The sequence below is a fragment of the Macaca nemestrina genome, chromosome 15 (assembly GCF_043159975.1).
Source record: "Macaca nemestrina isolate mMacNem1 chromosome 15, mMacNem.hap1, whole genome shotgun sequence".
NCBI lineage: Eukaryota > Metazoa > Chordata > Mammalia > Primates > Cercopithecidae > Macaca > Macaca nemestrina.
The window spans coordinates 6,909,922-6,981,844 of record NC_092139.1 but is presented as its reverse complement, the minus strand read 5'-3'; positions in this window follow the sequence as shown (position 1 = coordinate 6,981,844).

Sequence of the window (71,923 nt, the reverse complement as noted above, 5' to 3'; positions counted from 1 at the left end):
TGAAATAGAAACCAAGATCCTAGGAGGCACTGAAAAAGAAACGGGTGGGTTGCAGGGGGGCCTGGCCCTGCTGTGGGACCCCTGCAGCCTGTTTCCCAGAGTACTGAATTTGGGTCAATGCTCTGGTCCGGGAGAGATGAGGGTAAACATTGAATATCCTGAAAGACGATTCTCTGTGCTTTCTGAATTTATTCTGATTGGGATCCTCTGGTTAGAGCTGGGGGTATTCAGTTCACTGTCTTCTAATAATGCCAACATTGAGCACTTATGGGGTACTTCCTGGGGACCAAGCACTAGAACTGAGAACCCACATGGATTGTCTCATGGAATACTTCCAAGAACTTTAGGAAGATTTTTTTCTTTTCTTTTTTTTAATCTTCATCCCAATTTGATGAATGAGGAAGGAGGATCAGAGCCTTAAGGTGATTTTCTCAAGGTGACCCTATGGTAAGGGATGGGGCTGGGTTTTTACTCCAACTTCTTAATATGAAAATTATTAAATATACAGAAGAGTTGGAGGGACAGCACTATGAATGCCTGTGTGCTCACCACCTACATTTGACAGCCGTATTTGGGGAGGGGTGTGTGTGTGTGTGTGTGTGTGCACTCTTTGAATGTATGTTGCAGGCATCATGACAGTTATGCATCCTAAGGAAAAGGTCCTTTATGTCCTCATCACCATCTTCTCACCTAAGGAAACTAACCAGAACTCTCTAATATCATCTATCATTTAGTCTGCAATCAAATTTCCACATTTGTTCCATTGCTCCAAAATCCTTTGAGCTGTTTTGCTCTTGAACCAGGATCTAACAACTTTCTCACATTTCATTTAGTTTTTACATCTCTTGAGTCTTTTGCAATCTAGAATGTTCTCTCCTTACTTTTTCTCCCCAGAACACTGACTTTTTGGAGTGAATAAACTGGCTGTGTTGCAGAGGACCCTCAGTGATGCCGAGTGTGGTTGCTTGGAAAAGATGATGGCCACCACCCATTCTGTGGCGAAAGCTGCCGTTTTCTCTTGGAAATTATTCTGTAGGAGGGTATTTTGGCCCCTTGCGAAGAATTTATCCCCCCAATACTCTCTCACCTAATGGCTTTCGGATCCATTGATGGTTCTTTTCTGGATCGATTATTTCACTGGGAGTTGCAAATGGTGAATTTGCTAAGGCGCTCTTCCTCTTGCATTGATAAGCAGGCATTCTGCTCCAGAGAAGAAGAGCGTTCTCTCAACCAGTGCCTCAGCCAGTCGCTTCTAAGATGCCTGTGTCAATGGGACCAGTGTGTGCACAAAAGTCCCTCCATGCAGGTCCACAGCAGACATAATCACCCTCTTCTGCACCCTCCTCTCTCTCACAGCACACCTCAAACTTTCATTTCCAGGCTCTGAACGAGCTTCCAAAATCATGCCCTTGCACTCCTCCTTGGACCAGGAGGCGACCACTTTAAAGGTTTTTGGAAATTTTGCCCACCACCTCTCAAACAAGCAAACTGCTGGAAGTGTTTGCTCTGGGGCTGGTCTTAGGAGGTGTGTGCCTTGGTTTGGGAGCAGCTCAGGTCTGGGCAGCCTCAGGTCTTTGCTGGGCAGGTTGAGTGAGAGACAGCGTCACCCTAGGAATAGGCATAGCCTGGATTTTGGGGACTGAGGGAGTGAAGTTTCAATCCCTACCCCACTAGCTATGTGGCTTTGGGTGAGTGACAACCTCTCCGAGTCTCAGCTTCTCTGCCCTCATCGTGGGCACTGATGGTAAGGCTTATCCCAGAGGCTGCCCGTGCTGTTCCCATGAAATAATGTAGGGGAAAGGGCCTGCCACTGTGTACCAGTCATTTTCCTATTATCTGCTTTTTTTTTTCCCTTCACAACAACCGTGCCAGGATGATTCTGTGGCTCTTTGTAGTAATAGGACTCTTTGGTCGTAAGCAACAAAAGCCCATCTCAAACTAGCTTAGGTGAGAATGGGTATTTCCTCAGGTACAGTGGCTCATGTAACTGGTTAAGCCTCAGATACGGCTGATCAAGGGCCTCGAGCACTGGGACTCAGTACCTCTCACTGTCCTTGCTTCTGGACACTGTTTTTCTCTGTGTTGGCCTCAGCCTTAGTCCACCTCTCCATCTTGGTGCCTAGACCGCCTCTAGATGCTTCCGGATTTTCTCTCACTTGCATTATTGGTTTAGGTGAAGAGAATGTCTCTGTCCCTCTGGCTCCAACAGAAATTCCACAGAGGTCTGACTGGCCTGTTTTGAGTGATGGACACATACGTGAACCAACCTCTGTGGCTGGAGGGATCCAGTTTCTGATTGGCCATATCAGAGTCAGACACCGCCCTTAGAGTTGGAAGTGGGGTCAGCTCTATTCCTCAAAAGAAAACTGGGGTGCTGTTCCCAGAAGAGATGGGACAGATGCTAGCTAGACAAAAATAACACGTCCCTTGCACTTTGGGTCTGTGGATCGGCGGGGGGGAGTGCTTGTTGGGTGGGGGAGCCCCCACATGCCTGGTCAGCAAGAAGCAGAGGAGCAGAATCGTCAGTGGTGCTTGGGAGGAGGACCACCGACTCACACTGAACTCTCAGCCTAAACCGCGATTTATATTTAGCACGAGGAAAGCTGTCAAGCTCTTAAATATGTATGGGATTGGAAGAGCCAGGAGGGAGAGAAAGTGCAGATTCTGCATGTGCCAGCGAGGAATTAATTAGAAATAAACCATATACGAGAAGCTGTCTAAATTCTGTTCTGCTTTTGATCTGGCTGCCAACCGATGACTTTGGGAATTCTCCACCAAGCCGTGACCACCTGGGCCTCGCAGGCAGCCCCTGCAGAACACCATACACCCGTTCCGTGTCCCTGATAGGTGGGGAAGACTGGGGCCTGCCTTCCTCTGCCTGGCCCTGTTGTCACAGCTCAGCCTGGGAGTGACTCACTCCCATGGGGGGTGCAAATCTAGATGCTGTCATTGTGCCTGTCCCTTGGGAGGTGGGACTGTTTACAGAGCAGAGGGCCGGCAGGACCTGGGTGTTGGTGGAGACCATCTGCAGCCCTTTCTTTCTTTTTCTCTTTTTTTTTTTGAGACGAAGTTTGACTCTTGTCGCCCAGGCTGGAGTGCAGTGTCACAATCTCGGCTCACTACAATCTCTGCCTCTGGGTTCAAGCGATTCCCCTGCCTCAGCCTCCTTAGTAGCCGGGATCACAGGCATGTGCCACCACACCCAGTTAATTTTTTGTATTTTTAGTAGAGACAGGTTTCTCCATGTTGGGCAGGCTGGTCTCGAACTCCTGACCTCAGGTGATCCACCTGCCTTGGCCTCCCAAATTGCTGGGATTACAGACATGAGCCACTGTGCCCCGCCCATCTGCAGCCCTTTCTAGTGCCACCCAGGTGGCCTAGAGTGCAGACCCTCTGCCAGAAACCTCTGCACCCTCAGCTCTCACTCCACCTGCTGGCATTGACCATGATCAATGTCCATTATCACCAGCCAGGTGTCAGACAGGGCACAGGCTGGGCCTCTGCTGAGTCTGGTAACGCCTGGTCCTGGGCTGGATGCACAGTAGGTACTTTTCAAGTGCCAGTTAGAGTCACAGCCTCTGAGCTGGAAGTGACCTGGAGCCAGAATGATTTTTTTTTTGAGACAGGATCTCACTCTGTCTCCCAGGCTGGGCTCAGTTGATCCTCCCACCTTAAATTCCAGAGCTCCTAGCTAGGACTACAGGTACACACCACAACACCCAGCTAATTTTTGTATTTTTTGAAGAGATGGGAGTTTTGCCATGTTGCCCAAGCTGGTCTTGAACTCCTGGGCTCAAGCGATCTGCCCGCCTTGGCCTCCCAAAGTGCTGGGATTACAGGCGTCAGCCACCACGCCCCGCCCAGAACGATCTTTTAAAAACATAACTCGTCATGTCGCACCTCTGCTTAAGATGCTTTGGGGACTTCTCCTGGGCCTCAGGATAAAGCCTTGTGCTGTCTCACTGTGCTGTGCAGGCCCTGCCACCTCTGCCCTCACCAACGCCTCCACCACCTCTTCCCTCCTGCCTCTTGTGGACCAGTGTCATTCCCACTGGAGTGTTTCTGATCCTCAGAAGGGCTGAGCTTACTCCCCGCCCAGACTGTGCCCTGTAGTTCCCTCTTTTGGAACTCTCCAGCCCCAGATCCCCATGGATTGGGTTCTACTTGTGAACTGGACCTCATGTCATTTGTCAACCTTCAAAGTATCACTGTGTTTTATGTTTTTAAAGCATTTATCATCATGTGACAGCATCCTCTGTAATCAGGTGATTACCTAGCTGTAGTTTGTTTCTTCTGCAAGATTTAAGTAACGAGAGGAGAGAGAGAGAGAAAGAGAGAGAGAGAGATCAGCACTGGCTGGCTGTCTTGGTCCCCAGAGCAATGCCTGGCACAGAACAGTGCTTAATGCATGTAGTTTGAATAAGATAAGTTTATTTGATTGCATTTTTAGAATAAATTAATGAACATGTAAAGAGCATTCAGAAGTCTTCATACAGCCTTTTAAATATTTCTATTTTTTATTGCAGTAACTGTAAATTCAAATGCCATTGTAAGAAATAATGCAGAGAGATCCTTCGTACATTTACCTGTTTCCCCCAGTGGTAACATGCTGTACAGCCACGGTGCAGTATCACAGCCAAGCTGCTGACAGTGACAGAATCCATTACCGTCCCTCTGACGTCCCCAGTGGTCCTTGCTGTCATCTGTGTATGTGGATTAATGTTCTTTTATTGCCTGTGTAGGTTTGTGTCTCCACCACCACAGTCAAGATGCTGGGCAGTTCCAACACCACCAGGAGCTCTGAGCTGTCCTTCCTATAACCACAGCCGCCTCCCTCCCATATACTATTTTGAAAAGCCATACAGTTTTTGTTGCGATTAATTCCATGCAGAACTCCGTTAGGAAGTGCCAGGTGGATAATGGTGCTGGCTGGTTCTGCAACGGCCGCACGCCTCGCTCTGCGTGCGCATCAGACACCACCCTGGGAGCCCTGGCCCAGACTTGGGATCAGGAACAGCCAGGATCTCAGAATCCACTATGGAGGTGGCTAGGAAGCTCCAAGGAGCTCAGTGTCCAGCCCTGGAGGCCCTGGTCCACTGCTTGCTTTCCTGGGTGTCAGTCAGAGGTCCTGGGACCTGAGCTAGAGGCAGGACATGAGCTGGGGCGGGCGGGGGGGGGGCAGCCCAGCACTGATAGCCCTGGGGGTGTCTCAGGCTTTGTGCCTCAGCTACGGGGTCCTGGGCTGTGGGATTAAACCCACAGTCCTGATGGCCCAGGGTGTGAGCAAAGGTCCCTGCCCAGCACTGGCAGTCACACTGGGTCCCCACATGGTCGGATCATGCTTGTCTCACTCCCTTTTGGAGCCCAAGTCTCCTGCCCGCTGGGCAGTTCTGTGAGTAGCCGGGTTTCCCGTCAATAAACTCCTTGGCTGAGATCAGAGTCAGTATTTGTCCTACAGCTCAGAGTCCCCACCCCCGGCAGGCAGCGCCTCACCTCCACCTCTGCAGAGTGACCTCCCTGCCAGTATCCAGCCAGTGCCAGTATGGTACTCCGTTCAGATCTCAGAGGGCCCTCCCAGGAGGCAGCAAGGCCCAGGGGTGCTTTTAGGCATGAGCTCACCATCAGGCCTCTTTCCCCTGAGCCACCAGGGCCTACTGTGCCACAGGGACTTGCTCGAAGTCTTTTGCCCATGATCTTGAATTCCAGTTAAGGAAATCGAGGCACAGGAAAGCAGCCCACATACTGCAGGGTGGGGATTAAACCCACACAGGCCACTCCTGCAGCTCAGTTCCCCCGACGCCCCACTGACTTCTGGGGTCCTCTGGGACAGAAGCTGGGCAGGTTCCTTCTCAGAACAGTGTCCGCCAGCAGCTTCATTTATGCCCTCCGCCAGGACCAGCCCATCTTTTCCCAGTTCGGGCCCCCTAATCCCTATGACCCAGCTCCGTCCACGTTCACCACCAGTCACCATTTCATTTACACCCAATCATGGGGGCCCATCCTTGCTCTGGTTTTGAGAAAACTACTCAAGATTCTGACTTCATCCATTTTACATTTTTTCTTTGTGAAGACTGGAATTCAGGGATATTTATCTTGCTGGGCCTGCAAAAGCTTAAATAAAATAAGCTTTATCCGTTGGAAGCTGTCAGCTGATAAAAAAGAAAAGAATTAAGCATATTCCTATTTGATGAACTATGCAGATGGGGGCAGGCTTCTGTCTTTTGGCTTCATTGTTCTCTGCAGAAACAGCTACATGTCCACTTTGAGAACTGCCGTGGGACTCCGGTCTCTGACCCCCAAAGCCTGTCTGGACATTCACACGTCTTGCTAACAGATGGACTGCTGGGGTAGTGGGGGAACGTTTGGCACTTTAGGGACAGCCTTGGAGGGTGCTTCTCAGTAAAAAAGCACATCCATGTCCCTCCTTTCCTGTAAACCTTTCTCTGGGTCAGGATTTCCCAAGCGGGGAGCCTCATTCCTCCTTCCGGGGGAGCCCCCTATGGCTGGATCATCTGCGCTTCCATTCTGAAGGTGCTGAGTCTGACAGGCTGGACCTTGGAGACTGACGTCTAGAGGGGACCGACATCCTGCTGGGAAGTGCAGGTTCCCCAAGATGCGCCCCACCCAAAGTCCCTCTCCACAGGGGCAGAAAGCCCCTTTCAAAACCTGTGTGGGTTATACCACTCCTGCCCACTTCCACAGTCACCACCCAGGGCCAGGCCACCAGCCTCTCCTGCCTCTCTTCCCTGGTCTCCCTGCTCTGTCCTCACCCTACTGTGCTCCAAGTAACAGGTTACAGCAGATCACTCCTCTGTTCAAAACCCTGCCATGTTCCCATTTCACGTGCCCCCAAACCTGCCCCCTGCCCCACTTTTCCTCCTCCTACCCCACCCCCTGTACTGTATGCGGTACTGCAGGCCTCCTGGCAGTGCCTCGAATATGCCAGGCACATTGTGGCCTCAGGGCCTTTGCACTGGCTATTCCCTCTGCCTGGAACGCTATTCCCCCCAGACACTGGCACAGCTCACATCATCCCTCCTTCATCTTCCATCAAATGCCACCTTTTCAATGAATCCTTCCCTGGCCACTCTATCTTGCATTCTTCCCTGGCCACTCTATCTGGCAGTGCAACTTGTTCCCACCCACCCCCCATCCTTAGTATCTTGTCCATCTTGCTCTTTCTTTCCATAGTGCTCATGGTCTTTACAAATAGTAGTTTCTTTATTTATTATGCTTTTGTTCATTGTCTGTCTCCTTTGGCACAAGGGCAAAACTCTGGCTACTTTTTTCTCTGTTGCATCCACAGAGCCTGGACTAGTCGGTGTTTGATAAAATGCTTGTTAATGAATGAACAGATACAGTGGCTCACTGTGGAATGCAGGGGATTCTGGATAGAGCTGGGTTCGTACGCAGGGACGACTGGATGCATGTTCATCGAATAAACAAGTTCATTTTCTGAGGATTTTACTTACAGATAATCTTCATGTTGGCAAATGACCAAGGTCATTTCCAATAAGAACTGACAAACTCAACATCGATTCCTAAAGCTTTGCAGAAAATCTCAAACATTCTTTTTTGCTGGGAACACCTGACTCATACCGGCTTAAGCAAAAAGGAAATTCATTAGATCCTGTGATCCCAAACCATCAGGGAGTAGTTCTGGCTTTAGGAAGAGGTGGATTCAACACTGGGTTTCTCACTCTGTTGCTTGGTCCTGTTCTTCTCCACATTTTCTTCATTCCCAGGATCCAGTGGTGGCAATGTGCCTGCCAACAGCCCCAAACCTCTATCTTCCAATTCAGAAGGAGGAAGAACTCTCTACCTGTTAGCTCCAGAACAAGTCCTAGGATTCACTTGGCTTGAACCAGGAGGACGTAGTCAGGCAGGGTCACCTGTCCCACCTAGGAGTGAGGCAAGGGCAGTTCGCAAGGCATATCCAGGGTCCCTTTGCCAGAGTAAGGTGTGGTGGATGCTGGGTGGCAATAGCAACTTACGTCAACCTCTGGAAAATCATCTGGAAAAGTCCCTCCAGGGAGCTGGCTAAAACCTGCTGGCGGAACGTGTCCCAGTGGCTTTTGTGGAGCAGCGTACATCAGGTCATCATTTCATGTCCAGATGCCACTGCAAACATTGCTCCATGCTACAGGCTGCCTGGGAACCCAGAGTCATCTTTCTAAAACTTGTTCCTTTCTGGCCTCAAATACCTAAAGCCTGGGCTCTGCCTTGGCTCCCAAGAGCCAACTCCAGTCAGCCTCCCAACTGCATCCCCCAATATGACGACGCGTGGCCCAGCCCTGGGTGCCTGCCCTGAGCCCACCAGCCCCACCATCACTGCCGTCGCTGCCCCTTTGCCACAGGAGTCCTGGAATGACTGGTCAGTCCACCTCTCCATTTCTCCAACATGACTGATTCTTGCACACCCTCTCCCCAGCCTCCAGGGCAGTCAGCCCCAGCAGCCAAGCCACTGCAAGGCCTCCTGGTGCTATCGGTCTATTGCCACACCTCCTTTACCTGCAAGGACTCACAGAGTATCTCTGGTGTGTGTGGACATCTTTCTCTCCTTCCTTCCCCTCTGTTGTGGTCCCTCCCCTCATCTGTGTGCCTGTCATCTAGTGACATGATGATCATGGCAAGGACAATAATAGCAGCTGTAGCAGATACTGGCAGATGCCCATCCTGTCCCCACTGCACCCAACCTATAGGGTGCCAATGGCTTCCTTCATCTCCCACCTCACGGTTTCTCCTGGCACAGGAGGAATATTCTGGACCCACATGTAGAAGTGGAGAGCACAACTGTTGGGGTGTCAAAGCCTCCCTGTTCCCCTCCCCAGGAGCAGCCCTCAGCCAATGGCAGCCGAGAGTTGGGTGAAGATCCCTCGGCCCTTGCTGCATCCATGCTGAGGCATGTCCCATGCACTTTCTAAGCAGGTCCCTGACCACAGGGTGACCCCTCAAGAGCACAGCTTGTGTTGATTTGCCCTCCCTAGCGCCTCACTTCCCCACTCTCGCCCTGCCTGGATCATCTCCTGAAAACTGCCTGCACCAAAATCCTTGTCTCAGGCTCTGCAGGTGGGGAACCCCAAACTAAGAAAACAGCAAACCAAATGCTGGCCCAGTGCTAAGTGCCATGATGGTGTTTCTTCTGGAACATTTATTTAAGCATCATATGGACTCATGCGGAAGTTATCATCTCATTTATAGTAGAGCAGGACAGAGGCTTGGGGAGGGTGAGTGATTCCGCAGCCAAGGTCACACTGCTGACAGGAGCTGGTTCAGGACTCAGTGCAGTCCGCCTGTCCCTAGTGTCTCGGCTCCCTGGTGACCACTCTGCGATGCTGAGTTCTGAACGCATGCACAAAAGACTGGCATGTGGGCCTACTCCAAGACTAAAGGGGAAATGGACCCAGATGGGGGAATGAGTGTGGTCACAGTCGCGGGCACATCAGAGCACAGCTAGGAGGAGAGGATTCTCTGCTCAGTAGCCAGCCCACTCCTTCCGGAACAGTCATGACAGACCTGTGCCTTTGGGAATAACTGAGAGCTCCCTTCACTCACCGTGTTGTGCGTGTGTGTGAGCATGTGTGTATGGGTGTGAACATGTGTGAGTGTGCATGTGTGGGTGGGTGCCTGCCCTACTAAACAGACACAGTGTGTACACCATGCCCCATACCACCGTGGGGTTTATGCTGTGGGGACATAGATAAGGGTGCAGGCAGCAACATGGGGTAAGTGATGCCTGCCTGAAGGGTCAGGAAAGGTCCAGAAGTAGCTGAGCCAACTCCCACAAGGCGAGCTGTCAGGGTGAGGTGTTGCGGGCACCAGCCGGGCAGGCCCGAGCTGGCTGGGGCTGAGAGGAGGTGAGGATTTGCTTTTCTCAGCTGTGCTCTGGTTGCTTTGTGGCTCTAGCTGCATCCTTTCCCTCTCTCAGCCTCAGTGTCCCCACTAGTAAAGTTCCAGGAGGACCAGCGGTGCCTTCCGACATCTGAGTGGCCCTGGCAGTGGAGTCAGCTTCTGGAATGGGAATAGCCATTGGCTCTCTTCCCACTGGCCTGGCCCAGCTGCACTGAGTGTCTGGAGTGGGCCTTGTAAACACAGGGTCAACCCCAGGATGGGCCTGAGGCTGGAACCAGCGCTGCGGGCAGATGGACCGGTGTCTGTCCTGGTCCCCCCAGACCCACTGCTATGGCTCACACCTGGCAGTAACCTTTCCAGGGCCGCCTTCATGCTTTGTCAGATCGCCCATCAGTCTTTTCAGAATCCAGCTCTAACAAGACGATGTTAAAATATGCGTTCTCAGGCATGGAGGCCCATTGTGGGAGACATCAGCTTGTTTGAATTTGGAAATGAGCTTGCAGGGGTGACATGCGAATGCCGTCTCTGTCTGCAGTGGGGGCTGGCTGGGCTCCTGTCTCATGTGGGGACACGGAATGCAAAGTTGACATTTGCTCTGCGGATGTTTCAGTCTCCTTGGCCGATGTCTGGAGAGCACAGGGCTGTGAGCTTCCTGGAGCACCCAGCTTGCCTGAGGCCAGGCCAAGAGACTTGTCTGGGGTCTGGGAAGCGACAAAAAGGACTGTTCCGTGTCCTGAGCCCCTCGTTTCTAATCCTTGGAATTACTCCAATGGGGGAGAAAATGTCCCCTTGCAAAATGCTGAGTGACCGCCACCAGGGTGGGGTTGAGTGCCTGGGTGAATTCAGTATAAGTCAGGGACCAAAGCTTGCAGGCTGAGAAACTTGATGGGGCCAGCTTGCTTAGCGTGCCCATGTCATGCCTTAACCAAGTTCATACATCCAACCAGAAGGTCACTGGATTTGCTTAATCTATGCTGGGGATGAGTGTCCAGCCCATTTCTATTTGGATGCAGAAGGTGGCTTTTAGAGGGCAGAATCACAGGGCGAGTTTGTCAGCTGCTGTGAACGCTCCACGCACTGGCCCAAGACAATACTAACAGCACTCCCCTGCAATATACCCCTGCCGCTGAGTCTGAAAGGTTTACACGTTTTATCTTGTTTAATCATTTCAACCACAGGACCTTTGCATGTGACAAGGTCAAGCCCTCCTACCACAGTCCCTTTTCTTTGTAGCATTTATCACAACCGTACTTTTGCCCTGGACTGTGAGGGTGAAGTCTCATTAACCCTGTTCACTGCTGTATCTCCCAGGCCTTGCATAGGGCCCTGCACATAGTAGATGCTTGATAAAGACGTATTGAACGAGTGGATAAAGACCTTGATAAGGGAGGCTCCCTAATGAGCTGATCCTTTTACAGATGAGGGAACCAAGACTCAGAGAGCTGGAGTCACAGGCTCCAGTGGCGCAGCTGCTACGTGGCAGAACCCAGATCTGTCCCCGGTGGGAGGAGGCTCTGCACACCCCTGCATGGGTCTCTGTGCTTTGATTTCATGATGGAGCACCAGAATGCAATCTCATGGCCCACATTTGTTTCACTGCGTCCCTTATCCACTGACAGTTGTAGCTGCCAGCAGCCCGTCTCACCGACGACGAAATGGGAGCACTGGGAGGTTGAACAACCCACTCGGAGGCACCAGGTGAAGGGGGAACTGCACTCAGCCTTCTCTGGCTCCAAAGATGACAGGTTCCCTACGTGGTGCTGTCTCCCCGCCTGCCCCTCCCGTCCCCATCGTGCCTTTCCTGGAGCATCTACCATGTGTGGGAAGTGCGTGCCAGCCCTCACTGAACTGTCACCACCATAGCATGAGCTTTGCATCTTATCCCAGAAGTGCCTGCCCTGGCTTAGCTCTTGTAGAACAGCATGCAGGACAGTCTCTGTGCCACTCAGCTGTCAGGCTGTATGGAATCCAGAGCCTTCTCTCAGGTTCCGTTTTCCGTCCCATCTTCTAATGAAAGGCTTCGTTAAGTTGCACAGAGGCACTTTGTCCTGAGACAGGCTTCTTGGGAAATAATATTCTTTTCTTTGTCAAGCCTGATAGGCTTATTTCACATACAAAATGAAATCTCAAAGTTGTCATTCTAGAAAGTCCAAAGAGAGGGTGGGGAATGGAATGACTTTCTCAAAGATGTCAGGAAGGTGCTTAGCCTGAGATAGAAGGTAACGTGTTGTAGTGGGGAGGTGTGGGCCAGCCAGCCAGAGCCAGACAGCTGTCACCTTAGGCAAGTGGCTTAATATCTCTGTGCCTCAGTTTCCTTATCTGTGAAATGGAATAACAGTATCTGCCTCGCGGGATTGTTATGACATATACTAAATAAGCGAAGGCACATATAGTGCGTAAATGCAAAAGAAGCTGTGTGTGTCAGGCACTGTTACTGCACTCACTACCACGACTGCTGGCGGCAGCAGCGGTCGGGCCGTAATGGGCACGAGGAGCGTGGCCATCGCGTGATGCATCAGCTGGGAGCATTCAGCTGCTAGTAATAAACACCAAGAGTAGCTGTGGATTAATCTCGGCATGGATTCTCCTGGACTGCAGGTAGGCTGTCCATAGCTGTGGTGGCAGCTCCGTAGTGTCGGCAAGGACCCAGGTGTTTCTGCTTGTTGACTCCTCCATCTGAGCACTGGGCTTCCATCCTCCAGACTGCATCGTGGTCTAACATGACTGCTGGAATTCCATCTGATGCCTCTGTGTTCCAGGCAGGAGGAGGGAGGGCTGGGCGTGTTACCAGCCGCCTCTGACTCACTGGTCTTGTGTACTCACGCCAGGAGTGTCCCACCTCAAGCCCTGGCAGAACGTTTACCCTTGGCCCCTGCAGGGTGAGCTGGTAGGAGGGACGGGAGAAGCCATCAATGATGACAGGGAGTTGGTGGATAAGTGCCTCAGCTTCCTTGCTTCTGGGGTGGGATAACTCTGAGAGGCACGTTCTATACATTTCCCCTAAGATAGCCACATGATTGGCCTCTAGTTGCTCTGGTTGCCATAGCCGACTCATTCCTATGCTCTTTGCTGACTTTCTCCCTTTGCTCACCTCCCTCCAGCTTGGAAAAATTCCATTTGCACTTGAATACTTGACTTACAGTCAGCTTCTGGGGAACCCAGTGAAAGATGGGGGCAAGGCAAAAGGAGCAGCTGTCTGTCCACCTCTTAAGGAGCTCCTCCCGCTAGCAGTTCCAAACAGCGTGTTCCTCTCACTGTGCCCTGGCTGCAGGGCGGCTGGGGAACGCAGTCAGCTGGGGGTTCTCTCACTCAGGAACAAGGAGCCCCGCTAAGCCAGCATTCTCTGCCACTGCTAAAGAAGGAATAATTATGAAAAGTTTCTATCTTCATGTCAGGCCAGATCTGACAAGGAAGTGCTAACTCCCTTGGCCCCTTGAAGCTTCCTGAGAAACTTGTTCCTTCATTTCAGTCCACAGACATTTAGTGAGCCCCTACAGAGTACTTGGCCCTGGGGTGCCATCAAGAATGAGCCACAGCTCTTGATCTCATGGTGCTTATGAGGAACAGGAAGGAGGGGAGGCAGCTGAGGCTGGAGGCAGAGGAAGGGGCTAATGATGGGAGATAAGGCAGGGCTCCACAGTCCCCAGACCTCCCAGGCCGTGTGGACCACAAAGGAGTTTGAGCCTCATTGTGGAAGCAAAGGGAGAGTGTGCTGGAGAATTGTTTTATTTTATTTATCGTTTTTGAGATGGAGTTTCATTCTTGTTGCCCAGGCTGGAGTGCAGTGGCCTGATCTTGGCTCACTTCAACCTGTGCCTCCCAGGTTCAAGTGATTCTCCTGCCTCAGCCTCCTGAGTAGCTGGGATTATAGGCATCTGTCACCACGCTCAACTAATTTTTTGTATTTCTAGTAGAGATGGAATTTCATTATGTTGGCCAGCCTGGTCTCGAACTCCTGACCTCAGGTGATCCACCTGCCTCGGCCTCCCAAAGTGCTGGGATTAAAGGTGTGAGCCACTGTGCCTGGCCTATTTTTTTAACTTTTATTTTAGGTTCAGTGGTGCATGTACAGGTTTGTTATATGGGTAAACTCATGTCACAGGGGTTTGTTGTGCAGATTATTTTGTCACCCGGTACTAAACCTAGTACCCAATAGTTATTTTTTCTGCTCCTCTCCCCCTCCCATCCTCCCCCCTCAAACGGGTCCCAGTGTGTGTTGTTTCCCTCTACGTGTCCATGTATTCTCATCATTTAGCTCCCACCTGTAAGTGAGAACATGCGGTATTTGGTTTTCTGTTCCTGCCTTGGTTTGCTGAGGATAATGGCCTCCAGCTCCTTCCATGTTCCTGCAAGACATGATCTCATTCTTTTTTATGGCTTTATAGTATTCCATGGTGTATATGTACCACATTTTCTTTGTCTGTCTGTCATTGATAGGCATTTAGGTTGATTCTATGTCTGCTACTGTGAACAGTGCTACGACAAACATTTGCGTGTATGTGTCTTTATGGCAGAACGACTTACATCCTCTGGGTGTAACGGGATTGCTGGGCCTAATGGTAGTTCTATTTTCAGCTCTTTGAGGAATCGTTACACTGCTTTCCACAGTGGTTGAACTGATTTACACTCCCATCAGCAGTGTAAGTGTTCCCTTTTCTCCACAACCTCACCAGCAGCTGTTATTTTTTGATTTTTTAATATTATGTGCTGGAGATTTGAAGCAGGGGCTGCATGTTGTCTTTTGCTGCTGCATGGAGGATAAATTTATGTCATGGGTTTGTTGTACAGATTATTTTGTCCCCAGGTACCCAATAGTACCCAACAGTTATTCTATTATTCTTCCACCCAAGCTTTGCCATAAATTTGATGTTTGTTCTTCAATTTTAGCAGGGCAGTCTGTGCGACAGAGAGCCATGAGTGGCCAGGGGAAGTCAGGGAGGAGAGTTGCAGGGGGTCCACTGTCAAGAAAAGCTGGGGAAGCAGTCCCCGGGGAATTGGGGCTCCCGCATGTGGTTTCCCTGCCGTCTGCCCTGGACCATTCTCTGCGCCCCTCCGAGGGCTCTGGGAGGATGTGTCTAATCCTATTGATTCCATTTCTCTGGAGAAGTCTGACTCATACAGGCCCAGAAACTACAGTCACTTCCCCTCATTTTACACATGAGTAAACTGAGGCAGCGGCTGGGTCCCACTCCTGAACATAACCCAGTGCCTGGCTTATGGAAAGTTTATGGGGGTACTCAACACAGACTTACTGGGTGAATGAGTAAGTGAAGATTTCAGTGACTGTGGGGGAAGCAGCTCAGTGCAGAAGCTCTGGCCACCAAGTGATGGATAAACAAGCTTGAACATTTCCTGAAGATGCTGTGTCTGTAATTCTCAACCAGGGCTGATTTTTTTTCCCCCTAGGGTACATTTGGCAATGTCTAAAGAACTTCTGGTTGTCACAACATGGGGGTGGTGCTACTGGCATCTGGCAGGTGGGGGCCGGAGATACTGCCAGTCATGCTCCAGTGCACAAGGCGCCCCTCAACAGAGAAATCTCCAGCCCCAGATGGTGGTGGGTTGAGGAGCCCTGTGCTACATGTAACTCCTGTACATTACTAACCATCTGAACAAGATCATCTCATTACACAGCCATTTATAGGAGGCCTCTGCTGTGTCCTCTCTACTCCCATCAAACACTCCCCCTTCCACAAGCACCACTGGGGCACCAACCTGCGCCCATCTCAATTGTGAGCTGTCAGTGAGGTTGAGCCTTTCCCTGCTCACATGATCAGGCCCAGCCAATCAAAGCATCATCCTCTGGCTACAGAGAGTGGTTCTGAAGGCAAGTGACCCAACCAGGACAGCATCACCCAACTGGGAAGGCAGAGTTCTCCTTCTCCTGGTTCTGAAAACTGCCAGAGGTCATGCAGGTAACAGTCATCACAGAAAAACAAGACCAAGGATGAGGCAGGCCCAGTCTCCAAGGCATGCTTTGTGCTCCAGGCTGTGTGAACCCGGCTTCCTCACTGTAGCCACAAAGGGCCTTGGTGCACATGAAGAGAATCAGTAGTGGTTGAACACGTGCAGTGTCCCAGGCACTCACCTGCTCCCGCACCTCCTCAGCACATGCCCTCCTCTCGTGCCCTCCTGGGAAAGACAACTGTTTCCACTTAAATCAGTTCCAGGGGTTCACTCATAACCTATGGATAGCCCAACACCACCTGCTTAGGTAATCAGGGAATTTAATGCCTCAAGTACCTTGAAAGTCCATAAAGACTCCAGACCAGGCTTGGTCCCACAGCCAGTCAATGTCCCCAAATTCCCATCTCTTCACTCTGTCTGCTGCATTGTTGTTTTCACTCTGAGGCTCCAAGATGGCTCCCAGGAAAGAGAGTGGGTCTCTGTCCCAGAATCTCAGCCCGAGTCCCGACCTTCACTTTGATTGGACTGCATTGGGTCACATGACCACATGGGATCCAATTCCTTCTGCCAGAGAGATAGACTTTAGGTGATTGGCTTACCTGAGGCCACATACTCCTAACAAGAGCAGGAGGTGGAGTTGACTACTTGAGAGGTCAACTTGCAGCCCCCACTGGGAAAGGGGAGAGATGGAACCATGCAGGAAACTGTAGGGAAAAGGCTGCAGCCAAAGAGCAGGCAGCTGGGAGGGTGAAGTGACTTGCTTTGAGTGGTGTTTTTCATCATTGCATATCTGACTGCCCAGACATATTAAAGATTTCCCCTTAACAGCCAGAATCCCTTGCTGCACCCAAAGGGGTGACAAGAGAATCAGCAGGGGGTCTTGTGAGGGCCATAGGAAGGACTGGGGGCATTGTGGTCAAGATGATAACAGTATGAGCTGCCACTCCCTGTGTCAGATTCATGAAGGACTTTCATATTGTCCAGATCAGTAACTTCTCAAACAGCCCTATGTTTGAGTAGGTGGGGGAGGGGGAAGGGGTGATTATTATTATCCCCGGTTTGGAGATGAGGAAATTGAGGTTCCAAGGGTCTGTGCCTCATGTTCAGGGTTCCATACTAGGAAGAGGTAGAGCTGGGGCTTGAACCCAGGCTGATGTGACTCAAAACTCCCTCAAAGGAATTGGCTCATGTGATTGTGGAGGCTGGCAAGTCCAAAACCTGCAGGGTGAGCTAGCAGGCTGGAGACCCAGGACAGCTGATGCTCCAGTTGAAATCCAAAAATGGTTTGCCAAAGAACCAGGAAAAACTGATCTTCTTTATGAAGTTCGAGGTAGTTTGTGAGAGAATTCTCTCTTGCTTGTAGGAGGCCCATCTTTTTGTCTTATTCAGGCTTTCAACTGATTGGATGAGGCCCAGACACATTATGGAGGGCAATCTGTTTTACTCAAAGTCCACTCATTTAAATGTTAATATTATCCAAAACACCCTCACAGAAACACCCAGAATAATGTTAGACCAAATATCTGGGCACTGTGACCCAGCAAAATTGACACAAAATTGACTTTCACAGTCCACTTCTTGCTCCAAAAGCCAAGACTCTTGGATGCTGGTTTTTACTACTTTTATTTGCTAGCTTTATCATTCTTTGAAATTATTAATTTTAACTGTACACAATTCATGTGTATAGATCGTACCATTAATTGCAAAAGTAGTGCACAACCATGTTCAATTTGTAAAGAGTAAAACATTACAGTCCGGTGCCCTTTGTTCATTGTACCCAATCCCCAAGCTTTTCCTTGGGGGATGACACAGGGCATCTGTCAGGGAAGGCTAGGTTATTCTGTAATCACAATAACAACATACAACCCATATCTCCAGGCTTCAGAGCTACATGTACATCTGGGTTGGGAAGGGGCTCTGCTCGTTGGCACAAGGTTGGCAGGGAGCTGCCCTCTTGGAGATGATTGATTGTCATGCCAGGGCAAAAAGAACTCTGAGGAATTGCACATCAGCAATTAAATGCCCGGCAGTGGCCCTGTGATACTTTTGCTCATAACTCATTGGCCAGAAATAGTGACATGTTCCCACTGAACTTCAAGATGCTCCAGTAGTGCAGTTGGTCAGAAATATTTGGAAACCAGATGGTGACCTCCACACACTGGGATCAGTTTGTGTGTTCCTTTTGAGGCCTCTTTGTATGCGTTTGCATACATATGTAGAAAATCTGTAATGTATTATATTATAAAGACCATTCTGCAACTCTTTTTTTTTCCCTAAGAAGTACCTTAGAGAATTTTCCATGTCAGGATGTGTACCTTGGCTTCATCCTTTTAAAGGATGCAAATGATGTCATGATTTGGACACTTGATAGTTTATTTTGCCAGTCCTCTGTGGAGGTGTTGTCAGTTTTTGCTGCTATGAGAAATCCTAAAATAGATGTTCTAACCTGTGCTCTTTAGTGCACATTCCTCAGAAAAATGGAAAGTGCTGGGTGCTGGCTTGCATATTAAACATTTGATACTAAAAAATTATCCTCCAAAATGGCTATACTAATATATACTCCCACTGGTGGTAGATGGCAACTACCCACTTATTCCCTAACAACTAATATGAGTCAACTTCAAAAAGTTGACGGAAGAATGAAATTAGAAGATAAAAATAAAAAACATAAACTTTATAAGGTCCAGCAAGGTCAAAACACTTCTGTAAGCAGTGGTACCAGCTATTTAGTCCATCCCTAAATTACTGAGGGTCCTGGGAATTTAGCCATGTCATTGGAGTCTTTTTTTTACATTATTAACCGAAGAAAAATAAGTGCTCTTTAATGATTTTTAAAGAGTAGCAAACAAATTTTTTTACAAAGTCAGAAGGAGCCAAATCAGGACTTTAAGGTGGATACCTAATGATTTCTCATCAGAACTCCCCCAAAATTGCCATTGTTTGACAAGAGGAGTGAACAGGAGTATTGTCATGGTGGAGATGGATTCTCTGGTGAAGGTTTCTGGGCATTTTTCTGCTGAAGTTTTGGCTAACTTTCTCAAAACACTTTCATAATAATCTGATGTTATAATTCTTTGGCGTTATAGAAAGTCAACAGTAAAATATCCTGAGCATCCCCCAAAGACTGTGGCCATGATTTCCTGACTGGTCCACTTTTGCTTTGACTGGACCACTGCCACCTCTTGGTAGCCATTGCTCTGATTGTGCTTTGTCTTCAGGATTGTTCTAGTAAAACCATGTTTCATCTCCTGTTAATAATTCTTTGAAAAAAATGTTTCAGAGACTTGATCCCCCTACTTGTTTAAAATTTCCATTGAAAGCTCTGCTCTTGTCTGCAGCTGATCTGGGTGTGAGGGTTTTGGCACCCAGCGAATGAAAAGTTTGCTCACCTTGACTTTTTCAGTTAGAATTGTGTAGATTGAACCAGTTGAGATGTCCATGGTGTTGGCTAGCATTTTTGCTGTTAATCGTTGGTCCTCATCAATTAGGGCATGAACAAGCTGAATTTTTTTTCTCACAAATTGATGTGGACGGTCTGCTTCTGTGAGTTTCATGTTCAATATCATCTTGTCCCTTCTTAAAATGGGTTATTCTTTTGTAAACTGCTGCTTTCTTTGGGTCATTGTCCCCACAAACTTTTTGTAAACCATCAATGATTTCACTATTCTTCCACCCAATTTTGCCATAAATTTGATGTTTGTTTTCAATTTTAGCAGAATTCACATTGTTCTGTTATGGGCTCTTTCCAAACCGCTTTCTTATCCTTCTTAGTGCCTCAAAGTAGATTCTGTTCAGACATAACAAGTTAGTATAAGTTAATTTTGGTGCAAAAAATTTTGAGATCTATGCATAGTTTTTTATAATACACATTTTCTATGAACTTTTTGAAGACCTCCTTGCTTATAACACATTTACATTTATTTCTAATCTGATGAGAGATCCCCTCTTAATTTTAAAAAATTTTAATAACTGTTACTTCTAAAAAATTAAACAATGGAAATGTATAGAGAAAAAAACCCAAGTCTCCTATCTGCTTTTTTCAATTTCTGATTTCGTGCCCCTCTCTGGAGGAACCACTGTTAAAAGTTTGAAGTGTTTCTTAGAGATTTCTCTCTGCATTTACATAACATAAATTAATAATTATATATTGATTGTTAAATGCATAAGTGTGATCACTCTATTATATATTGTCCAGAGCTTGCTTTGCTACCCCCTGTGCTCCCTCCAATTTTTAGCATCTCTTAGCATGTTGGTTTTTATGAAATTAAGTTACTGGCTGCTTGGGTTTTCTTTTCTCTTATTGTTCTGTCTTCTGACACAAGCTTTTTATCTACAGATGAGACACGGAGAAAGGGAGGGGAAGTTGATGACAGGGTTGCCTGTTTTTCCTCTTCCCCTTCCCGGAGATGAGTTTCATGGGTGGAGTGACCAGTGTCCAGACATCTCTCTGGGTGGGGGCAGGATGAGGAGAAGGCAGGCTGGCTGCAAAGTCTCCGATGAGGGAGAGGGGAGGTTGGGGGCTGGCATGACTGAGGGCTGGGGATGTAACGCAGACAGGAATCGTTCCAAACTCCGGTGGGGAGAACATCTCCTGTGGCAAAATCCTGCAAAATGCTATTAAGGATAAATTTTTTATTGCTCTGTCCTGTAGGCAACTTGGGAAAATAGCATAGTCTCAGCATAAATGAGTTCCCCTGTTTTATTTAATTTTTAAATGACGCTTTCAGCACTAGTTCTGACTCTGGAAGAATGAAGCAGTCACTGCTGTGGCCACAGTGAGAGAGGGAGGAAGGGAGCAGACGCAATCAAGTGAGGCAGGAGACCGACCCTTAAGTAGGGCAGGGGGACCCCAGGGGCTGGCCCTGCTCTCTCCACACCATTCCCCTCCCACACTTCTCTCCCCAGCCGAGGGTTATGGGAGGGAAAGGGAGCAGTTATCTGTGTGTCTCTGGCCAAAGAAAATTTAAATGAACCAAATAACAAGACATAATGCAGAAACCATGCGTGGTGCCATTTTCTCATAAAATGTCTAGACTTATTGACTTATTTACAAGTATTTCTGTGGTGCTTCTTATGTGTCTCTTACTGTTTTAAGAGCTTTTGGAGTGCTAATTTATTTATTTATTACAGCAACATTATTGCAGAAGGCTCGATCACTTTGCCTGCCACAAAGATGGTGGGGTGGTGGGATGGGGCATGCACGCAGCCACAGGACATCTTGTAGAAGGGCATGTGTGCCAGCCCACGTGCCCTCCCAGGCTGTGCATGGCCCCACTTTTGCTCAGCTGTCTTCCCCAGCAGTGGATCGCCCTGTCCCTGAGGTCGTCAAGCGCCGGCTGCCTCTGCTGTCTTCTCAGCCCCATACCTCAGCCTCCATTCAGATGAGGGTAGGTCTTCCGCACAGCCCACATCACTCCCTCGTGTGTGATCACGGCTGCTGTGGTGCACGAGTTTACCTGGAGGGGACCCTTAGATGCTCTGGTGGCCATCCCTGGGCCATCCCAAGGAGCAGCACAGCACACCCTGAGAGTGTGGGGAGAGAAGTCAACATCCTCCAGGCAGAACATCAAGCAAAGCGAGACAGGAGACAAGAAGGAACCAGCAGACAGGTCACTCCGTCTCCTTGCTGGGCAGGCCAGTCCAGGATGCAGTGGCTCTGCACAGCGTGTCACAGGACATCCTGCCTCACTGAGCAACCAGCTGGGTTTCCTTGACCAGCTGTGGCCAGCTGGGACATGTGCCCCTGGTGTACTCTCCCTCCTTCCTTGCTTCACGTCCCCTCACCCCTCAGGCTGGCTTTCCCTTGGGCTGCACTCCTGGATGAAGTATGTAGCTTTGTGTCCAGCTCTACTTTTCAGGGAATTGCTGCTCAACTATGTAGACTATATAGACGGAGGCTTCATCAGGGCAGCCACCATTTCTGCAGCCCTGCCCTCCCCCAGTCCCACGTGGAGCACTTTGCTTGGATTCACTGTCTGCATCCTATGGGAGGTCTGGGAGGCTGGTGCTATGAGGCCCTTTGTAGAGATAAAGAAGCTGCAGTTTGCAGCTTGAGGCCACCAGGTGAGCAGCATGCCTGAGGCCATCAGGTGAGCAGCGTGCCCAGGATCACCAGGAACCAGGAACTAGGAGTAAATAGGATGTGATTCCAGGCAGTTTGGATCCAGAATATCCGCTCTCAAGTGTCATGCTAGAGTCAGAGGCTGGTGGTCACCTGACCGTGGCTATAGTCCACGTGTGACTCCAGAAGCTTCATATAAAGTATCCCAGTTAGTTCTCTGGAAAACCCTGAGGAGGGAGGGAGATCCTGTGATTCCTGTTTTACAGATGAAGAACACTTGGCTCTGAGAGGTTTGAGTATTTATGCATTCAGCACACATCTGCTAGATGCCTCTCCTGTGCGAGGCGTTGGTCCGGATGCTGGGGCTGCAAGCGTGGGCAGGAGACTCATGGCCTGTTGAACGTGTGCATGTGCGTGTGTGTGTACATGGACATGTGTGTTCATGTGTATATGTGTGTAGGAACAGACAAACAAATACAGAGTAATGACACATTACAATCCGTCCCACCAAGACTTCCTTTGTTTAGGGTGGCCGGGAAAGTCCTCCCAAGGAGGTGCCAGCTCAGTGATGTCAGAAGGCTCTCCAGGACCAGCCTGCAAGGGTAGGGGTCGGGAAGAGCATCTTAGGCTGAGGGAACAGTGCCTTCAGAGACGTTGGTGTAGGAAACGTCTCAGAAGGCTGGAGGAAAAGGGGTCTTGGAATTTACTCCAAGGGTGATGGGAAGGGGAAGGGGAAGGGGAAAGGGGAGGGTCAGGGGAAGGGAACAGCCATTTGCTGTTAAGAAGATCCCCAGTGTGGGAGGGAGTGGGTCTGTAGGGATGGATTGCAGGGGGGCAGGGGTGGAAGGAGGAGCCTGAGAAGGAGCTGCTGGAGCATGTGGGGGCCTCCTTCTGTGTGATCTGCACAGCCCAGTGTCTCACCCAGATCCTGGTTAAGGAGCCTGGGGCTGGGAGGCTGCTCTGTGCCAACCAAAGCACCAGAAGCCCAGGGGTCCAGACACCTTGGTATTTGCAGGGCAAAGGAGAGAATGGGGTTGGAGAAGGAGAAGCCTGGGGGTAGGTTCTATAAGGGTTTGGTGCTCACTACAAGCATTCCTCAGTGCTCTTGGGGTACAATCGAGAACATCCAGATTCCTTAGCAGGCTACACGTGGCCCCCACCTTGAGATCTGTCAATACCCTCCACCTCATCCTGACTCTCTTCCTTCTGTAGTTCCACAGTTGTCATCTGGTAGAACTCACAGGTCCTCCAGAGGCCGTCTTTCATCCTGGGGTCTTAGCACCTGCTGTCCCCTATGCCTGGTCCCACCCTTCTGCCACCACTTTCCAACATGACAGGTCTCCCCCTACCCAAAGTTCTCTCCCTAGTCTTACCTCAAGCATTTGCTCTGGCAAGCCTCCAGACCCCAAGATCACGTTAGGTGCCCCTCCTTAAGGCTCCCCAGCCCTCTTTATTTGCATGTTGATTTGCATATTTGCCCCATTCACCTGGGAGCTCCCTGGGGCAGGGACTGGGTCTCTTGTTCATGGCTGTAGTATCCCCGGCACCTTGGGCAGAGCTTGGCACATTGGAGGTGCTCAGTTAAAATTGGGTGAGCAAATGAATGCTGAATGAATACGAGGGAATATCCATGGGGAGGAAGGAGTAGGTTTATTCCCTGTGGCCTCCAACAGGCAGAACCAGTTTCAATGGCTGAAAAGTACCGTGAGGCTAATTTTTATTCCCTGTAGGAAAAAGCCTCTCCAATAACTGACACTTTGGGATGGCGCAGAACTTTCATCCCACTATGGAAATTTTTAAGTGGGTGCTGGGTGGGTCACTTGCCCATCTTCCCACTACACAATGAACATCTGGGAGGCAGGGATGGCATCTTTTTCTTCTTCTTGTGCCCAGAGCCTGTGTGGCTCATGCATGCTGCAGAGTTGCTCAGTCTGTATGCCCTGAAAGGGGGGATGTGGTCGTCCCCGCCCCTGAAATCTTCTAAACCCGCACTTTCCTGCCTGGCAGCCGCTCATCACATCTCGCTACAGTTGGGTCTGAATGGAGCTGTAATGGGTCTGAAATACAGCTGGGTCGGAATGGAGCTGTACGGCCAGTGTAAAATACACAATAGATGTTGAAGACTTAATATAAAAAAAGAAGTGAAAATGTTGATAATTTGCTTACATGTTGAAATGATAATATTTTGAATATGTTGGGTTAAATTACATATATTATTAAAATTAATTTCACCTGTTTCATAGTTCTTATTTTGTTTTTTAAGGCGATTACTAGATAATTTAAAATATGGCTAGCATTGTATTTCTATCATAGAGGGCTGGTCTAGAGTAGTGCTTCCTACCTTTCTTGGGTTTACTGTACGCTCTTACATCCAGTCAGTCCTGCACTGCGTAAGGACATTTCAGTTGATGACAGCTGCATGTGATGGTGGTTCTGTAGGATTATAGCAGAGTGGATATAGAAACCTAGTATATGGCACTTGCTACTGGCATTGCAGATCAAGTAAGGGAATGATTGATATTCGTAATGGTGCTTGGGCATTTGGTTTTCCAAATGAAAAAAAAAAACAAAAAACAAATACATGTTGTTTAATGACAGGGATCTGTTCTGAGAAATGTGTCCTTAGGTGATTCCAACCTTGTGGCAACATCGTAGAGTTACTGACACAGCCCCAGATGGCACAGCCTACTATACACCTAGGCTATTTTGTGTAGCCTGTGGTTCGTAGGCTACAAACCTGTACAGTATGTGACTGGACTGAATACTCTAAGTCATTATAACACAACGGTGAGTACTTGTGTATCTAGGCATGCCTCCATATAGATAAGGTACAGAAAAAAATAGAGATATAAAAGATAAGATATGGTCCACCTGTATAGTGCACCTCCCATGAACAGAGCTTGCAGGACTGGAAGTTGCTCTGGGTGAGTCAGTGAGTGAGGCTGAGGTGAGTGAATGCAAAGGCTCAGGACATGATTGTACACTGCTCTAGACTTGATGAACGTCATACACTTAGGCTACACTAAATTTACTTTTTTTTTTTTTTTTTTGAGACAGAATTTTACTCTTTTTGCCCAGGCTGAAGTGTAGTGGTGCAATCTTGGCTCACTGCAACCTCCGCCTCCCGGGTTCAAGTGATTCTCCTGTCTCAGCCTCCTGAATATCTAGGATTACAGGCGGGTGCCACCATGCCCAGCTAATTTTTGTATTCCTAGTAGAGATGGGGTTTTGCTGTGTTGGCTAGGCTGGTCTTGAACTCCTGACTTTAGATGATACACTCACCTTGGCCTCCCAAAGTGCTGGGATTACAAGTGTGAGCCACCAGTGCCCGGCCTAAATTTACTTCTAACATTCTTGTTTCTTCAATAATAAATTAACCTTAGTTTACTGTAACTTTTCTACGTTATAAACTTTTGAATTTTTATAAACTTTTTGACACCGTTTTAATAACACTTAGCTTGAAACACACATTATAAAGCTGTAACAAATATTTTCTTTCTTTATACCCTTGTTCCATAAGCTTTTTCCTATTTTAAAATTTACTTACTTCCTGTTAATTTTTTTGTTGAAAATGAAGGCACAGAAACACTAGGTTAGGCCTTACATAGGGTCGGGATTGTCAATAGCACTGTATTCCACCTCCACATCTGTCCCACTGGAAGGTTTTCTGGGGCAGTAACACCCATGGAGCTGTCATCTGCTCTGAAAACAATGCCTTCTTCTGGATACCTGCTGAAGGACCTGTCTGAGCCTCTTCTTGGGAGGTGACACTCTTTTCAGAAATAAGTCCATGATGGTTTTCTTAGTTTATCTCTTTTTTTCATCATAGATCTACTCATAAGCGGGTGATGTGTCATGAATATTCCTCTCTATTACTGAAAACTTTTTGATGCTGGGGTCTGTGTTTTCAGAATTTGTAAGGAACTTTTGAAGACTGTGAAAGCTGCTGCTAAACCCTTCACTGTGAATTTTCTTGGGGATCCTCTTCTTTTTCTTTCTCTTTTTTTTGAAACAGTGTTTTATTCTGTTGTCCAGGCTGGAGTACAGTGGTGCAATCATGGCTCACTGCAACCTTGACCTCCCGGGCTCACTCCCACCTTAGCCTCCCAAGTACTCAGGGATACAGTTTCCACCATGCCCAGGTAATTTTTATTTTGTTTTATTTTGTAGAGACAAGGTCTCACTATGCTGTCCAGTTTGGTCTCGACTCCTGCGCTCAAGCAGTCCTCCTAACTTGGCCTCCCAAAGTGTTGGGATTGCAGGCATAAGCCACTGCATCTGGCTCTTCTTTTCCTTCTTTCTTTTGCCTCTTCTTCAGCTGTGCATTCTTGTTCTAGTTTCAACAACTCTTCAAAAGTCAATTTCTCAGGAATCATCTCTAGAACAGGAATTTTTCAGCTTCATTGTAATCTGATGGGACCACCACCATATATGTGGTCCATTGTTAACCAAAACATTGTTTAGCAGCATATGACCATATATATAGAAAAATATATACAGCATCTAGGTTTGGGTAAGTACATCCTATGATGTTCGCATAACAAAATCACCTAACGATGCATTTCTCAGAACGTATCCCCATTGTTAAGTGACACATGACTGTGTACCGGAGTTTTTAGCCTTTTATCGGAAAGGATCAAAAGACCATAAGCAGCTTTAACGATGACAAACTCAGCATTGTCCTCAGTGTACTTCCTGGGCTGGCACAGTTGAGTCACACAGGGTGTCTGAGGGCCTCCTCAGTCCCTGGGGCTCCCCCTGGTTGGTGGCATGTGGGCGGCTACTAGGTGGGACTCTACTTCAAAGGCTTCGCTGTTTTCTGTACGTTGAATATGCCATCTGTCTTTGCAAAGAAAGTTTCTTCCTGATTCGTGTACCCAGCCCAAGGCACCTGACACATGCTGAGGCATTCAGCCAACTCAGCCCAAAGTTCTTTCATGCAGAGATCAGTGTAAGATTTTTGTATCCTCATTTGATGTATATATATATATTTTCCTGGGAATTCATATTAAAAGTGCACATCCATTACATTAACCCAGCAATCCCACTCGTACAAATCCATCTTAAAAGGATCAAAGCGTGGCACTTAATCCAAGTTCCTTTGTTGAGGACCAGGATTCTCTTAATGCTTGCTGGTTCTGCCTCCCAGATGTTGAAGGCCAGCCTCTGTCTGATGGTTAGACCTGAGCCAAGTACAGCTGTAAAATATTTAGACTCACACCTGCATACACAGATGTCGATTGCAGGGTTGTCTGTGGTCAAAAAACAAAACGAGAAACAACGTAAGTGTGATTGATAAGGAACATGTTGGTCCGTCTGTATTGAGGAATATTTGCTGCTATGAACAATCACACGTTGGAGCCACACGAATAGATCTGGAGAGATGCCACTGTGGGTTTTGGTGGAAAGCAGCAAGTTTTCAGTAGTGCTTACCGTATAATTACACTTTGTGAGGTCTGCAGGTCTGTTTGTAGGAGCAGAAAACAGGCATGAATAGGGGTGTGCGAGACTGGTAGTGGGATGGGCTATATCCACTGTTTGTGCAGTTTTTGGTTATTTGACATTTATTTTTGGCTATGTGACGTATTTTGGTTATTTGACAAGTGTGCAATGCATTTATATATATATATATATATATATATATATATATTTTTTTTTTTTTGAGACGGAGTCTCGCTCTGTCGCCCAGGCTGGAGTGCAGTGGCGTGATCTCTGCTCACTGCAAGCTCTGCCTCCCGGGTTCACGCCATTCTCCTGCCTCAGCCTCCCGAGTAGCTGGGACTACAGGCGCCCACAACCGCGCCCGGCTAATTTTTTTTTTTGTATTTTTAGTAGAGACGGGGTTTCACCGTGGTCTCGATCTCCTGACCTTGTGATCCGCCCGCCTCGGCCTCCCAAAGCGCTGGGATTACAGGCGCATTTATATTTTTAAAATAGGAGAATATAAGAAAATGTGGATGTTCTTCATCGGTTGGTTCGGTGGCCCCTTCTGAAAGAGGAGCGTGCCCCAGCATGCTGTGGAAAAGACAGATGACCCTGTTCTAGACCCCTGCTTCAGAAAATCAAGCTCCACTCAGGTGGCCACTGCTTCTTCCAACCCTGGAAATAAACATCTTTTGCATGCAAAAGAATGTGCATGGCCTCTCCAGGCAGGAGACTGATTCTCATCTTGCACCGAATCTAGCTCCCCTCGATCTTGTCAGGGATCCTGCCAAGACATGGAACCAGAAAAGAAAGAAAACACAAGAACAGCCAGGTCGAGCTGCAGCGCTGGTTAGATTCATGGCCCACGTGGAGCTGCAGCACTGGTTGGACTCATGGCCCATGTGGAGCTGCAGCGCTGGTTGGACTCATGGCCCATGTGGAGCTGCAGCGCTGGTTGGACTCATGGCCCATGTGGAGCTGCAGCGCTGGTTAGATTCATGGCCCACGTGGAGCTGCAGCGCTGGTTGGACTCATGGCCCATGTGGAGCTGCAGCGCTGGTTAGATTCATGGCCCACGTGGAGCTGCAGCGCTGGTTGGACTCATGGCCCATGTGGAGCTGCAGCGCTGGTTGGACTCATGGCCCATGTGGAGCTGCAACGCTGGTTGGATTTATGGCGGTTTCAGTTCAGGGCGGGGGCTCCTCTCTGGTCCGCTTTTCATTTGCGTGAGTTGAGTTCCTCCTAATTTCCGTTTCATTGTTCACCTCCCAAATAATTCCAGAAATGAGAATGCCTTCCCTGGCCAGCAGCCTCCTGGCTCTGTGTGTCTGAACCAGTAAGGCATGCTTCCTCTTGCTCCCCGCTTCTGATGTTTCATCAGGCTCCACAATGTGTTTCTCAGGCTGTCTGCCCTGGAGTTTACGCCCTGAACCATGTTCAGGTGAGGAAATTCCTCGAGAAGATAAATCGCCGCAGAGATAGCAAAGACCATATCTTGGCAGGGCTCCTGGGTTGAATGTGGCCATATGTGTTCCCAAGTGCAGACCTCCAAGGTCAGTCAAGCCCAAACAAGAAAGCTCAAATTGCAGAGGCCTCTGGAGTAGATGCCTTGTTGCTGAAGAAGCCTTCTGCACACCTGGGCACTCAATGGTTGTATGCCCGGGACGTGTCTTCACTAGGAAGCCTGGGATTCACTGCTCCATGCACGAGGTAGGTTGGCCAGCTTGGTTGCGACACAAAACTCAGCTCGAACTGGCTTTAATCATGAAGGGAGTTGGAGCCTGCTGTAACTGGAAAGTGAAAAGCGTATGTGATTTCAGGTAAGGCTGGATTTAGCAGCCCCAGCCATCTGGCCAGAAAGCTCCCCACCACCTCTCCATTCTGTTTCCATTGTGTTGATTTCATCCTCTGATCGCCTCCTCTCTTGGCCCCAAGATGTCAGCAAATGCCCCTTGTCAGCTGTCTGCTTCCAGATCTCAAATCGGTATAAAAGAGAAACTTCACTCCCCAGAGAGCTCAAAACAAGGTCCCAGAACTGAGGCCTGCTGACAAGGGCCATGGGCCCACTCTGGAAGCCGTGCCTGTGTCTGGGACAGGTAGGCTGTGTGGCTGGGTTGGTCAGGGCATCCCTGAAGAGTGCTTGGGCCTCACTCAACTAGGGTGGCCAGGTTTAGCAAATACAAGGGCAGGGTCCCTGGTTAAACTTCAGATTTTAGATAAATAATGAAGAGCGTTTTTAGCATGAGAGGTTTTAGTATTTCCCGAATATAAATGAAAAATAGGACCGGGCATGGTGGCTCACGCCTGTAATCCCAGCACTTTGGGAGGTCGAGGTGGGCAGATCACCTGAGGTCAGGAGTTCGAGATCAGCCTGGCCAACATGGTGAAACCCCGTTTCTACTAAAAATACAAAAAATTAGCCAGGTGTGGTGGCGGGTGCCTGTAATCCCAGCTACTTGGGAGGCTGAGGCAGGAGAATTGCTTGAACCCGGGAGGCAGAGGTTGCAGTGAGCAGAGATCGCACTCCAACCTGGGTGACAGAGCGAGACTCTGTCTCAAAAAAAAAAAAAAAACAAAAAAAAAAACAAGAAATTTAAAAAAAAAAACAAGAAAAATATTAAAATATTTACATGTATGTGTACTGAGAATGAACTGCCGGGCACCCAGGCAGGACCTCTGCTCCGTCAGTTCAGCTATATGTAAAGATAGCTATCAGTCTAAATATATTTAAATTAATTGTTTATTTAAATTCAAATTTAACTGGATGTTCTATATTTGTCTGGGAAATACACACACATGGGAAATTTGAGGCCCTGACAGGCTGGGGGATGGAAAAGAGGATGGAGGGTGGGCAGCCAGGGATGTCCGCTGTGGACCTTGAAGAAGCTTCTGCCTGAGCTCAGATTTGGTTGGGCTTATAACAGCAGGAAGGCAGACAAGAGGATGTTTTCCAAGCAGGGCCTCCACCAGGCTGTGACTTTATTCATTTGTTGATTGATTGCTTTTTTTGGGCTTATCATACAAAATTCAGGGACAACAGAATGTATCATTTAGAAAGCAAAAACATCCTGCCTCCTTAGTCCCCACAAATTAATCGCCATTAAAAGTTTATAACATGCTTTCCAGGAAGTTCTTCATAGGGACCATCAAGCCCTAGGTATTCTAGAAATGGTTAGTTTTACCATGAAGTATCACACTGTATCATTCTTTTTTGCAACTTCCTTTTGCCTGACAACATACCTTCCACCAACTTTTAAAAGTTGGTTTTGGGGTGTGCCAAAAAAAACTTCTGTTGTTTTTCAGGGGTTGTGAAGACCCAGTTAATCAAGAACGAAATGTTTTAGTTACAATCTGTTGAGAAAATAGGAATGACTGGTGTCTTCCTCTCTCCCTCGGTGTTTTCCTACTTTCTCCCTAGAAGTGGTTTTACTCAAGGAATACAGGCCCGCCCCTCTGAAGCAAGCAAGAGCATGGCATTGGAACATAAAAGTGGTTCATGAAATTCACCCCACCCAGCTCTGCCTGGAGTCATATGGACTTGGGGCTGAGTCTTGGCCTTGATCTTATAAGCATTCTGAGCTTGAGCAAGTTTTTTTAACCTTGGTGGCTTTGGCCTCCTTGTCTAGATAGTGGAGATGTTAATGTCACCTCCCAGAGCTGCGATGCAATGACATGGGATTGGTGTGAAAATGACGGTGAGACCGGGAGACATGTCAGTTCCCTCTCAGTTGCCCGCTGTTCAACAGAGTTGCCAAGTGCCCGCCACCCGCCAGGGACAGTGCTGGGGGCTGAGGCCCCTCTATAGCCCCTGTTTGGGCTGGGGAGTGGGCGGGGGTATGTTACTCAGATTCATAGCGACGTCCTGAGAAACCCCCAACCCAAAGGAAACTGACAGTGCTCCTGTAGGGCAGCAGAAGGGCCACTGGAGAGCCCCAGGCATGGGAGCTGCCTGAAAGATGAAGGCGGAGCATCCAGGCAGGACCTCTGCTCCATCAGTTCAGCAGGAGAGAACTGAGATCCAGAGAAGAGAAGGGGTGGGTGCAGCTCTGAGGTTCAGGAGGAGGCAGTCCCTGTGGGTTCCTGGTGCAAGTGGTCCTGAGGGGCAGGGCAGGGCAGGTCCCCAGCTGCTATTTTCACAAATTCCTCTCCAGTGTGGCCCCAGCTCCCAAGTCTTCAGACTGTAGACTGACAATTTACATGAGGTTTTCCTTACTTGAAAAATTTTTTACAAATCACATTTCAAACTAGACGAGTGACATACACTCCTTGTAAAAAGTCAAGAGATACATATAAGCCAAAAGTAGAATAAATTGCTTATATATTGCTTATATAAGTTGCTTATAATTCCAATACCTAAATATTGTTACTATTTTGGAGCATATTCTTTTGAATCTTTGAGAGTTTCATGTAAGAAGTATTTACTGAGAGGCTGCGGGTGTCGGGCTCTGGGCTGGATGCTGGGGCCGGCGTCAGATGAGGCTGTTGAACCTCTGCCCTCAGGGTCTCACGGCTATGGATCCAGTACCCCCATCCCGTCCCTCCTCCACCCAGGCCGACACTCTGCACGCAGCGAGTGTGATGGTTAATGTTATGTGTCAACTTGACTGGGCCACAGGATACCCAGGTATTTGGTTAAGCATTCTGGATGTTTCTGTGAGAGTGTTTCTGGATGAGTCTAACATTTGAATAGACTGTGTGGAGCTGGCTACCTTCCCTAATGTGGGTGGGCTTCATCCAGTGACCTGAAACTTGAATGGAGCAAAAATGCCGACCCTTTCCCAAATAAGAGCAAATTCCTCCCACTGTCACCAGCTTTCTCCTGCCTGGAGACTGAAACTGAAACGGTGGCTCTTTCTGGGTTGTGAGACTGCCAGCCTTTGACAGGAACCACTCTCTCGGCTCTCGTGGGTCTCTGGCTCACCAACAGCAGCTCTCAGGATGGAGCCTCTACAATCATGTGAACCCACCCTTTAGGATGAATCTCTTGTGTACACATCTGTCGCTGCTATTTCTCTGAAGAACCCTGTCTGTGTCTGATACAGATGCAGATCTCTGCCCCCTCCCCTCTTCCTTTAACAAGCACTTATTGTGCACCTGCTGTATCAGGCTGATGGCTCAGTAAGTGCTTGTTAAGGGAAGAGGGGAGGGAGCAGAGACCCACCCATCCAAAGGCACTGCAGTGCACCCCTGCTACCTGTCACTCCGCTGGCTGTAGCTGCTGAGTGGCCCCGCTGCAATGAGAAGAACCACCCAGCTGACCTGCAGACTCGGGATTCCAGCCACAGCCAACTGCACACGGCTGGGGCCTGGTACAGGTGGGGCCAGGGGAGGGCCTGGCTCACACCTGCTGTCCCATAGATTCTGCTGGTGAGGAGCAGCACCGGGATTGCATTCGGCTTCTGACTAACTGAGCTCAAGGGCCTCTGTCTTTGTCAGGGTTCTTCAGAGAAACAGAGTGGGATTTGTGTATTTACTTGTCTGGCTCACCTGACGATGGAGGTGAAGTCTCACAACCAGCCAACTGCACACTGGAGACCCAGGGAAGCTGGTGGCCCAGCCGGAAGGCCTGAGAGCTGAAGAGGTGATGGTGTTGATTCCAGTCCCGGTCCGAGGGCCGGAAGACCAGGAGCACTGAGGGCAGAAAACAACGGCTTGCCCCAGTGGTCAGGCAGAGAGGGCGGATTCCTCCTTCCTCTGCCTTCTGTTCCATTCAGACCCTCGCCGGGCAGGAGGAGGCCCACCCACCCTGGGGAGGGCCATCCGTGTGACTCTGCCCACCAACTTAAATGCGACTCTCACCGGGAAACCCTGACAGACACCCTATTTCCACGTAGCGTTCCTTCTGGGGCACTGGGGGTACAGATGTAGACATGTTTGGGGGACACAGTCCAACCCGTAACAGGAAGGGACAGATGCCTTAACCGGCTGCAGGAAAGCTGGCATGAGAGTTGTAGAGGGCACAAAGTCCTGGGCCTGCACACCGTAGGTGCTCACTCCAGACAAGCAAATGTGGTTCAAAATCACACTGGGCTGGAAGAGGGAGGGATGCCCTGTTCTGAGTGTGGGTTTTGGTACCAGGCAACCGTGGGTTTGAATCCAAGCTGTGTGACCCTGGGCAGCTTCCCCAACCTTTCTGAGCCGGTTTCCTGTCCTGTGAATCTAACCTAACCTGTAAGGTGGCAGTGAGGGCGAGATCTATATCGGGTGAAAGCTTGTTGAAGGCACTGAATTCTTAAACCATCCTAGACCTCAGTTTCCACACCTGTCAAAGAAGGATGGGGATTTTGAGGTCCGGACAGGACGCTGCAAGAGCCCAGAAGGAGACCAATGATGAGGAGCTCTGAACCCAGAAGCTGTGGCAGTCGAGGCTGCAGTGACTAAGCTGCGTGCTCTCTATAGAGGGTGGATGGCCGGCCCCCACCAACCCAGCCCAGCTGAGGAGCAGGTGGCCTTTCAGTGGGCTCCTTGGATCCATGTCACCTTTGTGGGTCACCTGGACAGCTCGGCACGGGGCCTTTGGTGTGGGAGTTCCTCAGGGCATGCATTTTCACCTCCAGTATACACTGGGATTTTCTTGGCTGGTGAGATGGTGGGAGCCCCAGGGTTTCCCTCAGCCCCAAAGATTCTCAGCCTGATTCAGGAGAGAAGGCTAGCACCCCTGGGGATGCAAGACGGCCCCACTCCTGCCCAGGGGCTAATTCCCTGTGGGAGACCTGAAGAGGCTCTGGAACAACAGTGCCACTTAATTTCAGCTTGACAATCGGCCTGTGGAGGAGATGTCAGCACAGGACTGTTGATAGCGATTCCTGCCCCTCTATGGTCACTCTGCCTGCGTGGGTTGGACTGAATTTTGCTTAATGGCCAGATGGATTCAGACAAGCAGATTTTTAGTCCAAACTATGTCAAATGGCCATTTAGATGACTTTCCCTCTTCAATCATTCATTGCCTTGTTCAATGAATCTTTCTGGGGCAATGACAGTGTGCCAGGCAGTGTCTCGGCACCGTGGAGACACCAGCAAAAGAGACAGGCCAGCCCCATTCCCACACAGCTCACCCTCAATGTGAGTGAATAATTGACCACTGGCAAAGCACCTACTGTGTGCCAGGCAGTATTTTAGGCAGGCTTCCCTGGTAGACAACTGGGAACAGGACAGATCAGTCCCTGTCTTTGCAAAACTCTCAGTCTATTCAGCCATTGAAATGAATAAACTTTGACACAGTACCTACTATGTGCAGTGGTGATGGGTGACGGTAGAGGGACTGCGTGGCTCAGCCCTGCTCAGGCTGCTCCTGGCCTCACTCACAGTGCGAGGCGAGGGAAAGGCCAGCACGTGGTGGAGCAGGAAGGAGGCTGAGGTGAGCCCAGGGACGCTGGCTCTGCCGCTGGGCGTTCTGTGATGAAGGGCAAGCCCCCAGCTTTGCTGGCCTCAGTTTCCACACCTGTAAGACATTTTGGGGTGCTGGTATCTGCAGCTTCCAAAAGGTGGTTAATGGGGGTGCCTTTGAGTAATGAAAGAACCAATCATTTCTGTGTGGTTTTTTTTTTTTTTTTTTTTTTTTTTGTGAGATGGAGTCTCACTCTGTCACCCACGTCGCTCAGGCTGGAGTGCAGTGGCATGATCTTGGCTCACTGCAACCCCCGTCTCCCGGGTTCAAGTGATTCTCCTGCCTCAGCCTCCCAAGTAGCTGGGATTACAGGTGCGTGCCACCACACTCGGCTAATTTTTTGTATTTTTAGTAGAGACGGGGTTTCACCATGTTGGCCAGGCTGGTCTCGAACTCCTGATCTCAAGTGGTCCACTCACTTTCGCCTCTCAAAGTGCTGAGATTACAGGCATGAGCTACTGAGCTTGGCCTGTTATCATTTGTTTTCATATGAACCAGGAAAAAAATACACCCCTGGCATTTCAAGCCCAGTCGACAGAGTTTCCTTGAAAGGGGTATATTTAAGTTAAAGAGAGAGGGGAGTGGTGATTGAACTAAGAATATGAAGTAAATAACAGTGCCAAGGACTATGGCACAATCTCCAAGCAGGGACTCAGTGGGGTTGGATGTGGGGGTGTAGAGGATTTGGAAGGTTCAACTGGATGTGCGGGGTCTTTGGCTGCAGGTCCCCAGTGCCCCACTGTGACTCCTACTGGTGAGGAGGGCTGGGACATCCTGTTCAGAGTAGGTCTTGGGGTGAATCCACTCCATAGCGTGCATGGCTCTTGGAGCAGCTCTGTGCCCAGCGGGGGCTATTGTGACAGGCAGGGCCTTTGCAGGCAATTTGGGAGGTCCTTTGCAGGTGGCTGGGGACCGGGTGTCCCCAAGCTTCCCAAGGAGGCCTCTTCAGGTTTCTGTGCGGTGCCCTCCTGCTTGCCCCTCTACCCATCCATGTGGTCTTCAGGGCTCCCTGCAGGTACCAGCCCTGAGCTTCTCCCTTCAGGGTTGGGGGCCTCTGAGGAAGGTGCTGGGGCCCAGCTGTTGAGGGAGGAGCTAGGGTGTCTCCCCTCTCCCACCAACCTACAGAGAGGAGGGAGCCTGTCAGGAAGGAGCCCTCGCTGGGAGAAGGGACCCTCGCTGGGAGAAGGAGCCCTCGGTGGGAGAAGGGACCCTCCAAATTGCACCCATGCCATCGTCACTCTTTCCGTGTGCCCTTCCGCAGCTTGTCAGGTCTTCAGGACAGAGTTCCACCACTTCGGCCCCACCCAATGGGGTCTATTTGCCCCTCTGAGCTTTTCTCCTACCTCCCAGTTCCATTGCCTTCCTGAGCCTGAAGTCGGGAAAGTCACTTGGGGTTGTTGGATGCTCAGTTTCCCCATCTGTAAAATGGGCTCACAGCCACTTCTCCATCTCAAAGCGCTGTCGTGAGGATTGGCGCCTGCCTGTGTGAGTGCCCAGCACAATGTTGTGATTTTCCGGCGATGGCATTAGTTTCCTAAGGCTGCCGGAACCAAAGTCTACAGCTGTGTGCTCCACAACAAACATGATACTTTACACTTCTGGAGGCTGGAAGTCTGAAATCGAGGGGTGGGCAGAGCCGTACTCCATCTGGAGGCTCTGCTGGCTGCGGGCCGCATACCACATGTCCTGGCCTGCAATCACCTTGTCCCAGCCTCAGCCTCTGTCCTCACATGGCTTCTTCCCTCTGTTTCTCCTCTTCTTCTAAGGACACCAGTCAGATTGGATTAGGGCCTGTCCTGATTCAGCATGACCTCATCTTCACTTGATTACATCTGGAATGACTCTATCTCCAAGTAACATCACCTTCTGAGGTCCAGGTGGATTAATTTTGGGGCGGACACAATTCACCACAGGACAGTGGCAATTTTGTTTACTTGCTTCAGCGAGCCTTGTGAGGTATCATCACACCCATTTATCAGATGTGAAAACTGAGGCTGGAGGGACTGAGGGCCCCAAGAGCTGCTAACTGGCAAATTCAGGACTTGTACCCAAAGCCTTTTAGAACCCAGTGAGGGCAGGGAGTGCACGGGTCCCGAAATTCATGCTGCCTCTCCAGCTGTACAGCTCGCGAAATTGGTGGTAAACAGAAACATTAAAGAAGGAAAAAAAAAAAAAAAAAGAAAACTCAAATGGGCTCTGTCTGTTTATAACCAAAGACTTTCTCCAGAGAGTGTGGTATAACATTTTAATATTTTAGGCAGGCAGGCAATACTTCTTGTCTAGACATTGAGAAATGTTCAGACACAGAATTATTTCCAAGCTCCAGCCAACACAGTGGCGTCCCCCGCATTCCCCTAGATGAGGGGTGTCATTTACTTTGCATTTGTGAGCAGACACCACAGAGGCCTGATTGCTGCTGGGAGGCCTGGACCGCCGCGGGTTGCAGCGTCGCTGTGGACCCCAGAGATGCCAGCGGCCGCGTTGTCTTTTCCCAGACAATTGAGCTGCTTACAAATCAATAACACCAATGTTGACGGGGATGGCGGCTTGATCACACTGAGGTGCACACAGCTGTCAGACGCTGCGACTGTGCACATGGGATCATAAACTCCCTAATTAGCTTTTGAGGAGAAGGCGTGAGGGCTGAGGGTCAGGCTGGCACTTTCTGCTTTGCTTTCTGTCTCTCTCGTCTGCCTTCTGGAAAGGTGAGCAGGCAGGCCCTCCGTTGCTCACTCCAATGGGTGATGAAGACAGGGACTGGCGCTCTAGTGCCGGATGTCTTCTGTGCTGTGTGCCCTTCAGTTGGTTCCTGGCTCTCTCTGTGCCTCAGATTCCTCATTGTTACAATGAGCTCAGGCTCCTGGGGGCTTGCAGACTTGGCAAAACTGGTCTCTTGACCTCTAACAGTTCCCATGGGACCCAGGGTAGAGACCAGCAGAGGCAAGGCTGGGAGACAGTGGAGGGCGAGATCAGTCTTCTAGGCTCAAAGGCTGCTCTTGGCTCTTCCCATCCAAGGAGAGTCTTGCGTGGTCAGCACCAAGGATCTCTCCCACTTGGAGGTGAGGAAACTGAGGCTCAGAGCCAGGGCTAGGACTCTAGTCTTCCTGCCCTCGGGGGTCTCTCCCAGCTGCATCTTTGTTCTCCAGCATTTCCCGAGTACCGAGCAGCGGCTGGGTCCCAGGCTGGGTGCTGCAGGGTCCTGGTCTCGCATGGTAAAACCAACAGCACTTCCGAGCCTGAGCAGGGCAGGTGGGACCCGCACCATCCCGGACTAAACCTCCCTACTCATCTCATTGTCATTAAGATGAAGAGCATTTATTGAGTAGCTGCTGTATGCCAGGCACCTCTGAACACTCAAGCTGCTATGGTGGATGGTGGAGAAAGGGGCGAGTTAGTGGAGGGGAAGGTGTCAGGAACCCTGACGTCCTTGAAACAGAGCAGTCCCCACCCTCCCAGGGTGGCTGTGGACTTTTTCCTTCTCTCTTGAGCCCTCACATGCAGTGGTGTCTGATAGAAACGTGTACTCTCCACCCGTCTAAGCAGCAGTAGCATAAATAGCACCAGGAATGTTGGGGATCTCAGGCTTTGAGGCCCACAGTTCAGTTGCTACTTTACATGATTTAATTACTGAAATAAACTGTATGTTACTTCCCTTCCAACAAAACCTTGCAGCATCTCAGAAATGCTTGCCGAGCAAGCCTGCAGAAAACTTTGGAGGCTGGCGGGTGCTCCCCTTGCTTGTTAAGCACTCACTGTGTACTAGCCTGTGTGCTTAGGACTGTCTGTGCACCGTCTGCCTACAGCCTTACAACGACCCTTTCAACGAGTCATACCTTTGTCCCATTCTACAGAGAAAAAGAATGAGAACTGGCAAAGCTGGTGTGGTCAACAGCAGGATGGCCTCTCAAAGATGTCCATGTCCTAAGCCCCAGAATCTGTGCTACGTTATGTTACAGGCCCAAGGGGGACTAAGGCTGCAGGTGGAATTCAGGTTGCTTATCAGTCAACCCTGAGAAGGGAGATTATCTGGGATTAGCAGATTGGCCCAATGGAAACACAGGGGCCCTCACACCTTTGTGGTTTTGGAACCACAAAATAGAAGAGGAGGCAGGAGAATCGGCGCAGAGGGATGTGATGTGAGAGAGGCCCGGCCAGGCTCTGAATGTGGACGAAGGGTCACAGGGCAAGGAGCGTCGGTGCCTCTCCCAGTGGGGAACATAAGACATGAATTCTTCTCTGGAGTGTCCAGAAGGAACACAGCCTGCTCGACATCTTGATTTCAGAGACCCACTGCCGATTTCTAGACTGGCCTCTAGGTCTGCAAGATCATAATCGTGTTTTGTTTTCAGCCACTAAGTGTGTGGTCGTGTGGTTCCGCAGCTGTGGGAAGCCCACACAGCGGAGTTCTCGTCTACGTCCGTGATGGGGGCCTCATCCATGCCCAGCCTCAGCCATTGATTCAGGGATGGCCACATGGACAAGGCTGGGAAATACAAAGCAATCCTTGGGCTCCGCTGGAACCAACAGGGGCGGAACGCTGTCTTTCCATCAGGGCTGCTAAGGGGATGTAGCAGGTGTTACGCTGGAGCTGCTGGGTGGTCGATTTGCGACCACGAGGTGCGTGTTCATCTGAATGAAAGAACCGAGTGAGAGGGAAGCGGGACGGTGACGTCGTGTGAGCTCCTGGGTAGACCATGCCTGAAACCAACTGGCCTTTATGTTCCAAAAACCTCTGTGCTCTGTGCTCAGTAACTGTCCCTCTGTGCTCAGGTTGCTCTGAACTGTGCTTCTCATCACCTGCACCGGATAGACTCCGGGCCATCCCAGGATCCAAGCCTGGCTTTTGAAAGCCTGTAGGATTCAAACCTGCCCTTGCTGTTCCTTATGTACGCTCTCCCTTGCAGAGTTTCAGAGGCAGAGAACAGAAAGTCAGACATCAGGGAAGCTTAGACTCATAATTGTGGAAAGATTGTGGAAAGGGACACGTGGAGAAACCTTTCAGTCTTTTTTTTTTTTTTTTTTTTGAGACAGGGTCTTACTCAGGGTCTCACACTCGCTCAGGCTGAGTACAGTGGTGCAATCACAGCTCACTGCAGCCTTGACCTCCCCAGCTCAAGCGACCCTCCCACCACAGCCTCCTGAGGAGATGGGACCACAGATGTGTGCCACTACATCCGGCTGTTTTTTGTATAGACAGGATTTTGCTACGTTGCCCAGTCTGGTCTCGAACTCCTGGGCTCAAGCAATCCTCCTGCCTCAGCCTCCCAAAGTGCTGGGGTTGCAGGTGTGAGCCACCGCACCTGGCTTTGTTTAACACTTTTTACACTGAGGTGCAGAGAGGGGAGGTAACTTAACCAAGGTCACCCAGCTGGTAAGAGACAGTTGGAATTAAAATCTGCTTCTCAGCCTGCTCCGCCCCTCTTGGCCCTCTACAGTGCCACAAGAAAGGGCTTCGGGTCTATAATTTCTGGCGGGATTTTTGCTGACAGAACTCAGGAGAGACCTGAGCTTGCCCGGCCTTGTTTTTGCCACGCTCATAACACAGCCCACATTTTCTTGCGGTAGAGCTTTCAGAAGCTGGCATTCTGGCTGGGCCACTCTCCAGCCCAGGACTCGTCTGGAAGCCGTTTGTGGGGTCTACCATCTGGTGAGCTGCGGCTGTGTGGTTAATATTTCACAGACTAGGCTCCTTCCTGGTCCCCCAGCCTCTCCGGCCCCCTCAAAGTGCGGCAGAGAGAGGAATGTGCTACAGGCGGGTCCCCAGTCCACGCACGTCTCTCTCCTGGTTACCTGCCATGCTTCCAGGAGACAGATGGCTCCACTTAACGTGTGGCTTGGAGCCAGGAGGTCCTGGACCCCAGGCTGGTGATACCAAACACCAGAGCGTTAGATGCAGGACAGGCTCCCATCCACTCAGTCCCAGCTGGGAACACATGCTTTGTTTCTCCCTTCTTCCCAGTTCTCTCTTCTTTGTGTTTTTCAGCCTTGCCACCATTTTCAAAGATCTTTTTTCATACACACCCCCACCTGGAGTTTATTCCAGAGGACTGTTCTCCTCTTACTGCCAGTTTGTCTGAGTGACTCCCTATCTCTCATGATGAACTGGATGTTTACTGAGCACCTACTAAGTGCCAGGGAGTTGCAGACAGTATTCGCTCTGTAACAACCTGAGACAGGTATGATTCTGACCCCATTTCAGTGCCAGGGAAGGCACCCAGAGCTGTGGAGTGACCCTCTGAGGCCCACACAGCTGGGAAGAGGTAAAAGCAGGGGCCATGGTGACATGGATCTTATTATGCCCATTTTACTGTTGAGGAAACTGAAGCCCGGCACAGCCATGTGACTCGCTCAGAGACACACAGCAGATGAGCCACCAAGATGAGGCCAGCCTCCGTTTCTGACTTCCTTCTGGTTTCCTTTTTCCTACAGGGACCCCACTGAGCCATGAGCTCTAGATTCTGTACAGTGGGCAGACGACCTTGACCACGGGACATGTTCCTTCTGGATCGTGCCCCAGGTGAAGGTGGTTGGAAGCCCTCCCTGGCCTGGAAGCTGTTCAGGCGGGTGAATGGGCAGGAGGGTGGTGGGAGGTGAGGTCAAAGGGACACCTTCTTAAATAGAGGAAGGAACCTGTTGGCGGCATGATCTGTAACCCAGACATCCTACTGCCACTGGTTAAGGCAAGTGAACCACGTGTCACATACAGTGTCCATGCCACACTTGTGACAACAGGAGGATGTGTGCGATCTTATTATCCCCAGTTAGCAGGAGGGGCCAGAGGCTCCAGGAAGTGACCAGGTAGAGGAAGCCACTGCTACCAAGGCGGTCCCCACTGGGGCTTGTGAGCTGAGGGAGGTGGGCTCGGCTAAACATGAAAACCAGGAGAGGAAACCTGCCCGCTCGTTGGCTTTCACTGGATGACAATGTGGCTCCACTTTCCCTATTTCCAGCCAAATGTTTCGGAGACTCTTGGCAGCGTCAGTCCATACCGCCTCCGGAGGCACCAGCCACAGTGTCTGCTTGTGCGTAGCTGGCGGGAGTTGCCTCTACTGAACTTTCTTCCCATGGGCTCTGAGGGGCTGCTCCTGAGAGCTGGACCTGAGAGCGGGCACTGTTCTGGCTGTGTGTACGGATCCCTGGCTTCCGGCGTGCTGGGGAAGGGAGCCACAGAGGGCGTCTGTGGAGGCTGTGTCTGTGCTTGTACTGGAGACTCTGGGTGGCCCTCTGCGTTTGGTCCAAGTGACCCTCCCACTTGTGTGCTGGGCCCAGATACCCCTGCTTGGGAGCTCATACCTGCTGGTAAGTCAGGGGGGTACGTGAAGGTGTCTGTTCACTCATTCACACAAAATTCCTCCTTGATACCCACAATGCTGGGCACCAGGACGTGGCCCCAGGGCTGGTAAAGTCTTTTCTCCTGAAGCTCATGTTCTACCAGAAGAGTCACAAATAAAAACATAAAAACATAACGCAGAGGAGTGACGAGGGATGGTGGGGTCCGGGAAGACCGCTCACAGGAAGTGGTCTTTGTGGGGACAACTGAGTGGAGAGAGACCCTCCATGACAGAGGGCATGGAGGGCCTCATGCACCGATGCCCTGCTGTCTGCTGGCTCTGGCCACATGCACTCACTGAGGCCCATTTCATAGGTAGGAAACTGAGGCACAGGGAAGTTAGGCAAGTTGCCCAGAGTCCTCGTGCTAAGAAGCAGCATAGGCAGGCTTCAAAGCCAAGCCCCCGGCTCCCGGGCTCAAACACATAACCCCTGGGCTATACACAGTCCTTCCCTTCACACTCACCATTTCCTGTGGCTCCAAGTGAACATCCTGTGCATATCTAACGCCAAAGGATGGCAACCCTGGGCACTAGCTGCCTGGCTGACAGAAAGCAGACTCCCCCACCCCGCGCCACATTCCCCCACCATTTCTGGGTGTCCTCAGGGGAGCCTTGAGTCGGCTCATGGGGAAGTCAGGCAGCTACAGCTTCCCAAGCTATCTGAGCCAAAGGGCTGGATTTGTGTTGCTAATCAGACACCCATATGGGGTCCCCTGCAGCTCACGCCACACACGACCCACTATGTGAGTCTGACATCACCCAGACTGGGTTGAGCTCTGACCACATGCTTGGGGGTCATGGCACTGTCATCATCATGCTTTTAAAAGCACCCCCAGTGTCTGTGCTTGTCTCATCATGGATGGGCCACAGAAAGGCCTCATGCCACAGGAAGCACTCAGCTTTGTGGCTGAGTGGCCACGCAGCATCCATCCATTTGTCTCCTACAGCCCGGCCACACAGGTCCCCTCTGCCTGCCTGAGGGGCCCCTGGCATGTCTCACTGACATCGTCATACAAACAAAAGCATGCAGATGGAGGGTGTGTCCCCAAATGCCTCCAAAGCCCCAGTCATTGGTTCAAACCCTGAGTGGTCTGAGCGCTGAGCTTCCGTGCTCAAACTGCTGCTGACCTTCATGAGTTCAGTACTGCAGCTCTGCTGCCATGGGTCCAGCCTGCAAATCTCCAGCAACTCTCGCAGCTTCTGGCCTGGAAGCAGCTGCCCACCCCAGTGTGCCTGTGCCCCCACACTCCTGTGCTTTCTCTCCAGGCTGGGCCTCACATCACCATGGCCCTCTCCCAGGAGAGACCCAAGGCTAGCACAGCTGTGCATGGCAGGCATGGTGGATCAGGGCACCTGCCCAGCTCAGCCAGTCTCTGTTGCCCCTTCCTCTGAGCCAGGTGGCAGCAGCACTCCTGGACAGAAGAGAGCCAGGCAAGTGGTCTCATGGAAGCCCAGTGGAGCAGAGAAATGAGAAAATAAAGCACATTCTATCCTACTTTAGGCGTGAAAAGCAGGGATTCGCCCCCTGCCTCATTTTCTTTCTCTTCCCAGAATAATTATTAAAGTTTTCCCATGCTCAGCTCCCAATATGGATTCAATCTCTTTTCAGGTTTGCTTTTGCTGTGAGAACAACTCCAGTCATGTTTTGTGTTCTCAGGCACTCAGTGTTCATCTCCTAGAACAAACTGGGATGCCCTGAACCTCCTTCCCTTGCACCATCTTCGTCCCTGTTTCAGAAACAGAAGACATTCTTTTATTATTATTTATTTTTATTTATTTATTTGTTTTTTGAGGCGGAGTCTCGCTCTGTCACCCAGGCTGGAGTGCAGTGGCACAATCTCGGTTCACTACAAGTTCTGCCTCCCAGGTTGACGCCATTCTCCTGCCTCAGCCTCCTAAGTAGCTGGGGCTACAGGCGCCCGCTGCCATGCCCGGCTAATTTTTTGTATTTTTAGTAGAGATGGGTTTTCACCGTGTTAGCCAGGATGGTCTCGATCTCCTGACCTTGTGATCCTCCCGCCTTGGCCTCCCAAAGTGGTGGGATTACTGTCGTGAGCCCAGCCAACAGAAGACATTCTTGAGCATGCGCTCCTGGGAGGTACGGGACTAAGGTTAGTTTGATTTGTTCTCTGCACAAATGTGGTGGCTGCTTCATTTTAACATGCTAAATGTTATGAAGTCACTTTGAATTACTGTGGGGAAAAGATGTAGAGACCCATCTCCTTTCTCAAGCCCGACAAAGCACTTTATAATCACATTCTTTATGGAATGTCTATCAGAAACACGTTATATTAAGATGCAAAGCTATTTGTTAAAGTCGTCAAACTGCAACTGAAAAACATGATTTTTTATTTTTGCCATTTATGTTTTTTTCTCTCATCATCACCAAGAAAATTGAAGTCTAAAATCCAGCAGACAATTAGGCCTCATGGAGTGGTGTCATGTCTGCGGGCTTCTGTGATACTTCCAGTGGCCTTTAATTAGATTCAGGGTTCTCTATATGTGGGGCTCTAGCTTAATGCAATTTGGAAACTAATCAGGTTTAATTAGGTTGTATTATTAGGGAACAGCTGAGCAAATGGAAGATTGTGCTGCATACTCAAGAAACTTACAAAAGCAATATCACAAAACACACAGTTATTACCAGCGAGAAGAGCAAAAGTCATCTGCATTACATTTGAGTGATTTGTCCACCTGGAGAGGTTCTGAGGCTTGTCCCTTCTTTAAGGTGCTGTGTTTAGTTGTGTCTAGGCTTGGGCAGGCCTCAGGGCCCCCCCTCTCAGAATGGAGGTAACCTGACTTCAGGCAGTCGTCTGGAGAAGTCTCCTGCACCTGGGCACCACACTTCGGGGCAGATATTTCCCTGCTGCTTTTTCTTAGGGCACATGGTTCAAGGACAGCCCTGGCAGCTGAAACGCAGGGTTTCAACCCCTCTCCAAGCTCACCTGGTGCTGAAAACCTCCATCTCACAGCATAAACCTCTGTAAGAAAGCAACCAAAAGATGTCTGCATGGAGACTGTGTGAGTCCAAGTTCAAACTGAGTTCATCTTCTGACAGCTGAGAAAGCTGTGAGACCTGCGGAGGAAAAGGCCGCTATCTCCAGCTCTCTGAGCTCCAATGAGGCTGTTCCTGGGGCAGTAAAGATCTTCATAGAAGTATGAAGAGTATCTCAGTGACCCACCTGTTTATATGAGAATGAGGACTCTGGTTTAGACATTAGATCAATTTCTGGACTGAGAGTCCAAAGAGAGGGTCACTGGATTTACTTCCTCTGTGTCTTTACTTCCCTTCTGTAAAATGGCTCTATGAAAATTCAACGAATTGATTAATTCATTCCTTGAATATTTTATCTCCAGTCACTGGAGATTTAAAATAATGAGTTAAGACATGTTCCTGCCCTCAGGGAGCAGGGAATCTTTAGAAAGCAGGGCCTGAGGCAAGGATGAAGCTACTGATGATTTATTGGGGGGTGCAAGTCCAGGGCAATGGAGGTAAAAGAAAAGAGAGGTAAGGTGGTGAGGGAAGGTGCAGCCTGGGGTGATGCAAGTAGTGGTGATTGTAGAGTTTTCTCCCCAGGCCTCACAGCTTTCTTGGCTGTCAGAAAATAAATTCAATTGGAACTTGGACTCATGTGGTCTCCATGCAGGCATCTTTGGTTGCTTTCTTGCAGATGCTCATGCTGTGAAACACTGAGCTTTTCAGCACCAAGTGAGCTTGAAACCCATTGCGGGGCCCAGCCATGTGTTCACCAGGCACACGGGCTTCTGTGGAAAGCTGAAAGGGGGTAGGGGGCACACCTCAAAGCAATCCACAGGACAGAGAATCAGAAGGAATTCTCTGCCACTGGGAGTGACCTCCCACGCCCTCCAGGTTGCTTCATCCAGGCCCTCTGAGGCTGCTCAGGAAGCCAGAGACCATGCCTTGCTCTGTGGTGTCTCCATGTGTGAAAGTGAGGACTCGGGTGGTGCAGCAGGTGCTGTCCAAGAAAGGGAAGGAAGGAACACCTGGGGAGCCTGCGAAGGTGAAGTTTTTGCCTTGATACGAGCAGACATGCCGGTGAAGAGGCAGGGGTATAAGTCAGGAGGGACCACAAGCATTGCCGAGAGAGCATGGAGGCATCTCACGCGGTTTGTGGGGCATGGACGGACCACCTTCCAGGATGAAGGAGCGTGCATCTCACACCCAGCAGTTGAACTGAATTTGGCCAGAGGAGGAAAGGGATGGGGAGAGTGCTCCAGGCCGCAGGCACAGCTAGGCCAAGACTGGGAGGCAGAAGAGAGCTGGGGAGTGTGGGAAAGCTGAGCTCACCATGGCTGGAGAGAACAGGAGGGGTCTGGGATGAGCTGCAGCAGGGAGGTGCAAGAGCCCAGACATGCAGGGCCTCACCAGCATGGAGAGGAGATTGGACTGAGTTCCTAGGGCAGTGATGGGCTCCCCTCTAAGCACCCAGGCCAGCTCATGGCTCTCAAGGTGGCAATCTCGTTCTCTCTTTTTTCACTTTCTCTCTTTCCTCTCTCCTTCCTTCTGGGCTGGAGCCCAGGGAAATTTTAGAGCCAGCCACTAGCCAGCCACTGTCTCCAGACACCAGAGGTGAGAAAGTCCTGTCTTTCCTGCTAGAGTCATAACGCATCACCCTCACACCTTGCTGACCACAGGGGACATCGGCTCTGTGCCTGAGGCTGGCAGCCTTGCCTGCTGCTGACCCAGTATCAGAGCAAGAAGGGAAAACAGGGTGGTGCCCAAGGACGGCTGGCTCTACTGTCCTCGCCAGGGCCTCTCTGGTCATCTCTCTGGCTGAGGAAAACCTCTGAGGTGAGGCTGAGTCAGCCTGTGGGAGGGGGACCTGGGGAGTGGGTTGAGTGGGTCTTGGAAAGTCTTTTCCTGCCTTACTGTTCCAGGTTGGTGTCGGTTAAGCACAGCTCCACTTGACAGTGATTGGGCCAAGCTGGCCATGAGAATTATCCCCTGGGGCCATGACCCGGCTGACCATAGGCTGGACCCATGACTCTCATCTAGCCAATCAGAGTGGCCCACTCCTCAGGCCCCAGTGATTGGCTCAGGCATGAGCATGTGACCCAAACTGGACCAATCAGAAGTCAAAGATAAGGCTCCACGATGTAAATGAATGAATCAATAAGGAGGCCTTCCCTGGTCCAAACTAGCTCAGTCTCTGGGTGTGACAGGCAAAAGAGTGGCCTCCCAAAGTCCTAATCTCTGGGGCCTGTGATGTCACCTCACAAAGCAAAAAGGACTTTGCAGACATGAATAAGTGATGGATCCTGAGATGGGAAAATCATTTTGGATTATCTCGGTAGGTCCAATGTAATCACAAGAGTTCTTAGAAGAGAGAAGGAGGAGGGTTCAAGAGAGAGAAGGAGCGGGGAGAGAGAGAGAGGGAGGGAAGATGGTGGAAGCAGAGGTTGGAGTGATGCAGCTACTGGCTTTGAAGATGGAGGAAGGAACCACAAGGCAAGGAATGCCATGGCCTCTAGAAGCTGGAAATGGCAAGGACATGGATTGTCCCCTAGAGCTGCCAGAAGGAAGGCAGCCTGATTTACTCCTTGATTTTGGTCCAGTAAGACCCATTTCGGACTTCTGACCTCCAGAATTGTAAAATAATACATGTGCATTGTTGTAAGCCATGGATTTAAGCCATAGTAACTTGTTAGAGCAGCAAAAGGAACCAAGTGCACAGGGCGCATCAGCTCTTGCTGTCAGGAGCTTCGTTTCAGAATAACACCATCTTCTCCTCATCGGAGACCTGGGGGTTAGTATTGCTTGCAGGAATGTGAGGCTTGATGCCTTCTGGGCTGCTTCCTGGTTTTTGGGTTCCCCTGCAGTCAGGTGTTTTTACTGCCTGATTCTCCAGTACCAGGTTACTCTCCCACAGCCACAGAGGTCCTCGTGCCATACTCTTTCTCTCTCTCTAAATAACTGATGGCCTCTGTTGCATTAGGCTTGGGTTTCCTGTCCACAGTGTTTGAAACTTCTCCAGGCTTGGAATCAGCCATTATTCTGACTGTACTGTCCATGGGATCTCTCTTTTTTGACAGATGGCTGTGACATGGTCATGCCCCTCCTCCCTGCTTCCTTCTCCCTGTGTCCCACACATAAAGTGCATCTTGGTGAAATGTACATGGGCACACACATGTGTAGCCCCCACCTAGATCAAACACTGACCATCCCCAGCTCACCAGCAGGCTTCTGCATTCCCCCTTGGAGCTGACAGGTGCCCTGTATATACTGACTTCCACCCCCATTGCTCGGTTTGGCCTGTTCTTGATCCTCATGTAAATAGAATTCTTTCGTATGTATCCTTTTGTTCTGACTTCTCTCACCTGGAGATTCGTCCGTGCAATTGTGTGTGTCAGTAGTTCACTCACCTCATTGCTGAATAATGTCCTGTTGTTTGGCTGTATCACAGCTTGTTTATCCATTCTCCTGTTGATGCACATTTGGGTTGTTTCCAATTTTTGGCTATTACAAATAAAGCTGCTCTGAATATTTGTGTACAGCTCTTTGCCTGGACAGATGCCCTCACTGCTATCACGGAAATCCTAGGAGTAGAATTGCTGGGGCATAGGGTATGTGCACGCATGGTCTGAGTCCTTTCTCTGATTAATCTCTTACTGATTGAATTTCAATGTCTTAGTTTTGTGTTGCAGTAAGGAATTACCTGAGGCTGGGTAATTTATGAAGAAAAAAAGGTATATTTGGCTCATAATTCTGGGGGTTGGAAAGTTCATGACTGAGCACCTGCATCTGGTGAGGGCCTCAGGCGGCTTCCACTCATGATGGAGGGTGAAGGGGAGCTGGCATATGCAGAGAACACATGGAGAGGCAGGAAGCCAGAGAGAGAGCAGGGAGGTGCTAGGTTCATTTTAGCCACCAGCTCTCTCTGGAACTAATAGAGTGTGAATTCACTCACCCCACTTAAGGGAGGGCATTCACCTATTCATGAGGGATCCACCCGCATGTCCCAATTAGGCACCACCTCCAACACTGGGAATCACATTTCAACTTGTGGTTTGGAGGGGACAAACTTCCAACCGTAGCATTCATTGTCAAAAAGTTTACTGCAATTTTCTTTTTTTTTTTTTTTTCTTTTGAGATGGAGTCCCACTCTGTCCCCCAGGCTGGAGTGCAGTGGCATCATTTCTGCTCACTGTAACCTCTGCCTCTGGGGTTCAAGCAATTCTCCTGCCTCAGCCTCCCGAGTAGCTGGGACTACAGGCACCCGCCACCACGTCTGGCTGATTTTTGTATTTTTAGTAGAAATGGGGCTTCACCGTGTTGGCCAGGCTGGTCTCAAACTTCTGGCCTCAAATGATCTGCCTGCCTCAGCCTTCCAAAGTGCTGGGATTACAGGCATGAGCCACCACACCCAGTCTACAACTTTCTTCAGAAGATCTGTGCTCAGGGAAGTTTCTTCATGGGCTGAACTCCCTGAGTTTTCTCACGTGTGGGAGCATCTCCCCGCTGTCTTGACGGGACACAGTGTTCACAGTGGCACTCACATTCCCTCCGGCTTTATGGAAGTGGTTTTGTTGTTTTCTGGCATTGGATATTGCTGTAGAAAATCTGGGACCAGCCTGACATTCCCCGCTTTTCCATGAGTTGTGTTCCTGCCTGAATGCTTGAGAAGTCTTTCTCTATCTTTGAAATTCAATAATTCGATTAGGATATGTCTCAATGCAGAACGTTTTTAATAACATTTTCATGGAACATAACATGTATTTGTTTTTCTAAAATATAAGGTTTCAGAGGTTTTTCTTTATTTTCGGAAACATTTCCTGCTTCATATTTTTGAATACATTGTCATTGTTGGGCTTTTCCCTTCAGGGACACCCAAAAGCCCTGCTACTGCTTCCCCTGCAGTGGTCTCCATGCCTGAAAGCATTGCTCAGTTTTCTTTTTTTTTTTTTTCATGTTTATTCATTTTATCCCAAGCTCATTCTCCTTGTCAGTATTTTGACTTCTACTTGTATCTAATCTGCTTTCTGTCATTTAAAATTTATTTCTTAGGTATATAATGATGTCATTTTTGTTATTAATCTGTTTCTTTAAGTCAGTTTATATCCTAAATAGGATTTTCTGTTTTTATCATTTTGTCTTTGAGCTCTCATTTTATTGAATGTATAATTTTTGTTAAGTTTTCTATAAGGTTAAGCAATTGGGAGGTGTTGTCTTCTGTTTCTGGAGATAGTCTTTCTTCTTGGTTGTGCTCTCTTTGAAGCATTTCTTCTTTCTCGCCCTCCTTTATTCCCTCTCTGCCCTCCTTCCTCATTTCCTTTCTCCCTCCCTCCTTTTCTTCCTCCCTCCCTTCCTTTCTTCTTCTCTTTCTCTTTTTTCTTCTAATATGTGTGTTTGTTTGGTTCCCATCTGTTATGGATTGAACTAGTCTCCCCCTCCAGAATGATACGTTGAAGTGCTAACCCTCAGTACTCCAGAATGTGACAGTATTTGGAGGTGTAGCCTTAAAGAGGTGATTAAGTTAAAATAAGGCTGAGTGGGCACTATCTGACTAGTGTCCTTATAAGAAGAGGAAATTTGGACTCTCAAAGAGGCATTAGGGATGTTTAGATAGAGAGAAGACCATGTGAAGACCCACCCAGCAAGAAGATGGCTGCCTGCAAGTCCTTGGAAGACACCAAAACTTGCCAACACCTCCATCTTGGACTTCCAACCTCCAGAACTGTGTAAGCCACCCCATTGGTGGCATTTTGATATGTCAGCCCTAGAAAACCATTGCATTTTTTTCACTGATCTTGGCCTTAAGTAGCTCATCCAAGACCGTCTTTTGTTTCCCTTGTGCAATGTATGAGAACACAGAATTTCCCGCTTGGCACTAGGCATTGAGATCTGGGTGTTTCATATTCTACCACTTACTTGAAAGCCCAGGAATGGTTGCAGCATCAGGAGAGCTTAGGGAAGAACGTGTGTGGCCACGTGGCTGCCTGGGCTTTGCTGACTTCCTATGCCAGGCTGTTCTGTCTTCTGGTTGGGTGATTGTGTGTGCATACACAAGAGTGACCCTCAGATCAAGGCTGTTTTTTTGGGTTAACCTGCAATCCTGAAGCATTTACTGCAGTTAGAGCAGGGGTCCCTAACCTACAGGCCATGGTTTGTGACATGTTAGGAATTGGGCTGCACAGCAGGAGCTGAGTGGCAGGTGAGTGAGCATGACTGTATAAGCTCCCCCTCCTGTCAGATCAGTGGCGGCATTAGATTTTCAAAGGAGCCAAACCCTATTGTGAATTGTGCATGAAAGGGTCTAGGTTGCATGCTCCTTATGAGAATCTAATGCCTGATGATCTGAGGTGGATCAGCTTCATCCCAAAACCTTCCCTCACCTTCGCCCAGTCCCGTGGAAAAATTGTCTTCCATAAAACCAGTCGCTGGTGCCAAAAAGTTTGGGGACCTGTGAGTTAGAGGATCAGCCCTCCTGTTTGCCCAGCCCTGGTTCCTCCCAGGCCTTGGTCAGAAAAGGTAATGATAAGAAAACCCACTCAAGTGGCATTCCTCAGGTCTTCTCCAGACTTTGTCAGCTCCCAGCGCCAGGTCCTGGGAATCAGGCTGTCAGGGTTAGGAGGTTGGCAGGATTAGGAAACCTGCGTGCTGTGCCCTGAGTTTTCCGATTCTTCTCTTGGCTGTCGGTTATTTAAGTTTGATCCTGTACATGCTTGGGTGATGCTGTTGGCTATTTTTTTCTTTTGCTACTTTTTGCCCATGATGTCAAGCACAGGGGGAAAGGAATTCTATGAGAAAGTTTCAACCTGCCATTCTCATCCTGGAGGCCTAATTTATTTCATTTCAATTATTATTATTATTATTATTTATTTATTTATTTATTTTGAGACGGAGTCTCATTCGGTTGCCTAGGCTGGAATGCAGTGGTGCAATCTCCACTCACTGCAACCTCCGCCTCCTGGGTTCAAGCAATTCTCCTGCCTCAGCCTTGCGAGTAGCTGAGATTACAGGAGGTGCCCACCACCATGCCCAGCTTATTTTTGTGTTTTTAGTAGAGACAGGGTTTCGCCAAGTTGGCCAGACTGGTCTTGAACTCCCGACCTCAGGTGATCCACCTGCCTCGGCCTCGCAAAGTGCTGGGATTACAGGTGTGAGCCACTGCCCCAGCCTCGTTTCAATTATTCTTGGTGGTTGCATTGGCTCTTCCTGGGGTGTAATATGTGCCTGTAAATCCAGGCAGCTCAGTCATTCTGGTACCACATGTATGATCTCAGTAACCAGCTCCCTACCTGCTCTCATCGAGCAATGGCACTAGTCAGGGGCTGCCATTATCCCTGTCTGTAGAGGAGTTACCTGAGGGCCAGAGAGGAAAAGCACCCTAAAGTCCCCTGTGGTGAGGACGCCTCCCCAGGCCTCAGAATCTGCAACTCCAAACTCCCACAGGGGCCTGGGAGAGGAAGGAAAAAAGGGGAGAAGGGATGAATTGAGGGAAGACAGGAAGGAAGGAGGGAGGGAGTGAGGGAGGCCTTGGTCCGTTTGGACTGTTACTGCAAACTTATCACAGACTGAGTGGCTTAAACAACAAACTTATTTCTCATGGTTCTGGAAGCTGAGAGCCAAAGACCAAGCTGCTGGTAGAGTTGGAGCATGTCGAGGACCCACTTCCTGCTCCAGTGTTCCCTGAATCCAAAACTGGCAGAGCTCAGGGTTTGAAGTTTGCAGACCTGGGTTCAATACCCAGCCATGGTGGGGGAGGAGGACTGTAAGGTGAATCGTATGACCCTGAGTCTCAGTTTTCTCATCTGAACAATGGGCTCCTCAGCATCCACGTCACAGAATTGGGGTATGGGGCTGGGATGTGAAGTGGCTCTGTGCGCTGGGAAATGTTCTGCAGATGTAGACTATTTTAGGACCAATGTTTCCCGTAACATGTTAGGAAAGAAGACATTCTGGTCCAGGCCTGGGAGAGAACACTTTCTCCTGAGGGACAAGACAGTCAGAGAGGTCATTTAGAGAGCAGGGAGGCAGGTCCAGAGGGCTCAAGAGGAAACCCCAGGGGGACCCTGACTTCTGCTTCTGGGAAGAGACTCCCAGGAATTCTCTCTTCTTCTTTCCTCCACCTCCCCCGGCTGGCCTCAGCACTGGGATGACAGCAGCAAGGCTCTGGGTTGGGGGCTAGGGTCACCCCCGCTCATTGTCTCTGGGATTCCTGCCCCTTGGATAGGACAGCTGTAGCAATGGTGACTTCCCAATTCTCCACAAATATATGAGTTCATACATGTATACACTTTTTATTTTAGTTATATATACATATGATATATAATTTTTTTCTCTGTTCTTTTAAAATGTACTGTTTTTTGCCTCTTTTTGTAACAGTAGCTTAATCTGTTTAAGAGATGTAGAGCCTCTGTGGTATTGTGTACCATCATCCAGCCAAGTCCCTTTGTGGGGGCATGTGTTGTTTAAAACATTCGTGCAATGAACATCCTTGCATGCTTTTCTTCCTACACCCTGGAATGGTGCCACATTGGTTAGGAAGGCATTACCCTGTAGGCTGAGTAATAACTGACCTAAAATGACCCAGGCCATGAGGAGTTATTTTTCCCACATGGAGGGAAGTTCGAAAGTAAGCAACTGAGTTGATTCAGCAATTCAATAGTGTCAGGGATGATTTCTCTGCTTCTCTTGCTCTTACAGTATGGATGCAAGATAGCCACTATAGCTCAGCTATCACATCTGCATTTAAGACTGGAAGAAGAAAGGAGGGTAGAATTCTGAGTCAGCCACATCTTTCCTACAAACCCAAGCCAACAAACTGGGTTACATGGCTGACTCTAGCTGCAAGGGAGGCGGGAGATGGCAGAAGGAAAAGAGATGGAAATGAACTTGGGGTAGGCTTCAAATAAAGAACCCATTGCTTAACCTTATTGATATAGACCCATGCCCTTGTGTAGCTTACAGTCTTATGGGGAAGAGAGATGTTAATCAATGCAGCACACTAATGAGCGTATAATGACAAACTGATGTCGAGGTTCTGCAGCAAAGCTTTACATTCTACATCCTTAGGATCTTTACTTTAATGCCACCATTCTTGGTGCTCCTACATCCCAGGGCCTGTGCCAGCCCTTGCTATACATGATCTTCCTAAATCTGCAGAGTCTCTGTAAACAGATATAAGTATCCCCACTCTTCAGGTTGGGAAATTGAAGACTAAGTCACATCCCATTGGTCCCCAGTTGGGTGGGAAATATCCCAGGTGGGATTCACACCCAGGTTTGGCTGGCACCAAAGGTTGTAGTTTTGTTGACAGGTCTTCCTAGGGGTTGGCTGACTTGATTAATATTTTCAAAGAATCGAGTTTTCACTTTGTTCCTTTCTTTATTGTGTATCTATTTTCTATTTTGTTTTCTGCCCTTGTCTTTATTAGTTCCATTCTTCTACTTACATTGAGTTTAATTTGCTCTCTTTTCATAGCTTCTTAAGACAGAAGTTTAGAGTATTGATTTTATACCTTTGCTTTTTTTGAATGTGTGCATTTAAATCTCTAAGTCTCCCTCTAAGTTTTTTGCTTTAGCTTGTCCCACAGATTTTGATGTGTTTTATTTTCATTACATTTATTTCAAAACATTTAAAAATATTCTTTGTGATTTCTTCCATGATCCAGTTGTTTAGAAATGTATGGCTTAATATTCAAAATATTTGGGAATAGTTATATTTTTGTAATTAATTTCTAGTTAAATTCCATTGTAGTCAGAGAATGTTATCTGTGTGATTCCAGTCCTTTGAAATATATTGAGATTCATTCTATGGTTCAGCATATGATATATTGTAGTGAATGTTTCATGTCACTTGAAAATAATATATTCTGTGGTTATGGGGTGGGATGTTCCAAAAATGTCAATTGGCCAAGTCGATTAATAATGTTGTTCAAATCTTCTATAGCCGTACTAATTTTTCTATCAATCACTGGTTTTTAAAAATCAATTATTCACAGGGCTGTTTTAAGTGCTAAGCTGTGATTGTGGATTTGTCTATTTCTCATTTTAATTCTGTCAGATTTTGCTTCAAGTATCTTGAAACTCTGTTATTAGATGTATTCACCTTTAGCATTGTTTTATCTTCTCGATGCGTTCACCTTTTTGTCACTATAAGGAGTCTCTCTTTATCTCAGGTAATACTCTAGTTTCTTTTATGATTGGTGTTTGCATAATGTATCTTTCCCCATCATCTTACTTTCAACTCATCTGTGTCCTTAAAGAGTGACTATCAAAGTGACTCTTGTAAACAGCAAGTAGTCAGGTACTGTTTATTTTTATCTAGTCTGATAATTGGTGCCTTTTACATGAAGTGTTTGGCTCACTTATATTTAATGTCACTATTGATATGGGTGGGTTTAAGTGTAGCATGTTGTGATTTGTTTTGTATTTGTCTCTTATATTTTTGTTCTCTTTGTTCCTCTTTCCCTGCCTTTTTTTGGATGGAGTATTTCTTAGTATTTTATTGTATCTCCTCTATTGTATTGCTTTTCTGTGGTTCTCTAAATTTCAGGGTGCATTCATAGCTTATCCCAGTCCACATTAAATTAATATTATGCAATTTCATATGCAAAATTGGAACCTAAAAACAACACACACTAGTTTTCTATTGTTACATAACAAATGACCACAAATGTAGTGGCTTTAAACAACAACTATTTATTACCCACCGTTTTGTTTCTATGGGTCAGAAGTCCCAGCAGGGCTTAAGTGGGTCCTATGTTAAGGTCCTCAGGGTCTCACAAGACTGCAAGTGAGGTGTCAGCTGGTGTTGTAGTTTTATCCAAGTCTCAGGCTCTTCTTTCCAAGCTCACATGATTCTTGACAGAATTCATTTCCTTGGGACTGGATAACTAAGACTCTCCCCATCCCTACCTCCTAGGCCACTCCTTTCCATAGGCAGTCAAAAACATGGCTGTTCAGCTTTTCAAAGATAGCAAGACTGTCTCTTTTAAAAGCTTGCCCGATGAGGTTCAGCTTACCCAGGGATATTTCCCTTTTGATTAAACTCAAAGTCAAAGTGATTAGAAACTTCAATTACATCTATAAAAATCTCTTTCTGGTTGACATATAATGTGACCTAATCCTGGGAGTAACATCCCATCATATTCCCAGGTCTCACCCATACTCAGGGGGAGGGGATTGCATCGGACGTGGATAATTTCGGTATAATTTCATTAACCGCTTAGTGGTTTTTTTGGTGCTATTTTTATCATACATTTTCCTTGTATATATGTTATAAATGTAGCAATACCTTGTTATCTTATTTGTTTTCAATAGTCAATAGTTTCTTAAAGAAAATTTTAAAAGGTACTCCCATATTTATCTATATATTTCATCCTGTTTTTAAATTTGATTTTTTTCCTGCCAGATCCAGAATCACTTCTATTAATCCTGAAGAACTTCCTGAGTATTTCTCATAGCCCAGGTGTGCTGCTGATTAATTCTCTTAGCTTTCATTTGTCAGAAAATGTCATCATTTCACCTTCAGTTCTGAAGGGTATTTTCACTGGGCAAAACACTTTAAGTTGGCAATTTCTCTTTTCTTCAGCTCTTTAAATACGTTATTCCCTTAAATATCTTAGCTTCCATCATTCCTGATGAGTAGCCAGCCATTATACTTACTTTATTCTCCCAAAAGCAATGTATATTTTTTTGTTCTGGCTGCCTTTAATATTTTTTATTTTTGCTTTTAAAAATTTTGATAATCATATAGCTAGTTTTGCTTTTACTCACACTTATTCTGCTGGGGGTTTGCCGAGCTTCTTGACCTGTCTGTCCCGCTGTTGCAGCTAGAAGAATTCCTTGTTTGTGGTAGAGACTCAATAAATGTTTTTTGAATAAAATAAACAGATACCGTGAGAAGCAACTTATAGTCATAATTAAGAGTGTGAACTCTGGAATCAGAGAGACCTGGATTTGAATTCTGTTTCTAGCAGTGTTATTTGGGACAAGTTGTTTAGCCTCTGTGAGCCTTGATTTCTACATCTGTGAAATGGGGATAATAGCAACACCCACCTAATGCAGTTGCTAAGGATCTTCACTGTGCACCGAGGACAGGGCTTTTCACCCGGGGGCATCCCAAGCCTTCCTCCTCACCCACTGGAGAGAATTTTCCTTTTGCCCCTCAGGGTTCGCATCCCTCCACACCTTCTGAGGAAATGTCCTTTATATTCACATTTGTAACTTTTATGGAAAGCCAAGATAGTGAGCCACATAAAAGGAAACTAAAGCGCTGAGAGAAGCTAACTAGATTTATAGGATAAATGAGATGAAAGAGGAAAGAGACAGAAAACTGAGTGGAATAGAGATTTCCGGGGGTTCATGAGCAGCAGGCTCTGAAGCCGCAGAGGAGAGAAAGGGGATTCTAGGGTGTTGTGATGTTGCTGTGGGTTATGAAAGATAGTCATGTATCACTTAACGGTGAAGATACATTCTAAGAAGTGTATTGTTAGGCAATGCAGTCATTGTGGGAACATCATGGAGTGTATTTATACAAACCTAGATGGTACAGCCTTCTACATACCTGGGCTATGTGATATAACCTATTGCTCATAGATTACAAACCTGTACAGTGTGTGACTGTGTGGAATACTATAGGCAATGGTAACATAATGGTGAGTATTTGTGGTTCTAAACATAGAAAAGATACAGTAAAAATATAGTATAATCTTATGGAACCACTGTCATATATGAATCTGCCATTGACTAAAATGTTGTTATATGGTACATGACTGTAGATACTTACAAAGTTCTTGAAGAGATTCAAATAAAGATGGAGATTTCAATTCAATTACTTATTGCTGGGTATGCAGTTCTTTGAATGCAACTCTATGTGGAAGCTGGGCTGTTTGGAGCTCCAGAATTTATTTGGGTTATAAAAGAGAAGATGCAAAGATCTTAGCAAGTTCCTGACCCATAGTATGTGCTGTGATGATAATTATTATTATTACCACTGCTCATCAGAGTACTCTGTATGGAGGTAGAGCCTGTGCCAGGCCCCATGTCCGCTGCACACATTTATTGAGCACCTACTGCATACCAGTTTTCACTCAAGGACCTAGGGACACAGCAGTAAGCAAAGGAGCTAAAGGTCTTTCTTTAGGAACTTGTCCTCTGTCAAGGGAGCCAATGTGTGACAAAACTCAATGCCACCTTCAGATAGCTTTCCCAGGATGCAGACATTTAAAAAACAAATCAACCCAAGATGGCTTTGCTCAGCTTTGAGGGTGTGAGTCAAGTTTTGGGATTTCAGAGGAAGAAGTGGTTTTCTGGGTGGACACTCTGTGAAAGCCTCTAAAGCAGTCACAGCTGGTGTGAGGCCTTGGTGCAGAAAAGGCAAGCCTGGCAGAGTGGGGAGTGACCCCTTCCTGAGGAGGCACCCACCTCACCAGCATGCACATTTTTATTGCACGCCATGTAGGTTTAGCTTGTGGTTTGCAAACATAGCTGACTTAGTCAAAGAAGTTTAGGTAGTAAGTAACAGGAAATCACTTACACCATTGAAGTGAGACAAGGTGAGTTTAAAAAACTGGTAACAAAAACCATAGGGTTGGAAGTTGAGCTGTTCCTTACAAGTGTCTGTGACCAGTAAATATGTAAACCAGCCTAGGACAAGACAGTACCTCCATCTTTCTTTGTTCTGAGGGCTCACTGACCTTATCTCAATTTCTCTCTGTAAGTTGACCTTAAATCTTCATCCTTTCATCTGCCTATCTATTTATCTATCTATTCATCCATCCATCCATCATTCCATCCATCTATCCAGCCATCCATCTATCCATCTATCACCTATCTATTTGATCTATCTATCATCTACCTGTGTATCTATCTATCCATCCATCCATCATTCCATCCATCTATCCAGCCATCCATCTATCACCTATCTATTTGATCTATCTATCATCTACCTGTGTATCTATCTATCCATCCATCCATCATTCCATCCATCTATCCAGCCATCCATCTATCACCTATCTATTTGATCTATCTATCATCTACCTGTGTATCTATCTATCCATCCATCCATCATTCCATCCATCTATCCAGCCATCCATCTATCCATCTATCATCTATATTTCTTATCTATTATCTATCTATCTATCTATCTATCTATCTATCTATCTATCTTTCTATCATCTACCTATCTGCTCATCTATCTATCATCTATCTGTCTGTCTATCCGTCTGCTGTCTATCCATCTGTCTATCCACCCATCTATTCATTCTCTCCAGACTTATTTCCACTTACTTGAAAAGCACAGAGTCAAATTTGGCTACCCTTCAGCTCACAACTTTCTATCTCCTCTGTTTATACAACACAGGGATGGATTAAACCCTCTCAGTCCTAATTGCAAATGCTCACAGAAGAGACACCAGTTGTTCCAGTTTGAACCCAGTGTCTGTCCTTGGTCCAGCCATCTGTACCAAAGGCAGTCAGCTCTTATCATATAAGGAGATGCTGAGGCTCACCAGTGTGGGTGAGGGGTGGACACACACCTGAGAACAGTCCTTTGACAGAACGCAGCTCTTCAGAAAACTTTTAAGTAATAACTATATTGAGATATAATTCTCATTTTACAAAATTTTCTCTGTTAATGTGTATCATTCAGAGTTGTGCCACTATCACCACTATCTAGTTTTGGAACATTCTCATCACCTCCAAAAGTCCTGTTCACATCAGCAGTCACTCCCCATTCCTCTCCCTTCCCCAAGTTCTAGCCGACCACTGATCTCCTTTCTGTCTGTCTGGATTTGCCTATTCTGAACATTTCAAATAAATGGGATTATATCATATGTGTTCTCTTGTGTCTGACTTCTTTCATTTAGCATAATGATCTCAAGGTTCATTCATATTGTAGTATGTATCAGTACTTCATTCCTTTTTGTTGCTGAATAATATTCCCTTGCATGGATATACTACATTTTGTCTATCCATCCATCAGGTGGTAGATACTATGTGATGAGTAGTAGAAGCACCTCGGCATTCGCAATCCAATTCTCCATCTGTCCTTTGTGACATTGCTTTCATTCATTTCATTTATCCATAAAATATAATAACCCAATGCATTTTTACTATTATTATTTTGAACAATTTTCTATTAGATCAGTTATAAGAAAAATAAAAGATTTTATTTTTCCCTTATTTATGCATTATCAAATGTTCTTCCTTTCTTTTTGCAGATTTGAGATTTCCTTTTGTTTGAATAACTTTTAAATCTATTTCTTGTAAGGCAGATCTACTGGTGGCAAATTCCCTCAGTTTTTGTTTGTTTGAGAAAGTCCTATTTTTTCCTTCACCTCTGAAGAATAATTTTATTGAATATAGAATTCTAGATTGGTTCCCCCCGACCCCCGCCCGCTTTCTTCTAACATTTAAGTACTTCATTCAAGTCCCTTCTTGCTTGAATGATTTCTGAAGATTCTCGTTCCTCAGTAGGTAAGATTTGTTGTCTCCCTGCAACCTCACTTCTGGCTTTTTTTCAAAATGGGTCTTTCTTCCTTTCCCTCTCCTCTCCTCTCCTCTCCTCTTCTCCCCTCCCCTCTACTCCCCTCCCCTCTCTTCTCCTTTCCTCTCTTCTCTTCTATTTTCCTTTCCTTTTTCTTTCTTTTCTTTTCCTTTCTTTTAAATACTTCACAAAAAAAGCTTAGGTATGAATTTTTTGGCAAAAATATGCTTAGGTGTGGGTTTTTTTTTTTTTTTTTTTTGGCATTTATCCTGCTTTATTCTCTGGGTTTCCTGTTGTCTGTTATTAATTCTGGAAAAATCTCAGCTCTTATTACTTCAAATATTTCTTTTGCTTCTCTCCTTCTTTTGCTTCTTCTCATTCTGGAATTCCCATTACACATAGTTATACCTTTTTTAATTGTCCCATGGTTCTTAAATATTCTGTTGTGTGTTGCTGTTTTCATTCTTCTTGCTTTTCAGTTTGGAGTTTCTACTGACATATATTCAAAGCCACTGAGTTTTTCCTCAACCATGTCCAGTCTACTGATGGTCATCAAAGACTGTCTTACTTCCTGTTACAGTGTTTTTAACCTCTAACATCGCTCCTTGACTCTTTCTTAGAGTTTCCATCTCTCCATTTACATTATCTACCTGTCCTTGCAGGTTGCCCACTTTTTCCATTACAGTCCTTAGCATATTAATCATAGTTATTATAAACTCCCAGTCCGATTATATAAAAATCCCTGCCATATTTTGGTGTGGTTCTGAGTTTTTTTGTTTGCTTGTTTCATTTATTTTACTTTTAGTATGCCTTGTAACTTTTTACTGGGAGTTGGACAATATGTATTGGGTAATAGGAGCTGAGGCTTTGGTGTGAAGATTTTGCAAATCTGGCTTGGAGTTGGGATATATTTAATGTTTGTTTTCAATGTAGGTGTCAGAGGCTTCACCTCCCTCTAGTGTCCCTTTTTCTCCCCTTTTGTCTTTGAGTTTCAAGGGAAACTCCTTTGAAATGAAGTCTGTGTCTTGCAGCTCTCTTGGTTGTGACCGGCTGTTGTGGTAGAGCCCTGTTGATGTAATGGTGAGGATGTAACGGTGAGGATGTAATAGTAAGGATGTAATGGTAACCTGGGGAGGAAGTGTTCTATAATCTTATAATTACATCTCTGGGATTTTTAAAAAGGAGAGGCCAGACTTCCTAGGCTGTGACCTCCAGAGAGTTTTTTAGCCATTTTTTTTTTCCTCTCCCCAGAAGTAAGACAAGAAGGCTAGAGGGGGATCCAGCTGTCTAATTGTCTGTCTTCTAGGGCAGATAAGGCTACGGTAAAAGATTTTCCCTTGAGTACAAATCTTTGTTGAGGAGAACAGAATGTTCTGGATATATTTCAAAATGCTCACTTTTCCTTCCCCCTGCTGAAAGCATGAGGGGATTTTTCTGAGAACTTCGTGGGGCTCCTGGGGAGAAAACTCATGAACGTGTGGGGGCCCTTCTGAGACTGGCCCCCGAGGCGTTTTCCATCTCTAGCTAAGTCCACACAGCCTCCAGCTGTGCAGTGACTCATCAGTTACCATTTGCGTTCCTACCTGCCATTGGCCTCAGCAGCTTCTGATCCCGGTATGCTGTGATTCTAGCCACCTGTCTGTCTCCCAGATTTTGGGGTAATGGTCTACACCGTGATCTCAATTCTCTAATGGATCCAAGAATTGTTGATTTTCAGTTTGTTCAGCTGTTTTCTTGTTGTGAGGATGAGAACGACCACTTCTAAGGTCTTTGTATTTTGGAGCAGTAACTGGAAGGCTCCCTGAATACATTTTTAAGTCAAGTTGTAATGTATTTTATTGCCAGTTACTTAAAGGTTCTTGAAAAACTCAGATCAAAGGCAGAAATGATCTCCTAGGTAAGCTAGCCGCATAATTGCCTCCGTGACTCCAAGAGCCTTCTGCATGTGGAGGCATGTGGCCCTAAGTCAGCGTTAGAGCCGGGACAGCGCATGTTCTCAGCTCGGATTGGCAGATAATGCGTAGCCATCTCAGGCAGCACCTGCGAGGAGGGCTCATCCCAGGTGGTAGTTTGTGCAGAGTCATGAGTAGGGCCAAAATGACCGTGAGGCAGAACCCTGAGAATGATGCCCCCGTAAAATTTGCATCTTTGTGCCTTCTCACCTCGCCCTGGTTCCAGCCCTGGTTATAAGCACAGGCTCAGAATCTGGTCTGCCTGAGCTCATCTCCATCTGCCACCTGCTAGCCATGCAACTTTGGGTGAGAAAGGAACCTCTCTGGGCCTGTTTCTTCACTTGTAGAGATAAGCATAGTGCTTACTAGCAGGATTGTTATGCAGATTAAATGAATTAACATGGGCAACACTTAGAGTGGAGCCCGGCCAATCCTAAGCCTCCAAAGTGTTAACCTGTTTCGCTGTCCTCTCTTGCCCTATGTAGCAGAAGCTGCTGGCCCACTCAGATCCCCTAAGTCCCTAAGTTGGCCTACACCTTGGCCCACCCACCTCTGCCCACCTCGGCCATCCTCCCTTCTCTATCTGACTGCCCGATGGCTTCTTCCTGAGCCCCAGGAGCCTGCTGACTTCAGGAGCCTGCTTAGCAGGGGCCGCCTGGAAGTGCCAGGGCTTAGTGCTCCTGGTGGGCCCCAGCCACGAGCAGCAGGAATCGGGGTGAAGACTCCACTTTCCAGGCCTCAGTGGCACAATTCTGGGGTGACTTTTGCACCATTCTGCAGAGGGAACATACCCATAACCGCATCTTTCTTGACCTGCCCCCTTCTCCTCTCACCCTCCTCATCCCATCACTCCTTCTCCCCAGAATCTCATCCCTAATTAACTACATCCCCCCATGCTCTTTCTCAAGGGCTGCTTGGTGGGGGAACTCAAACAAGGCATCTTCTCAGTGGTGGTTTTCATCTATGGAAAAGCCCTCTCTGTTTTGTTTCCCAGAGCTTTCATCCCATGTGCACGCATGCGGTGTTCCATCCGGGCAGCCAGTGTGTCCTTTGTTCAAAAACACGTCCTGTGCACCTACTGTGTGGTGAGGCACCAGCTGGTAATCACTGGGTCAAGCTCTTATCCAGGGCTTGGGGCTGCCTGTGGTGGGACATGTCATGCCCCCTTTGTGGCCAACACTGATCAGAGGAGGTGGCTGGTCAGTGCGGAAGGGTGTGAGCTCTGGACTCTACCTCCGGGACTGGACCTTGGCTCCTCCTCATGACAGCCATGAGACCTCCAGGTAGTGGCTAACTGCTGAGCCTCAGTTTGCTCATCTGAGACCCGTGGGAAGAGGTGACACTCAGGAAAGGCTGAACCCTTCGTGCCTGAGCTCATTTGCTCTGTTGGAATCTGGTGAGGAGAAAAGAAAAGCAGAACTAAAAGGGTTGAAAGCAATGGGAGCCCATTCCTGGGGGCACCAAGGGAGTTCTGTGGAGCTGGCAATGTCTTGCTTCTTGATTTGGGGGCTGGGTCATATACCCAACCTCACCTTGTGGAATCCACCCCGCTGTAGGCTGAAGCCCACTCACGTGTCGGCGGAGATTTCCAGTTCAATATGAAATGTAACAAGGTCCGTTCTTCCCTTCACTTCCTGGTTCATGGTGGTGGAACTGGATGAATTGTACATCATCTATATAAACAGAACATTACCTCCACCCCTACCAAAAAACCCCAAACAAAACTGCTTTCCCTTTAGGAGAGAGAAAAGCCACAGAATCACAGGGAAGATTTGCCCACAGAACCCCCAAAAGACATTTCCTTATTCTCATCACAGCGAATCATGATGATAACGTCTTGTTGAAGATTCATCAAAGCTGTTGCTTTTGCCCCCAGTAAAATTAACTTTTTCTTAAGGATGTGACAGAGAGACATAGCCAGGAAATTTTATTACACACAAAAAATTAAAAGGGATTGAGGAATCTGACTTCTCTTTCATGGCAAGCCTCTGTGATTTTGACAATTCACTGATGAAAGAAAAAAATATGAAATGAAACATGTCTTCTTAGCAGTGGAGAAGTCTGTGTGGTGAGGAGGTTTCAGGGGAAGAAAGTGGAAAATTTCCCCTTGCCTTCTCCTTCCTCGAGTTGCATAGCAGCCTACGTGGGCCTCCTCCATGCCTCCTCTCTCACTGGCTCTGTCTCACCTGGGTCTATTCCCATCCCTCATTCTCTCCCTCCAAACCAATCATTTCTAATTCTCCAGCCACATTTGCTCACCTGAGGCCTTCCTGACACTCCCCTCTCCCTCCCCTCTGTCTTTTAAAAGAATCTCCAATTCCCCCACCAAAGGATTCTCTCTGGTCGCAGCTGTCAGCTGTGAGCTTGGATACCTCGCTCTGCACACCTGACATGGGCTCACTCCTGAACACTTTCCTGAGAACTGTCCCAGCCCTGGGGGTCAGCGTCTCCACCCAGAGAATCTTCCTTCAGCACCCCGGACTGTCCCCTCCCGCCAACACATCCCTCCCACTCCAGGGGATCTGAGTTTTCCAGGGAATGTGTGCAAGTGTGTACAACACTGGCAAGTGGCAGGGATGGGATTTGAAATCAGTACCGTCTGACCTTGAAGTCCTGTCCCTCGGTGGGCTCCCCTCCCTCCATTCCTGCCTCACTCCTCCCACCCGCTGCACTCTAGCCCCCCAGGACCACCTCTCAAATGAGCCACCCAGGTCATTCCGCTGCTGCTCCTGGGGGCTAGGCTAAGATGCCGCTCCTGCCTCCCCTTGGTCCCTACTGGTCCCTCTGATCTCCATGATAAGCTGGCATCCATGTGTCCAGAGGCTGGCACAAGTGGTTGCCTGCAACGTGCTCTCCACACACTGGCTTAATCACCTGCACCCTTCAGAGATGGCCTTGCATCTCCATTTTATAGATGAGGAACATGGTCTCAGAGAAGCTCCAGGTCTCCCAGGTGCCTGGTGGTGGCAGAGCAGGATCTACCCGATTCCAAAGCCCATGCTGCTTCATTTTGACTCTGAGCCCTCAAACCTGAGAAATCAGCAGATGCTGTTCTTCAGGTGGACTTGCGCTGGGAGCCCCGATATGTGGAACAGCGGCAGGAGCTGCCCCGGCCAAGCAGGGAAGGCCTGGAAGATTTTCCCCACCGGCAGCCCTACACCCCAGGGGCCATCCAGGGAGCCCAAGCTCCTACCTGAAGGACTCAGTATCTTGGGAAAATGGCACAGTCAGGAATATCTGCTGAAATTCCAGGCTTCCCAGAGCTTTCCCTGGGGGTACTTCAGCCACTTGGGCTCCAAAGCTGAAATTAAGTTCACTCCCACCAACCTGTGCTTGAGGGGGCAGCCCTGGGCATGGAGGGCTGAGGACTCACAGGCCTTGGGCTCAGGAGCCCATTTGCAGAGGAAGACACGAGGCTCAGGGCAGTGATGGGACTTTCAGGTCACTCAGACAAGTTCCCCAACACCAACCCCCAACTTCCAGGTCACCAGAGCAAGGGGCTGAAACAGAGGCCTCGGGGCCAGGGGCTCAGTCACCTCTGAGCTGGGAACACTGGCCAAAAACTGCTCTTCCCTGGAGGAATGGCAGGGAATAAAAGGACTAGAAAGCCTTGTGTGGTGCTGGCCTGTTGGAAAACTCCGTTCTTCCATTTTAATACCCCACAAAGACTTGGGTACCAGTGGACATTGAACCTACCTTTCTCAGAGTCCCCAAATGTTCTGAAGCCTGCACCCCACCTTCCCTGCAACCAGCTGTCAAACAACCTCCCTCAGGTCCCAGCTGCAGGTTCCCCTCGCTGACAACAGGGGCTACCTCTGCCCTGTGGAGCAGCCTCTTCCCAGCCCCAGGTCCCAGTCCCTGTTGCCCCAGACACAGCAGTTTACAGACACTGACACTGAGCTGATGTCCACCCATCAATAGTTTTTATCTAATTTATTTGCTTTCAGGTACAGATAAACAAGGTGCTGTGTCTGACAGTGATGGGCAGGGGTCTGGCGAGCCCCACAGAAGAGCTGACAGTGTCATCCTGTCTGTGGACAGGATGCTGGCAATGATCATTTTTCAAAGCTTTGATGTGGTGTCTGTGAGTTGCTGGGTGCTGTCCACTAGAAGCAGCCCTGTGGCCTGAGCTGTCCCTTTTTCCAGTGTCTCTGCTGGGCCCCACCCGCCTCGTCAACTTCCTTTTCCCACTCCACCTCCCATGGGGGACTGGCAGTTTCACATGAGTGAGGTTCACCGAGACGGGCCTCCTGTACCCGGACACAGAGCCATGTTTCCTTCACTGTTTGTTTTGAGCCTAGGAATTTTACAAAATGACTGTGTAGGTTGCATCCATGTTTGCGCCCCAGATGAAACCCGAGCAACAGTGTTCCTTTTTCCCACAAATAATTCCAAATATTCCAAAGTAAGTTCCAGACCCCAGGAACATGTGGGTCCAGACACATGTGGTCACAGGCCTCAAGGGACTGATTTGACCTCGGGAGGCCTCAGTTTACCTACGCTGTGAAACAGGGCTGCCAGGAAGCATGACAGATTTTTGCTGTCTTGACTCTCTGGGTGAGTCTGGCTGTTCCTTCTCAAGGGATTTGCAGGAAGCGGGAGGTGGGGCAGAGAAATTTCATGTCTGCCTGAGTTACTTCCGTTCAAGGATAGTTCCTGCAGAGACGCCAAGAGAGCTGGATCTGATTGCAGGGTTGCATACTGGCCCTACTGTATTAGCTTAGTCTCATGCTGCTAATAAAGACATACCCAGGACTGGGTAATTTATATAAAGAGGTTTACTTGACTCAGAGTTCCACATGGCTGGGGAGGCCTCATGATCATGGCAGAAAGTGAAGGGGAAGCAAGACATCTTACATGGCAGCAGGCAAGAGAGACCGTGTGCAGGGGAACTGCCCTTTATAAAACCATCAGATCTTATGAGACTTATTCACTATCACAAGAACAGCATGGGAAAAACTTGCTCCCATGATTCAACTACCTCCCACTTGGTCCCTCCCACGACATGTGGGAATTATGGGAGCTACAATTCAAGATGAGATTTGGGTGGAGACACAACCAAACCTTATCACCTACTAAGGGCTAGCCATGTGACTGGTGTAAGGTCCTCTAATCCAGGTAACCAACTTTTCTCTCTTGGCTCAGGACGATTCCAGCGTTAGCACTGGAAGTCCCACATCACAGGAATCCCTGTAGTCCCAGGTAAGCCAAGATGGTGGGCCACTGGGCCTTGGCTTCATCATCAATAGAGTGGGGATAGTAATAGGTTGTCATGGAGACTTAATGAGGTCATGCAAGCAAGATGCATATAGCCAGATGGAGCTCAAGGCAGGGTCATTCTCACAGCTAGCCAACAATGGAAAGAAAGGGAGTGGTGCCCTGGCAGCTGGAGTGGCAGTGGGAAGACAGCTTCCGCTCTGTCTCGGGCCTCCCTGCATTCCTCCTCTGCAGGGCAGTGCTCGTTACTCCACAGGGCAATACTCTGCACCAGGCAGGCCATGCTCTGTGACTCACGGGCATGGCTGGGTCTGCGTGAGGTTCACTCCTCCCCACCTTCATTCCTCTCACCGTGGGCACGGGGGCTTCTGTGCCAGCCATAGCTCCAAGGTGAAAACCTGGCTCCTCACAGCACTCTGGCTGCCCTTGCCCTGCCCTGATGTCTGTGGTCCTGGCTGGGCTGGATTGAATGCAGAGAGCTCTCGTTTCTGAGACCTTCCCTTTCCATCTGAGCCCAACACAGTCAGAGGGATGGGGGCAGGCAGGTCTCTGTAAAAAGGAGTAAAATGAGCTTTCTTTCATTTCCCAGAAATAGTCCTAAATGGGTTTTTTATTTAACTCACATCAAGTCATCTCAAGACAAGTCAACTCAGATCATGTCCATTTAAGTCTGTGCAGATAAGATCAGATCAAGTCAACCCAGCGCGGTTGAAGTCCACTGCACTCCACTCCTTTCCATCCCAATCAGCTATTTATTGAGGGGGTTGGGGGTGGTGCTGTAGAAGGCACTGGTAGGGTTTCCAAGGCAAGTCATGTGGGTCTGTCTTAGAACTTCAGAATCTAGAGGACAGGTGTGGTACAAAGTGCTTAAGCCGTAGGGGGGCAGCTGAGTGAAAAAGAGGTCAGAAGTCCCTCTGCACTTGCAGAATTAAGCTGGAATCGTTGCCCTGAAATCTACTGGCCATGTAGCCTGAGAAAAGGTTGCTCACTTTAGGTGATCAGGCCCCTGGTTAGCAGGGCCTAACCAGGCTGGGCCTCACTTCTTCCCTTTCTCCAGAAAATGGGAATGAGGATGGCAGCCAGCTTCGAATGTGAGCAGGAGACAAGATCATATGTGTAAGGGTTTTAGAGCCATGCCTGGCCCGGAGGCAACACACAGCACATGGGAGAAATATATTATATTATTGTTTTATTGCTATTGTCAGGATTATTCCTCCGGCTCCTAAGGGCAACCCCAGTGCAAGGTGAGATGACTTAAGAGATGAGGGGAAAACTTCTGTTTTCCCGAGTCTTGAACTGTCCCCCTCCCCAGTCACAGCTCGACATTGGATCTCATCAAGTGGACTCAAATGCTGACCTCAAGCTCTTTGAGGGAGACAACAGATATTCAAAGCCCACTGAAGTCCTTCCCCTCCGACTTGTTCAGAAAAACTTCAGGGGAATAAATAGAGCCCTTGAGCCCAATATGATGAAGAGGTTTCAAATAGAGCACCTTGAAGATGGCGTGGGCTGCCTTGGCCTCCTCAGATTCCGTGGTGGCCCAGGTGTCCCTCTGTCAGGCCCTCGTTCCATCATGAGCCCTGAGAACCCCAGTTCACTGACCCTTCCTGGTGCTGACTCTTATTTAGTGCCTGAGCCTTTCTCTTCTCCCCGACCCCAAGAGGCTCCCTAGAAGCACTGCTTCCCGGGACACTTTCACAGGCTGGAGGCAAGAGCTGTGTTCAGAACACAGACAGATCGGGGTTTGAGGACTTGTGGGTCACTTGCCATCTGTGGTTGGAGTAACCTAACCCCTTGAGCCTCAGCATCATTGTCTCTAATGCTAAAGTACCAACATTGGAGGGTTCGTGTATTTGTTTCCTGGGGGCTGCTATAACAAATGACCACAAACGTGGTGGCTTAGAGAAACAGAAAGGTATTCTCTGAAGTCCAAAATTAAGAAATCCAGAAATCTTACTGGATATTGTGGCTCCTTTGGGAGGCTGAGGAGGGTGGATGCCTTGAGCCCGGGAGTTCTGATACCAGCCTGGGCAAAGGGCAAAAACCTGTGTCTAGAAAAAATACAAAAAAATTGAGCTGGGCATGGTGGTGTGTACCTGTAATCCCAGCTACTATGGAAGCTGAGGTGGAAGGATCACTTGAACCCGAGAAGTTGAGGCTGTAGTGAGCTGTGATCGCGCCACTGCACTCCAACCTGGGTGACAGAGTGAGACCCTGTCAAAAAAAAAAAAAAAAAAAATCCAGAAATCCAAAATCACGGTGTTAGAGGGCTGTGCTACCTCTGGAGGCTCCAGGGAAAGATCCTTTCTTCCATCTTCCAAGCAAGAAAAAGGCATCTTTGGCTTGAGGCAGAGATTCATCTTCTGGCCACAAGATCCAGAAGATGGATATCCACCTCCACCTTCACATGGTTTTCCCCCTCTCTGTGTCTCTCCTCTGTGTGTCTCTTATAAAGACACTTGTCATTGGATTTAGGGCCCAGCCCAAATAAAACAGGAGGATCTCATTCTAGATGGATCTAGAATGAATGAATTGGTGAATTACATTCACAAACACCCCTTTTCTAAATGAGGTCACTTGCACAGTTTCTGGGGAGCTGTGACCTGCAATACAAGGGCTGGACTCAGGAGTCCAGGTCCTGGCTTCAAGTTGTGGTTTCATGGCTCTGCGCTGTGATCTAAGGGAAGACCTTAGACTTCTCTCTGCCTTAATTTTTCAAGCTACAAAGAGGGGATTCTAATAGAATATATTTAAGGGGTTATTTGGATGATTAAATGAGTTAATACTTGTCCAGGGCTTAGCATAGTCCTGGCCATATGATACATGGCCGCTAAATGATAGTAGCCAACATTGTTATTTTAAAAATAAAGTTGATATTTTATGCTACCGTGCCTCAGTCCTTTACCTAATTCCTTTCCTCTTGCCTGCGATTGGCTCCTCTCTGGTTGGCCCTGCTCTGGGGCCTTTTCCACACCTTCCCAGGAACACCTGCTTACCTGCAAGCTCCTGCGCCCATTTGTCCCTCAAGCCTGTCACCGGGGGAGCCTTCCATCAATTAAAAACATTGCCGCCCCCCATCCCCTTTGGGGCAGAACATTAAAGTGCAATTTCTGCAAAGCCACTTTATAAAATGAGAGCAGTTGAACGCTCTCGGGTGTAGGAGTAATTATAATTCCCAAGTTTCTCTGAACATTTTTCTAACTGGATCTTTTTGTGTCGTTGTCTCAGAATAGACACACTTGTGGGCTTTCCTAGGCTCAAAATAGTTGTGAGATAGGGGTTGAAATCGACATCCGAGTTTGAATTACAACAACTTGGTTTTAACTTTGGATTGGATGAATTTCACCAGCCAAATGTGGTTCTTTCTGCAAATATGGCTTCCTTTTATGGAATAACAAAATTCCTGCACCAGGGCTGTACCTCTGAGAAGTGGTCCTTTAGCAGAAGGGTGGGTGGCCCTGGGCTAGAATTGGAGCATCTACAGTTGGCCGCATCTATCCACTGTCTACTCTGGATGAGGCCTCTGATGAAGACTGAGCTCCTGAATCTGGGCTTAGGAGTATCCAGGTCTGTCCCTGTCTGGGCTCATCCTCCATCCTGTCTTCCACATATCTCAGTGGGTGAGAGCCTCGCCCCTGGGGCCAGGTCAGTGGGGTTCTCCTGTCTATTCCACTTATGGCTATCATGATGGGGGACAAGTTACCATTTCTCTGTGCCTCAGTTTCCTCTTCTGTCAAGTGAGGATAGCCATGTACACATCTCCTGGGGTTTCTGTACAGATTAAATGAACTGATACATGTTAGGTCCTCAGAACTGTATCTGGCACAGGGTAAGTCCTGGCTATTTTGATTGCTGGACACATGGTAGGTACACACTACATGTTTGGAAGTCACTGGTCCTCCACTTCACAACTCAAGGAGTCTTAAAAGACAAGCAGGGGTCTCTAACAGGGGATGTTCTCTGAGAGACCTGGGTAGCTGCCACCAATAATTCAGGGATGGCCAGTGGGGAGGAGATGGCCTTAGTGACATGCAATTGCAGGTCCATGAGGGAAAGGGAATTTTCCATCCTGGACTCTGCATTCCCTTTCTTCAGTGTGACAAAAATGCACTTAAAAGGCATTAAAAAAATTGTCTTCCACGCCCTACCCCCTTCCAGGTGCTGTTTCAATAGACAGAATCATTCTGCAATGCAAGAGCCCTGGCAGCAGCTTACCTAGAGGCATGGCTTACCTTCAGGAAACCTTTGTCTCTGGCAGTGTCCTGGGGTAAACCCTACCCATATAACAGAAAAATAATACACTTCCTTTTTTAAAAAAACAATATTTTATCAATTTAA